Consider the following 72,089-nt stretch of genomic DNA (forward strand, 5'->3'; position numbering starts at 1 on the left):
TAATTTACTGCAAACCCAACATTTCTCATATCCTGACTTCCGAGCATAAGCATATTTAAACTTCAGTAATAACATTTTTTTAGAAAATCCTTCATCCTTGTGAATTTCATTCTGTGAGGTAACCAAACTATTGGTCAGGATTACTGAAACAAAAAGAATAAAAAGATACATATTGTCATTTGCCGACTGGCTCCTTTTTACAGTGTGAAGCGTGGATCCAGGTAGGTTTCCCTTCCAATTTCACTGAGGTTGCTGTAGTCAATAGCACCTGGAAAGGACCCTCGAACCTTGGTTCCAGTGTCTTCCTGGTATGTTTCTTTACATACACATAGTCTCCCGGTTGTAAGTCGTGAGTACCTGTGACAGAATTAGGGTCTGGAAGAGAAGAATACACACTCTTGTGGATTTTAGTTAGACGCTGTTGCAATTGTATCACATATGTAGTTAAACTATCACATTGCAATTGCATACTTTGAGGAAAATATAAACCTAATCTGGGTACACTCCCAAAAAGTATTTCATATGGGGATAACCCGGTTTTTCCTGTTGGAGTGTACCTAATAGAGAACAAAGCTAAGGGTAGACACTCAGGCCATGGTTTATTTAACTCTTGCATGGCTTTTTGTATTTTTAGCTTTATTGTCCCATTTACTCTTTCTACTGATCCTGAACTCTGTGGGTGGTAAGGGGTGTGAAAACTTTGTTGAACCCCTAACATTGCCATCACATTTTGCATTATTTCTCCCGTGAAATGTGTCCCCCTATCTGATTCTATTGTTTCTGGGAGACCAAACCTAGGTATCAGCTCAGTAATCAGTTTCTTGGCGGTGGCTTTTGCCGTAGCTGATTTCACAGGATAACTTTCTGGCCAGCCTGAAAATAGGCAGATGCACACGAGAACAAATTCAAAAGGGCCGCTCTTGGGCATTTGTATGTAGTCAATTTGCAGTCTCTGAAAGGGATATTGGGCCCGGACCTGATGTTTACGTGGGGTTTTCACTCTCTGTCCTGGGTTATTTAACAGACAGATTTGGCATGCAGCACAGTAGTTCCTTGCAGTACTACTGAATCCAGGGGCTAGCCATCCTTGGCTTACAATCCTATACATAGAATTGGAGCTGACATGTGGGCAAGTGGACAGCCGCTGCCATTGCGGGGTATAGAGAAGCGGGTAGACATATTTTTTTCTCCCTCTCTCCATACATTGTCAAGGCCTGGTGCAGCTCCCTCCTTAACCCAATGGTCCTTCTCAGTAGTCCCTGCTTGTTCCTGTAGTTCGATCAGCTGCTGCCATGTGGTTTCGGGCATACTCACCTGTACCGTGGCTAAGGTCTCAGGGCTTACTTCCCCTAGAGCTGCCTTCTTTGCAGCTAAATCTGCAAATGCGTTTCCTTTTGCCTCAGTTGTTTTTGCGCTCGTGTGTGCCGCTATCTTCATAATGGCTACTCTTCTAACTTTTTGAAGATTGTTCAGGACTCTTTTGATTCCTTCACCATGTTTAACAGGTGTGCCTGCTGCTGTAAGGTAACCTCTAGCTTTCCATATGTGGCCATAATCATGTGCCACACCGTAGGCGTATGCAGAATCAGTGTAAACGTTCCCTTCTTGTCCCTCTAAGTGTTCTAAGGCTTTTTCTAAAGCTGTTAGTTCCGCTTCTTGTGCAGACATGTGTGCTGGTAGTGACTTTGCCTCAATTACCTGTGTGTCCGTTACCACAGCATAACCTGTGTGATATTTACCTTTGTCATCGGCAAATCTACTACCATCTATGTACAGTGTGTGTTCTGCATTTGCAATGGGTGTGTCTGTGACATGTGGGAACCCCGTGGTCTCTTGTTCCATAAGTTGAAAACAATCGTGTTCATCAGATGTTATGTCATGAAATGAAAGTGTGTCAGAATCCTGAGTTTCTTGTGCTGTGCCTTCACCATTACTCCCCCCTGTCAAATCTGTCTGTAATTACAGATTTCTATACCCTCTGGGTCATCTCCTATTGCTAGGGTGACCATACCATCTGGATGATAAGTAATGTTTGCTCCTATTTTCTGAAGAATGTCTGCTCCTAATAAATTAGTAGGGGCTCCTCTGGAAATCAAAAAGCGTGATAAAAACATGTGATTCCCTATTTTTACCTTTAAAGGTTTAGTCAGTGGGGCATCGGACAAAAGACCGTCATAACCACTTATGGGTATGGTGTCACGGGATGTCATGTGTGGAGGGACTACTGAATCAGATAATAAGCTGCGTGATGCTCCCGTGTCAACTAAACAAGGAATATGTTTACCTTCCACCTTCATCAACATGTGGAGCATTTTATTCTCTGATTCAGCTAGGACTGGGGCAAGTCATGCTGTCGGATCGTCCCTATCGTTGGTACGCCTCTGTCTGTTGTCCCTCGTGTCTCTGTCCGTATTTCCTTCCTGTTCGTCTCTTATTCTTTTCCTACAGTTTCTTTTTATATGTCCCACCTTGTTGCAGTAATAACAGGTAAGAGGTTTACGGGAGGAATTCCCTCCTTCATTGACCCGGGCAACAGTGTTAACTCCCGGTGTCCTTCTGTGTTTAGCTTCTGCTAAATCAGCCTCTATGCCTTGTGCTTTCTGCAACAATGTTCCTCTGTCCCGTATGGCTCTCCATTCGGGAGTACATGCCTTCAATTTGTCACCTATTTGGGGTACTAGTCCTTCCATAAACTGTCGATTGAAAGCCCTAATGGTGACGGGTAAGGCTAAATCTAGACCTTCGTCAGCCATCATGCTTTCCATGCTGAGGTAAAATTCTGTAACAGTCTGACCTAGGGCCTGTTTTATGGGCGCTGTCGAACCCCTTTCCTGCTGTTTCCCTTGGCAAAATTCTCGTAACTGATTAATAAACAGGGGTCTAGAGTCTATATGACGGGGGTGTATTCCTGGTGGATCTGCTGCTGGATCCCCTTGTGGTCTATGTGGAGCAATTTCATTCATAAATTGATTAAACATCGTCAGTGTCATTTTATGTCTACACAAATCTTCCCCATCTTGCCAAGCTGCTTCATGTGTGTCTAGTAATTGTGTCACGAATCTACAGAATGCGGCAGGTTTTGCTACGGGATCAGGAGCATTCTGTATTAATGCCATAAGAGTGTCAGCCGACCAAGGTGTCCATGTCCTCAGAACGACTTGTCGAGTCACTGTAGGTGGCTGTCCTGCTTGACCCGCATTTGGATTATTTACTTGTATTACCCTAGTCCGACTGTGGACTGGAGCTACGGGCTCTGGTCTTTGAGCTCCGCAATGTACACATTCCTGTGCCCAGTCTGTATTCTGGGTACCGCATACTCGGCATACCCATCCTCTTCCTTTTAAGGAAGGATAAAGTTTTGGTCTTTCGTTACCCGGTTTGGTAGTGCTATAAGGAGGTGGAGTACCTTCCGTTTCTACTCCATCCTCGGGAGCTGAAGGGAGACTCTTGCGTCGGACCTTCATATCCCATCCACCCTGTTCATGACAATACTTCCATCCCTCCTCTTTAGCCCTGTTGGAAACCTTAATTAAACATTGTATTTGTGATACCCATCTGTTCTGCAGGACCTCTCCCTGTCTGTCTCTCTTTATATTCTCCCAACCTTCTACACTTAGCCCATTTTCTCCATCCATTCCAAATTTCTTGAGAACTCTATTCGTGCCCTGTGCCTTGTCCTTCCCATACAACATTGTAATTATGTCTTTAACAGCATAACATTTCTGAGATTCCTCCTGGGGTTTACCATGTGTCTGGCCCATTTTGACAGTCTTGCCTAGGTGACGTTTGGATCACTTACTAAGTGTCTCGTTGCCTTCTCCTCCTAGGGTGCCAAAATACTAAAAACCTCTCCTGGATGAGATTTCTGAAATCGAATTACTTTATATGCTAGCCAACTGACAAATATTATGACCAGACTGACGGCTACAACATATACAAGCATTCCTTTTGGTGGCCAAACACATATAACTAGATCTCCGGACTTTGTGGAGACCTTATTCCCTTCCCATTACCATGGAATCTCTCAGCATTCGTTTCTTATTCCTGCTTTATCGAGGCAGTCAGGACTTATACTTTCAACCCGTTTTTAGGCTCATGAATCAAAAAGCGTATATCAAACTTAAGTGTCGGACCCCCAAAGTACTCTTACGAGTTAAAGGCGCATTCCGTTACTCATTGGGATGATATATGTTTCAATTCACACCATACAAACAGGGCTTATCTCAGTCACAACAGACAGATGACAAGGAGACAGACAAGAAACAACGGTAACATAAGTCAAATATTAAATTCAAGACTCGCTTACTACAGAGGTTGGTTTTACCTGAAGAACAATACAGACAGATCGGGTGGGCACAAATCTAAGAAGCACAGAGTTTATAAGAAAATAAAGCTTTTCTTACCTGCGCAGGTTTTGTCTGTGGTTCCTGATGTGCCCGACCTCTTCGTTCCGTCCTTATGTTCGTTCGCCTCTTGTAGTTTCTTCAGCGAGTCCCTGTTCGGGCGCCAAAATGTTAGGTGTGACTACAGCAAGTCACCTACTCATCAAGTTATGTTACCGTTTCCCAATTATTATTAGAGTTCTTATCTAAGCAAAGAGACACGGAAAGAAGTTCTCAGTATTTCTGCTCAGAAGACTGCACCCAACTCTGAGACTCTTTATTAACACAGGTCTCTTATATACACAAAAGACAGGCTTCAGGAATGTTGAAACACAACAACAATTTCCATAAAAGGCAATTCTCTAGGCGTCTTCTGCTTTTAGAGCTGATGTGGCAGATGGTCCTTAAGATAAGGTTTCCTCTTATGTGTACGTGACTGCACCCACCCGGACTTAAGGATGATGTGTCTTTAAGATACTGAGAATGAAACAGACAAGATAAGCATTTAGTAAAACATACTGTCAACCATCTTGGTTTTCTTATACCTTGATCCTCACAGAGAGACAGGCAGAGAGAGAAAGGCAGAGAGAGAGAGAGGGGTCAGGCAGAGAGAGAGAAAGAGAGAGAGAGACAGGCATAGAGAGAGAGAGAGGCACAGGGAGAGATAGACAGGCAGAGAGAGAGACAGACAGAGAGAGATGTAGCGGATGACATTTGGGATCAAATGTCACACGCATGTAAATTTAGTTTTTGGCCTCAGAACAGTAAAGGTTCTGAGGGTTAATTGTGTAGGTAGGCCTTAACACCAGTCTGGGCAGGCTATGTTTGGAAGTTCTGCCTGATCATGTGAACGGTGAGGTGCACATGACTGGCTAGAACCAGGTCTGGTTGGATGTTTAGGTATTGGCCTTCTCTGAGCCAATCAATGGGAGTGCCGGGGCCCGCTAAGGAGTCTGGGAAGGGGTACATGGTTCCGGAGTTGTTCGAGAGACCCGTGTGGTCTAGTCTGGTTCCAGGACCGGGGTAGCCCCGTGAGGGGTCCCGGTCACGGGGTGTTTGACACCCTGAAACATGTTCCTGTCAGTGGTCCCTGATAGACCTGCTTGGTCTGGGGTAGGGATCCATCCGTTCCTGAGTCTCGGAACATGCTGGTCCAAGGCGCAGTAACTGAGGGAGGATTCAAAGTGTCCGGGTGTGCTCTCGGCTTGGAGGGACACCGAAACTCATGGAAGTGACCGGGAGAGGACTCTTCGGGGGAGGGCCGGCAAGTGGCATCCTGAGAAGTGCCTGGTTACTGAGTTGAGAAGGACATTGATGAATTCACACTTTTCCAGTACCATTGAGGAGACAGGAAACATTCCAGGTACAGAGGAAAAAGGTTCCTGTTCACCCTTAGTTGATTGTTCAAGTTTGAGTCAACGTGCTGACTGCCATGATCTCTGGCTATAGATCTGTTCAGCCTTGAAGTGCCCAGCTGCGAGTGGCTACTCTCTGGGTGTAAATAGAGACTTTGCTAGACCTGTAGTTCAAGGTGCCTGAGTTCTTCACCCATGCCCTCTGTTCCCTAAGAGACTGTTTTAATTGAGAGTTCTTACTGCAAAATAAAACCTTTTAAAGAGGACCTCATCTGTGTCAGTATTCAAGTCGTTGGGTATCAACCCTGGGAACCCCTAGAAGTGGAAGAGCAGGCCAAGAGAAGGTAACTGGTAAGCCCATAAAGTCAAGGCCACCCTGCAATGGGTTATGGCTGCTACAGAGAGATAGGCAGAGAGAGAAAGAGAGAGACAGGCAGAGAGAGAGAGAGAGGCAGCAAGAGAGAGAGAGACACACACACGCAGATAGGCAGAGAGAGACAGGCAGAGAAAGACAGAGGCAGACAGAGAGGGAGAGAGACAGGCACAGAGAGAGAGACAGGCAGAGAGAGAGAGAAACTGGCAGTGCGAGAGAGAAACTGGCAGAGATAGAGAGACAGGTAGAGCGAGAGAGAGGTAGAGAGAGAGGGGGTCAGGCAGAGAGATAGAGAGAGAAACATAGACAGAGAGGCACAGGGAGAGAGAGAGACAGGCAGAGAGAGAGGCAGCGAGAGAGAGAGAGAGAGAGAGAGAGAGAGAGGCAGAGAGACAGGCATAGGGAGAAAGAGAGACAGGCAGAGAGAGAGAGAGACATGCAGAGAGAGAGAGAAAGAAAGGCAGAGAGAGAGAGAAAGGTAGAAAGAGAGAGAGAAAGGTAGAGAGAGACAGGCAGAGAGAGAGAGAGAGAGATACACAGGCAGAGAGAGAGAGACAGGTACAGACAGAGAAAGAGAGATTGACAGAACCCGTGAGAGAGAGACAGAGAGAGAATCCATAGTTAAAGCACACTGCTCTCTCTTCTCTCACAGAATGGCTGGAATAGTTAATAAATGACATATTTTCCATGCATTGTGAACATTGGGGGAGGGGGTCTCCTGACGTTATATTTAATAAAAGGTTCTAACCTCAACTGCTGAAAACTGCTACTAAACTCAGTATGAAAAAGCTGTTAAATGGAGGTTTTTCACTGTCATTTATCAGCTGTCAATTTCCAGCGTTCAGAAGAGGTTTTCAACTGCCCCATGTACATGAAGCCTAAATGCTGCACTTAGATGGGTGCTGCTCTCTTCTATCCTCACTCACTGTCTACAGAGTCTCCTTCCACTCAGACAGCTGGCTGCTAATATCTACAGTGCATGGACTTTTGCTATCAAGGATCATCCTGGGACATTACTGACCTAAGCTGCCATTTGTTTTCATACAGTTCTCTGGCACTCCATTGAATTTTACTTATTGATCTTTACTTACTTTAATAAAAACACAATTTTCACACAATTTTCTTCCCAGTTTGGCACCAAGCGCTCCAAATATATCCCTCTGAATAGTAAAACTACAGACTTGTAATATGTACTGACCAGACTCTTTGTGCGAATAAATGGACAGAAGGTACACAGCCAGAGTACACAGTGCTTTGGTGGTTTACTCCCTAACATTATACGATATGTATTAAGATGAGCAGCCAAGTACTACACACAGGAATATAATATCTGGCCCAGTAGCTAACAAGGAAGAACATGTAGGGCTGTTCCCACTGTGTTTTCAGCTTCTTTTAAGTCCAAAATCAGGAATTTGTAAATGTCATCTCACCACTATTTTCATAAATACATCAAATAAGAAAGACAGATAGGTGACATAAGAAGACTTGCTATAAACATTACCTAGCATGGCAGATTGGTGGGTCAGTAAAGCCTGGGTCCAAGATCTGAGATCTGTGTAGAACATTTACTCCTAAAGAGGAAAGAAGAACATTCACAGTTTTTTTATTTATTAAAGTACAATTGTGTGATAAATGAGTACAGAAGTTGTTCATATTTCATCAATACCTGAGACTTGCAGTTCTGATTGGGGGTTGGTTTATTTTTGTCTGGACCTCAGCTTTAAAAAATATACAGAGGAAGCACATCATTTATTTTGCACATTTCCCTTTCAATTTTAGATGAGAGAAATGAAGAAGTAATAGGAGTGTTACTGAGTGAATGGCTACCAGTTTAAAGCTGCAATATAAAACAAACATTTTTCTTCAGTTCTGCACATTCTGAGCTTACAGACATGCAGCATTATGGAAGTGCTCATTCACCTCTGCCTGTACGCTACCACCTGACTCTAAAAACAGACAGGAGTGCCCTCTCCATCACTTGGCCCCATATTAACCAATTTGGCACTTGTGAAGGGCTGCCATGGGACCAGTAAGAAAGGTGAGCCTTATTAATATAGCACGTTATCTCTTCAGGCCACACATTACTGCTTTGGCTTTCTAAGAACAGAGCTTCCCTTCTTATTTGACTCACTACCACCACCTGAAGCTGCCTGCCCACTTGGTCATGGTAGATGCAAATAGTATGTAACACATTTTTATTGCAGTTGTTGCATTTGTATTTCAAATTCTTTTAGCTTGAGATATGTTCTGTAACATAATCAAACTGACAGCTTTATTGTGTGCTCTCTAAACATTTATAGAGTTTAGTATCAGTAATATGATAAATCAAGAGGCAGCTTCAATAATTTTAAAGCATTTATGAGACAGTGAAGAAGAAACACACAGTGAATCTTCAGTGAAGATGCTTAAATTCTAATGAAGCCAAGCTTTATTGTACTAGTAAAGTTAGCTTTTAAAAATAGGATTTTTATAACAGCTTACCTGTAAAATCATTTTCTTTGAAGAACATCACGGGACACAGAGCCATAGGAATTACTATGTGGGTTATAGGCCACCTTCAGGTGATGGACACTGACACACCCTAAGACAGGAAGTCCACTCTCTATATAACCCCTCCCACTACTGGGAGTACCTCAGTTTTTGTAGCAAAGCAATAAACGTGTTTACCATAAAGAGAGAAGGGACCTATGTGTCCCATGATGTACTTCAAAGAAAAGGATTTTACAGGTAAGCTGTCACAAAAATCCTATTTTCTTAATCGTACATCACGGGACACCGAGCCATAGTAATTACTATGTGGGATGTCCCAGAGCAATGCCAACTGAAGGGAGGGAAACACAACTAAAGTAGGGCACTAGGAGATCAGAGGACTTATACTGCTGCCTGCAGCATACTGCGCCCAAAGGCAATATCCTCATGCCTTTTTAATCCACCTGATAGAATCTGGTAAATGTATGGACTGAAGACCAAGTTGTGGCCTTGCAGATTTCAGCCATGGAGGCTTGGTGATGCACTGCCCACTAAGCACTAGCAGCCCTTTTGGAGTGCGCTTTGATTTGAAAAGGTGGAATCTTCCTCTTTAAACCATAAGCTTGAACAATTACTTGTCAAATCCATTTAGAAATAGTAGATTTTGATGCTGCCTGTCCTCTTTTAGGACCTTCAGGCAATATAAACAAAACATACATTTTTCGAATCTGAGCAGTCGCCTTCAAGTAGACTTTGACTGCTCTCACCACATCAAGAGAATGTGGTGAATCTTCTTCCGTAGAACCAGATTCTGTAAAAAAAGAAGGTAGAACAATATCCTGGTTTAAATGAAAACTTGACACTACTTTCGGTAGAAAGTTAGGATGAGGACACAATACTACCTTATCTTTATCAATAAATAAATATGCCTCTTTACAAGAAAGAGCAGCCAACTCTTATACCCTTCTTGCAGAAGATATGGCTACCAGAATAACTAGTTTCCTTGTCAAAAAGTCCAAGGGGATATGTTATATCAGCTCAAAAGGCTGTTTCTGTAGCGCTGACAGAACTAAATTCAAGTCCCAAGGATTCAGGGGTGACCTAACCGGAGGATTAAGCCTCGTTACCCCCATAAAAAAGCTACAAACCAAAGAATGCGAAGCAAGTGTTCGCAGAAATACTATTGATAAAGCTTAATTTCTAACCCCATTTGCAGAAAGTCAAGGATTCTACCTATGACATACTTCCTGGGGTGAAAACCCCTGGATTCACACCAGGAGACATATGCCTTCCAGACTATATAATATATGATTCGGGAGGCCGGCTTCCTTGCATTAATCAAGGTAGATACCACTGAACCTTACAGCCCACGCTTCTTCAGAATGTGTTTCTCAATAGTCAAACCGTTAAAATTTGTGTTTGTAAGTTAAGATGGAATACTGGATCTTGCGAGAGAAGATCTGATTGTGGTGGTAGGGTCCCTACCGCCATCTTTATGATCTCTACATATCAAGATCTCCTGGCGCACAAGAATCACAGACTTCGCTTCCTGCTTGATCCTGCAAAGAAGTTGTGGAAGCAGCAGAACAGGAGGAAATGCATAAATCAGTGAAAACTGATTCCATGGGAATACCAAGACATCTGTTCTGCAAGCTAGCGGATCTTTTGCACTTGACACAAAGTTGTCAATCTTTTTGTTGAACCTGGACGTAAACAGATCTATGCCTGGAATCCCCCAACTTTGACATATTGTCAGGAAGATATCGTGGTGAAGAGACCATTCTCCTGTGAACAACTGCTGATGACTCAAGTAGTCCACCTGCCAATTCTTTATTCCTGGAATGAAGACTGCCGATAGGCAAGGTACATTGTTTTCTGCCCAAGTTAGGATATGTTTCAGCTCTCTCTGGGCCACATGACTTCTTGTGCCCCTTTGGTGATTGATATAGGCCATTGCTGTGGCATTGTCAGATTGGATCCAGACAGGACAATTCCATAACCTGAATGTCCAGGCCCTCAGGGCCAAGTGCGCTGCCCAAATCTCTAGAATACTGATGGGCAAGGTAATTTCTGATTTCCCTTGGACAGTCGCCTCTTCCAGAACTGCTCCCCAACCCCTGATAGGCTGGCATCTGTTGTTACCACCTTCCAGGTAACTGGTAGGACGTTTTTTCCCTTCTGCAGATTCTTGGTTATCAACCACCAACTGAGGCTCTGGCACAGCTTTGGAGACAAACACATTGGGAAATCTAGAGCTTGAACCTTCTTGTTCCAAGCCGATAGGATACTGTTTTGCAGCAGTCTTGAATGAAACTGAGCATAAGGAATGGTCTCGAATGAAGCCACTACCTTTCCCAACAACCTCATGCAAAGTCGAATAGAAGTAACTACCCAAATCTGCTCCTTTATAGCACTGATCTTCACCTAGGGTAAGAATACCCTCTTCTGGGTTATATCTATGAAGTATTCCCATCTCCTTGATGGTTTTAAGGAAGATTTCTCTAGGTTGAGACTCCAACTTAGGTATTCCAGGTAGTTGACTGTGGTGACCAAACTTTGGTCTAAGCTGGCTACCGACTGGCAGATCATCTAGGTAAGGTAAAAGGTAAGCTAGAGGAGGGGCCAGAACCTTTGTAATTACTCGAGGTGCAGTAGCTAGACTGAAAGGCTGAGCTACAAACTGAAAATGAAGATTTTCTATCTCAAAACGTAGATAATTTTGGTGAGCGGTGAAAATAGGCACATGGAGGTATGATGTCAATTGATGGCAGAAGTTCTCCACCTTGTAGGATGGAGACTACTGATCAGATTGACTCCATGCGAAAGGAGTGGATATTCAAAAAACGGTTCAGATCTAGAATGGGTCTGACATCTCCATTTGGTTTTGGTACCGTGAAAAGGTTTGAATAAAACCCCAATCCCTGCTCTTCCATGGGGACCACTGATATCACCTTTTGAGACAAAAGATGGTCCAATGCTTGAAAGAGAGACTTCTTTTTCTCTGGATCCCTGGGAATGTTTGAGCTGAGAAAACGAGGAGACGGGGACTCTCGGAACTCCAGTTTGTACCCTAGAGTTATCGAGGAAGCCACCCATTTGTCTTGACACTCTTCCTGCCAGACCCTTGAGAACTACAGAAGTCTTCCCCCCACTCGAGTGAGCAGGGGCGCCCTTTCATAAGGAGGCTTTAGTATTTTGTTTTGTAGGTTTCCTTCCCCCGGACTTCTTTTGTCCCTGGGGTTGACCCTGAGGTTTACCTCTTGAATTTGACGGTGGAGGCTGTCGTGACTGTCTGGGGGCTGATGCTCCTGGCACTGGAGAAGAGGTTTGTTTAAATGAAATACACTTACTCCTTTTCCTAACTGGCACAAGGGTACTTTTTCCATTAGAAATTCTTTCCAGATCATCCCCAAACAACCGTACAAAGGAAAACTAGCCAGGAGCTTTTTTTTTTTTTTCTTAATTGTTTATTTATAGCAAGTATAAGACAGCATAACGTAAGTTACAAAAGGTATGACATTTTAACTTCGGGTGATACAAAGATAATTAGAATAACAAGCTAATAAAACTTGACAATGGTACAAGTATGGGCTATTGTCAGCAGCTTCCATGAATTGATCATCTAAGCAAAATTTCCATACAAAGTCCAGTTTTGGTTCTGGTTGAAAGAGAAAAGAAATGTGTCTGACAGCAATATACATATAAAGGATGTTCAAAAGGTATTTCTAATGGGAGTTAGGAGGGTGTGTAGTTATCGGATTCAAGAGGGTATATTGAGTCATCCCAAACTTTCCACGTTTTATCAAACTGAAGTAGGTTATCGTCAATCTTTGCAGTCATGTGTTCCATCCTGCGTATATCTGCAATTATAGAGAGAAAATGGTGGAAAGTAGGGGGGAGGGTGAGAGACAATGTCTAGGAATGGCTCGTTTTGCTACTAGTAGTATGAAGGGCCCAAGTTTCTGTAATGGTTTGGAAATGCCTGGGAGAGGGAGGCCCAAAAGGAAATGTATAGGAGTCATTTGAATGGTTGTGGAGAGCAATGATTGTAACAGTTTGCGGACCTCAGACCAGTAAGGACCAATGACAGGACATTCCCAGAAAATGTGAAGATGGGTGCCCACAGACTCTCCACATCTCCAGCATAGATTAGACACGGAAGGGTTTTGAGCATGTAATATATCGGGAGTTCTGTACCAAAAGAAAGTATCTTAATGGCAGTTTCTTTTTGTGTAACATAGCATGAAAATTTAGAGGATGCATCCCAAATGTTCCCCCAGTCTAGCAATGAAATTGGGCGATTTAATATCCGGGACCATTGTGAAGAGACTGTCAGAAGGGGGGTCTCATGAAGCATTTTATATATAGATGAAATGAATTTGGGTTCGTATGGGCCATTTGCACATAATATTTCAAAGTCTGTGGGTTTCTCTAAGGATAGGGAGGAGGAATTGGCAAGGCAAAAATGTTTAAATTGTATATATGAATATTCCATTAAGGCAGGAAGGTCGTGTTTCTTTTTCAGCTCAATGAAAGTAAGGTGTTTGCGTGATATCGGATGTACCAGATGTCGCAGCTGAAAGATGCCAGCTTGGGTCCACGGGAGTGTTCGCATATAGGACAATCTGTCTGGAATGTCCAGGTTAAAAAGGACATTTCCAAGTGGAGAGCAGGGAGAGGAAAGGGAGAAACGGTCTTCACACTTCCTCCAAATAGATAGGGAGAAAAGCATCGGGGGCCAGACAGAGAGATCTTAATTGGGGCATGAATTTATTTGAGGATGGCCACAACATGTAGCAGAGGTGTACCAGGATAGTGATCCCCATTTCAATTTCAGCCCATCTGCTCAGGGCTTTCCTAGAAGTCCAGGTGGCCATTGCCCTGAGATGAGAGGCGTAGTAATATTTAATGAGATCTGGGGCTGCTAGCCCCCCTTTAGATCTGAGGGTGAAAACTACTGATTCTATGGGAGGTATTATTCCAAATAAAGTTAAGACGCTTTCTCTGGAGATTTCTCAGCTGCGACATCGGGACCGGAATAGGGAGTGTTTCAAATAGGTACAATAGTTTAGACAAGATTGACATTTTGAGAACATTAATTCTGCCAAGAAGAGAGATTGGGATGGGGGACCAGGGGTTTAGAAGTCTGGTTATTTCTGCAAACATGGGAGGAAAGTTGGCTTGGTAGAGAGAGGTATATGAGGGGGTAAGGTGAATGCCTAGGTATTTCAACGAGGATGTGCACCATCTATATGTGAAATTGATTTGTAAAGAAACAAGTGATTCTGAGGTAATATTAATGGGAAGGGCTTCTGTTTTGGACTGGTTGATTTTAAAACCTGATATGGTACCAAAAGAGGATAAGATGTTGTGTAGAAGAGGTAGGGAGGTGTCAGGGTGTGTAATAGTCTGGAGAATATCGTCTGCGAAAAGTGACAGCTTGTAGTCCTGTTGTCACAGCGGAACCCCCCCGTATTTCAGAGTGAGTTCTGATGGCTGTTGCAAGTGATTCAAGGCTCAGTATAAACAGTAGGGGGGACAGGGGGCAGACCTGTCTAGTGCCATTACCAAGAGTGAACCGCTGAGACGTATAGGAAGACATCTGTACTTGAGAAGTGCAGGAGGAATACAGGGCTTGCAAAGCCTGTGTGAAGGGGCCTGAGAATCCAAATTTGTCTAAAACCACAAACATAAATGCCCAACTTAAATGGTCGAAAGCTTTTTGTGCATCTAAGCTTAAAACTACGGTGGGTTGCTTGGTTTTGGTTACTAAGTCAATCAAGTCTATGGTTCTTCTCATATTGTCTCCAGCATGTCTCATTGGGACAAATCCCACCTGGTCTTTATGGATTAGAGTCGTCAGCAAGGGTGATAGTCTATTGGCTAGTATTTTGGTAAAGATTTTATAGTCTGAGTTTAATAAAGCAAAGGGGCAGTAGTTGTCTGGCAGTGCAGGATCTTTACCCGGTTTAGGGATAACTGTTATGTTGGCGTGCATAAATTGTGAGTGTGGGGTGGTACCTTTAAGAAGGGATGTGTACAGGGACTGTAAATAGGGGTTTAGAATTTGTGAAAAAGTCTTGTAATAGACGTAAGGGAGGCCATCTGGACCTGGAGATTTGTGAGCTGGCAGGTTTTTGATTACTCCAGCAATCTCCTCAATGTCGATTGGGGAGTTAAGTATGGGGATTTGTTCAGTGGATAGTTTAGGTAGTGTTAGAGAGGACATGAATTCATCAAATTTAGATTGTGAAAATTGGGTATTTGGATCAGAGCTTGGGCAGTTATATAGTGGGTTTACAAATATTTTAGACATAGCTTTAGGACAGTGTGTAGGGGTGCCATCAGGTTGCATTAAGTGGTTAGGTATTGACAGGAAGGGTTGAGGTTTTAATCTGCTAACTAGCATACAATGTGGTTTGTTTGCAAATTCATAAAATTTTTGTTTGGCCCACAGCATAGATTTAGAAATCTTGTTCATATCAATTGATTTGAGGTGACAGTTCTCAATTTTTCCACTGTGGGGTATGTTTCTCTGCAGATAGTAGTTGGGCAAGGAGATCGGTCTTTCATTTTGCAGAGTCTTGTTTTAAGCGAGAGTCTGTAGAGATGCATTCACCTCTATAAAAAAGCCTTGTGGGCCTCCCACAAAGTGGAGATATCCGAAACCGAGCCATTATTTAGTTGAAAAAATTTGGTCAACTTTTGTTGTAGGTGGGATTGGGATATTGGGTTTTTGATCATGGATTTATTGAGACGCCAGTGACAGGTCTTGGGAGTGGAAGATGTCAGAACAATGTCAAGTTCAATGGGTGCATGATCCGACCGCGTAATAGGGTTTATCTCTGAGGAAATTACATAGAGGAGGAGTGGGGCTGTTACTAGAAAGTGGTCCAATCTAGAATATAGCTTATGGCAGGGGGAGTAGAATGTATAGCTTTTTTGAGTGGGGTGTTTTACTCTTCATGTATCAAAGAGATTATGCAATCTTGTTAATTTGCGAAAAGAGGCGGATAGTTTCTTGGAAGTGGTTCCTGGAGAATTCTGGAATAGAGCTTGTCTGTCCTTGGTCGGGGACATGCACACATTGAAATCGCCTCCCAATATCATAAAAGGTTCAGAAAAGGACTGTAACTTCTCAAAAACCGATGTAAGGAAACCAATTTGTCCTACATTAGGAGCATATACGTTAGCTAGAGAGAAGTGGGTATTCAGATGACTACAATTCAGGAGTATGAAACGGATGAATGGATCCGGATCGGGCAGGATCGTTTGATAAGTATTGCAACTCCCAACTTCCCAGAGGCCATGTAGGCCACGGAGATATGTTTGGATGCAAATTGAAATGAGCCCCCGGATTTAAAGTGGGTCTGCTGAATCATAACCACCTCCGCCTTGGAGGACCTGAACTCCTTCAGAGCTTGCCATTGTTTATTGATGGAGTTTAGGCCCTTAACATTACATGAATATACTTTAAGAGCCATATCTGGTCAGGTGGATGAAATGCTAAGTAATACATTTTGCACATTATCAATAAGTAAATGAGCATCCTTGAGTTAAGACACATAAGGGTATATGTATACTGAAGTCGATTAAGGATTATATGTTTAGCAATAAAAACCATGTATAGGTCAAGAAAAAAGAGACCTGTGAGTTAAAACATCAAAAAATAACAAAAAAAGAAGAAAAACTAAAAATGAAAAAACAAAACAAAAAAAATAAATAAAAACATTTTGTTTGAAAAGCCTAAAGATGAAAAAACGTCAGGCTACCCAGGTAGAAGCCATGGGTTATGGTGAGGTGCATAGTAGCCTGTAGGAATCAGCGGGGGGGGGGGGGGGTCTTTGTTTAAACAACAGACAAAACTGGGCAGAGGTATGCAACTAATCATCTGTGAAATATAAAAAAAAAAAGAAAAAGAAGAGATGTCTTCCAGGAAGGTTACGGGTGGTGGGATCCAGCGGGAGGAAGTATGCCCCTCTTTGTAAGGAAAGATGACCAGTCTCCAGGGAGATCACTGTCATAGCCAGAGGGGACATTCTCCAGCCATGATATGAAAAAAGACATCGATCAATGGAGAGAGGACTTTTTCAGGTCAGGAATCTGTGGGAGTTAGCTCGTTGCTGTGTGGAAAAGGCTTTTTGCAATCTTCATTGGAATGGGGTCCAAATCTTGGCTGGGGTGGTAAGTGGTTTAGGGTTCGGAGCTTGGAGTTGGAGGTCTTCTTCAGGAATAGGTGGGAGACCCAAGTTGCGGACGAAAGCTTCACATTCATAGAGGTCTCTCAGGGAATATTGAACGCCATCTTTGGAAGCGGACAAACGAAAGGGGAATCCCCAGCGGTATGGGATCTGGTGGTTTTGTATATGTGGTGACAGGGTGAAAGCTGCGTCTTTTGGTTAAGGTGAACGGAGATAGGTCACTAAATATCTTGATCTTGGATTGTTTAAAGTCAACACGTGACTTGTTGCGGGTTGCAGCTGTGAGGGTTTCTTTGCTCTTGTAGAAATGGAAACGGACTGTGACGTCCCTGGGATTAGCACTGGGGAGACAGGGATTCCCTGTTTGGAGACAGGGACCTATGAGCCCTATCCAGGTGCCAGTCTATATCAGGGATATGGGGGGCTGGAGTGACAAACAGGCCCAAAAGTTAGGCGCTCCAAAAGTTAGGCTGAGCTCCTTGTCACTAACCATTTCAGGGATTCCTTTGATTCGTAGATTCTGGCGTTGTTCACAATTTTCCAAATATTCTTGCTGTAGTTGGAGCTGGGAGACTGTATGTTTCATATTAGCATTGTCTTCCTCAAGTACAAGCACATATTGAGTTAATTCGTCAAATTTGTTCTCCAGGGTGTCAGTGTGCTCCCCCAATTGATCAATTTCTCCTCGCAGCTCATGTGCTATCTTACCCACTTCTTTAGCAATGTTGTGGGTCAGGTCATGTAGCAGTGAGTTCAGTTTATGGTCTAATACAGCCACTGTCACCACATCTGTGGGAATTTCAGATGTGTGTGGTAGTTGGGAATGCTGGGATCTATTGTCTTCCGCGAGCAAATTTTCCTCCCTCATGCAGGGTGCGGATGTTTCAGACGGACCGAGCGGATCACTTAAGGCCGGGGATTGTGGCTTATAGAGGAAGCGCTCCATACCTTGTGTAGGCTGCGATGGCGGCCGAATAAAACTTCTGTAGATACCTTTTAGGAAGCCAATTTTACCCATACAGTGCCTGGGGGCCTCTGGTAGTTAGCTGTGTCTCTCCTGTGCTTTTTGTTGCTATGTTAGCTGTCTAGGAGCTGCGGATTGTGAGACGGAGACTGGAGCTCTTCTCTCACATGTCCGCCATCCTGCACGCTGCGCATGCGCCCCAGCCAGGATCTTTTTGCATGGCGATTCGGCTGACCAATTTTTCAACCATAGTATTCCAAGTGTAAAGCCGCGTACACACGGGCGGATTGTATGGCCTACTTAGTCCGCCGAAACACATTTCAGCGGAGAGTCCGCTAGTGTGTGGGCTTCAGCTGACTTTTTCAGCGTGCAGTCTGGCGTACTAAGTATTTTGGAATTTCCGTAATACTGTCTGTCATACTTTGGTTTCAGCGGGCAATCCGCTCGTGAGTAGGCTAGTTCGACGGACTGAGGCCGCGTACAAACGCGGGGACTGTTCGCCCAACTTTGTCCGTCAAACAGTTTCAGCGAACAGTCCGCTCAAAATTAGCATGGACGGACTTGCCCACACACGACGAACAAACAGTCCGCTGAAACCGTGCGCGATGACGTACGTCACGTACGACGGGACTAGAAATAGGAAGTCCAAGACACAGCAAAGCACCCTTTGAGCTCCTTCTGCTGACTTTGCGTTAGTAGAAGTTTGGTTAGAGACGATTCGCGCTTTACAGACTTCAGCTTAATTTGTCCGTTCACTACGGCGCAGTCTACCTGTGAGGTTTATATCTGTCTTTCGATACGCGTGGATCAGTTGTACCTGTTATTAGGCGCTTCTGGTCCGCTCGTTTCTGGGTTTCAGGTCGTTCTTCATAGGTCTAGCTGTTCTTCAGTGCGTTCAGTTGAGCTTGTCTGTCCATCCGACCGTTTGAAAGCCATGGAGAGTGGACGTACTCGGGAACGAGTTCGTGCTATATTGGGGCTTGGTGTTTTAGTTGTTATGAATTGTTTTTATTTAATGACTATTTTTTTTTTTCCCTGTGTTTGACTTCCCAGTGTCCTTCCACACCACAGGAATGGCAGACTGTGGCTTCCCAATTCGCTGCCCGTTGGGACTTTCCCAACTGCGGAGGGGCGATCAAAGGGAATCATGTGAGGATTGTGCCCCCACCCCATTCGGGGTCCTACTATTGGAATTATAAGGGGTTCCATAGTGTGGTGTTAATGGCGGTGGTGTCGGCACAATGTAACTTTCTTTATGTGGATGTGGGGAAGAACGGCCAGATGTCTGACGGAGGAGTCTTTAGGCAGACCGAGTTCTGCCACCGTCTTATCACTGGTGGCCTGGACTTGCCACCAGATGTCGAGAATGTGGAGGGTCTACCGTTTGTGTTTCTGGCTGATGAAGCGTTCGGTCTGAGTGACCATCTGATGAAACCCTTCCCCCAAAGGACCCTCACCCCGGAGAGGAGGGTTTTTAATTACCGGCTGGCCAGAGCAAGAAGGGTTGTGGGGAGTGCCTTTGACATTATGGCCAGCCGGTTCCGTCTGTTACTGACAGCCATCAATCTTGCGGAATATAAACTGAACTATGTGATTCTGTGCTGCTGCATTCTGCACAATTTTCTAAGGAAATTTTCAGGTAACCAGTACCTGCAGCCTATTGGGCCTGAGGCCGGACTCAGGCTTCCAGAACTGACAGGGCTGGATCATGCCCTTCCTGGCTTAGCCCCCCAAACAGCACGTGAGGTGCGTGACCGCTATGTCAGCTATTTTAATGGTAGGGGGGCTATTCCAATGGCAGCTGACCAATAAAAATTTATTTTTCTGGAAATATGTCTTGTCTGTTCAAATTTTGAGGTTTGGTTCTTGTTTGCTTTTCACGTTGCTTGTATCCTACATTCTCCTAATTTAGGGATATGCAATTGGCCAACCTCCGGCTGGTGCAAAACTACAAGTCAATCATGCCTCTGGGTCTCATGCTTGTGGCTGTCAGTCTTGCTATGCTTCATGGGACTTGTAGTTCTGCAACAGCTGGATTTCCACTAATTGCATATTCCTGTCCTAGTGCATTTGTATAGCAAAGTGGTTTTTGACAATAGGAAATAAGGCCCTTTGTGACAGAAAACACAAAATGACTTCCCAAACTGGTATTGTGCATTGAAAGAAGTAGACACACACACACACACCTTTTTTTTAATGATTTTTTTAATAGTGCACATTCAAACCAGTGCCTCTTATTTAGATTTTTTTTGTTTTTTGTCTTTTTTTTTTTTATATAAACTCCTTTTTTTTTTATTTTTTTTTTGGGAAATTGGGTTTTTAAAAAAAAAAAAATTATATATATTTTTTTTTTTTATAAATTCTTTTTTTTTTTTTTTCTTTTTTTTTCTTTTTTGGTAAACATAGAAATATATAGATAGATAAAAAATGCAATTATCACAACAATAAAAAAATAAAATCAGATTTTTAACTATTTACATAAAACAAGGGGTAAAGCCAAATTTTGAAGATGCACACCAAAAATTGGTAATGTCAACATGTGCTATGTACCATCATGAGTGATCAATGGACGTGTTTGGTGTGTGCAATCCCTTCCTCTCACATACTAGTGAGAGGAAGGGTTTGCAAACACCAAATGCGTCCATTGCGATCCTCTGATGGCACATAGCACATGTTGACACACCGTGTGCATCTTCAAAATTTGGCCTCTAAAAATCAAGTAAAAACATTAACAACTTTTTGGCAAGGAAATGAAGAACATGATCGATTGTGTTTTAGGGGAAAAGGGGCTTATATTCTCCCTAAAACATCGATCATGTCCTTCATTTCCTGCCTCATAGGGACCAGCTGTTGTTGAATGGCCAGGATTTGTTTTTGCGTGGCCAGGATTTGTTGTTGCATGGCCTGGATGTTGCTCTCCATTAAGTCGATCCTGGCATTCCAGGCCATGATCTGCCCTATCAGCCTGTGGGCACTGTCCGCTGAAAATGGCTCCGCAGCTTCTCCTACCACCACCAGATCATCACCTAAAAACATGTGTAGATAAAAAATTGGTTAAAATATACAGCCATTAATTGTTTACCTTAAGCTGGGTTGTCAGACACTCACTTTCACTTTGTGGGGTGTGTAACTCCACCTGTTCTTCCTCCTCCACATCTAGCCCTGGGCTGGGCTCATCCAGTGGAGCTACGGAGCTTGGTCCAGCGGAGGATACCGAGCTTGGCTGCTCCCTCTCCGACACTGGGCTGGGCAGCTCCAATAGCGACGCGGGGCTGGGGCTGGGGCTAATTGCCCAATCAGGCTGGCGAGGTCGGGGGGTCCTGGGCTGCTCCGCCTCTTGTCTGAGTTGTTGTTCCCCTATGAGAATGAAAAGAAAAAAAATAAAAAATACTTGTAAGCATGGTGATATTTGAGTTCCGAAATTTGAATATGAAACATTGGTTTGAAGTGGTGTACAATTATTAGCTGGTTATTACAAGCTCCTAGTTTAATACATCCTTAAAATGACTTTTTTTTAGTTAGGCTGTGTTCAGACTGCTGCGATGTGCGAACGCTGCAAATCTACTGTGGTTTCACGCATCGCATGCGCAGTTCGCACTGCCCTATGTGACCTGCTGGGAGTATCAGTGTAAAGTTTGATTGACACCTCCAAATTAGTTCTCATTTCACAGCGCAATCTTTAAACTCGGACAGGAATCGGACCACATGGTGTGAACACCCATGTGATCCGATTCAGCTGTGGACTAAAAAAAGGGCCATGTACAAGTTTGGTCCAGATGCGATGCAAATTCAGCCATACTATATGCATGGCTGAAATCGCATCACACAGAGATCATATGTGATTTGCACTGCAGTGCGGTGCAAATCACATTTGATCTCGTACATTGCAGCAATGTGAACCTAGCCTTTAACCAAACTGTGATACTGTATATCTTTTGTCCAAGTTTCACAGACGGACACACTCGAATCATCGCCTGGAGTACCTGTGTGTGATTATGTCAAAAATGTTCTATGATGGCCCAAACTACACTTATAAAAGTTTCCTAGTCCAGATGTTGAACCAGCATTTTTTCTATCTATCTCATTTTCTTTAATTGAGTCTACATTGCACTGAATAAATTTATGAAACTTTAATAAAAATTTATATCCTATAAACTGAGCATGACAATTCAGTTTATCATGAACAATACAAAAAAATTAATAACTAATTAAAATCTAATCCAACACCAGATAAATTTACACCATACACAAATTCATGCTATTTACGCCCACATATACGAACAACCATATGCGCTCATTACACGAACTATTAACTACACGAACGATCAAATCCGCCAGATTTACATACACTACCTACACGAACGATTACGATCAAATCCGCCAGTTTCATGCACTACCCACACGAACGATTACGATAACATCCGCCAGATTTACATACACTACCTACACGAACGAACACGTTAAAATCCGCCAGTTTCATACACTACATACACGAACGATAACGATAAAATCCGCCAGATTTACATACACTATCTACACGAGCGATTACGATCAAATCGCGGAGTTTACTCACTTTTTTTCAGGACCTTTTTGATGCGGTAATATTGGTCCGGCTCCCTGGACTTGATGTCCGACCATCGTTTCCGCAGCTGGTCCTTTCCTCTTCGTACCCCAAATTTCGTCTCCAAGGCTGTGACTACCTCATCCAAGATGGCGCTTTTCCGGACATTAGGTTTTGGGTAAGGGCCACGTTCCCCATCATAATCCTCCCTTTTTAAGATAGCCACCATCTCCACCATCTCTTCAAAGGCCATATTGGTGGCCTTATATCTCCTCCTTCCTCCGGAAGCATGGGGCCCATGGCTTTCCTCCGCGCTGCTCACGCTGCTCATAGAATTTGCGTCCGCCATTTTCTCCTCTCATTCACCCACAGCGGAACGAGGGTAAAAGGGGCGGGGAAACACGGACGCAAGGAACGTCAGGGGCGGGCGACGCAGGCGGAGCCTGAGCGCATCATGCGCTGTGTATAAAGCGTTACCACTAGGCCGTACGCTTGTCCGAACGGAAGCAGCGAGTGCTACACGCGACGGTAAGATAGTTATCGTTTTATTTTCGTTTTATTTAAAGCCTGCGTTAGGGATGTGCATATTGAATTTTATTCTTATTGATGTTTAATTGATTTTTATGTGGGTTGGTGGTTGAGTGGGTTTGGTGTTTTGTGTGGTAGTGTGGGGGTGGAGGTGGGTGTATAGGGGGGGGGGTAGTGTGTGTGTGTGTATGTGTGTGTGTGTGTGTGTGTGTGTGTGTGTAGGGGGGGGGTAGTGTGTGTGTGTGGGGGGGGGGGTAGTGTGTGTGTGTGTGGGGGGTAGCGTGTGTAGTAGTGTGTGTCTCACCTACATTACATTGTCACAATATAGTGTGCATTTGGTCTGACTTTATTTTTTTTAAATTTTTTTTGTTTTTTGTTTTTTGTTTTTTTTGTTTTGTTTTTTGTTTTTCAGAAAATGCAAAGGTATACTGCAGACCCCTTTACGGAGGAGGCCTTCCTCTCAACATTTCTCGATTTAGTGAAGTCGCACAGCAATCTTTGGGATACAAAACACCCCCAATATTCAAGCCGTGCTGCCCGGAAGAAGACACTGGAGACAGTTTTGACGTTTGTGAAAACCCGAGTCCCCCAGGCAGACACTGACTTTGTGAACGCCAAAATTAAGAACCTGCGTAGCGTGTATAGGCGGGAGCAAAGAAAGATCCTAGTGTCCCAAACATCAGGATCAGCAGCAGGTCAGGTCTATGTACCCAAGCTGTGGTATTATGACAGGCTGCGTTTTCTGGATGACACGTCAGAAGCCAGGCCGTCACTTTCGACTCTTCCGTCTACCCATCCCTCCACCCTTCCCTCCGCCTCAGGTGAGCCATCCCTGGAAGATCCAGACCCTTCCTTGCTGGACGAAGTTGATGCGCCCAGCTGGAGCCAGGTATATTTTAGTTTCTAAAGTTTGGATTGCTCAAATATTAATGATGTCAAGTTCAATGTTTGAATTGCTTCCAAATCTAGGATTTCATCACAAATTAAATTAGATAGAAGGATACAGTAGTTTACACAAATGTGGCTCAAATCTTGGTGAACTGATGGAAAAATGATGGTGTCATAATGATAGCCTTTTGTATTTCAAGACAAATGTATTTGCAAGTGAGAACTGTAAAATTGTTAGTGATTGATGATTTCTAAATATAGACATATTTTATTTATTGATTTCTTTGTTTTTTTACACAGGATGAGCTCACCCAGGAGGAGGCCGGGGCCAGTGGTATGGATGAGGAGGCCGGGACCAGCCACACACAAGAGCTAGCTGGGCCCAGCAGGATTCGGACTGAAAGCCAGGTCCCTCCCCTCCGCCTAGCCAGCAAAAGGCCCAGGAGGATGGGCCGTACAGAGGAGGAGTCCTTGGTGCTTATACGCCAAGCCACACAAATTTTGTCAAAACCCCCCAATCCGGAGGAGGCCTATGCCACTTATCTGGCTAGTAAGCTACAAGAAATGGACAAACCACAGTGAAACTTGTGTGAAGCAATCTTTTTTGATGCCATCCAACGGGGTCTGAAGGTTGAGCTCACACCCACCACTAAGCTTTACAACACAGACCCTACTCCTCCTCCTCCTCCTCCTCCTCCTCCTCCAACCACAACTCCACCACCAGAGGCACAGCCTCCAGCGACGCGTGGAGGGAAGGCTAGACGGAAGAGTCGCAAGTGACTGCCTGGCTTCAGTCTGCTCTGAAAGAAGACGCAGGCTGTTGTAGTACCACAGTCTGGGGACATAGATCTCATCTGCTGCTGTTCCTGGTCTTTGGGATTCTAGGACCTGGTTGTGCTCCCTATGTACATGCTACGCAGGTTCGGAATTTTGGTGTCCACTCGCTTGATGTGTGCCTGGGGGACAAAAGGCTTCACAAACGTCAAAATTGTCTCCAGTGTTGCCTCCCTCTTGATTTATTTTGGTTCTGAGGAAAAATAAAAATTTATTATTTCCAAAAAATCTTGTATGTTTTTTTTCTTTTATTTTTTTTTAAATATTTTTGTATAATTTTGGATTAAAAAACAAAGTTTATTTGTGAGTAGGCAGATACATGTCAAAAGACTCTGGGGGTTATTTACAAAACACACGTTCATGTAAATATGCTAACTTCAAGTGCAATTTTTAAAGCACTGCAAGTGCACTTGGAAGTGCAGTCGCTGTAAATTTGAGGCTTAACATTTGAAATGAGGGGAAGCTCTGCTGATTTTGAACATGCAATCATGTGTAAGCTAAAATGCTGGTTTGGGTATCTATCTATCTATCTATCTATCTATCTATCTATCTATCTATCTATCTATCTATCTATCTATCTATCTATCTATCTAGCTATCTAGCTATCTAGCTATCTAGCTATCTAGCTATCTAGCTATCTAGCTATCTATCTCTACTTGCATAGTCCTGCTTGGCCAAAAAAAATGCAAGTCCATCTTGTTTCAAACCCCCCACGAAAAAAAAAAAAGAAAAAAAAAAAGAAAAAAAAATATATGATAATAGTAATTCCAAAAATATATAGTAATAGATAAATTCTATATTTTTTTTTTCAGAAATATAAATATATATATAATTTTTTTTTTTTTTTTTTTTTTAAGATAGACATATATATATATATATATATATATATATATATATATATATATATATATATATATATATATATATATAATTTTTTTTTATTTTTTTTTTTTTTTAGAGGGTTTTTTTTTTGTTTTTTAATTTGGAATATATTTTTTCTACAATTGGAAGATTAATCATAGGATGAGGATGAATAAAAACATGTAGTATAACTCTGTGTGAATATAAGCAGCAAAGCTACTTCACTTTTCTTGCATTACAAAGAAGAAAAGAACGGGCTATATTAAAAAACCACAAAATTAGCAGCATGACGAATATGCTAGCTTCAATACGAACACTAGTTTTACAAGACCGAGCGCTTCCGCCCTGTAAATTCTTTCTGAGTATGCGCGGAACTTAGTTTGACGAACAAGCCTACACACGAGGGGACTGTCCGCTCAAACAAAGTTTCAGCGGACAGTTTTTCGGAAATTCCGAAAAACTTTGTTCAGCGGACTGTTCGCTGAAACTGTCCGCTGAAAGCCCACACACGAGCGGACTGTCCGCCGAAACACTGTTCAGCGGACAAAGTTGAGCGAACAGTCCCCGCGTGTGTACGCGGCCTAAGAATGGCGCATGCTCAGAAAGGATTTACACGGCGGAAGGTTGCATTGCTGTGTATTGGACTTCCTATTTCTAGTCCCGTCGTACGTGCTGTACACGTCATCGCGCAAGCTTTCGACGGACTGTTTGTGCATCCGTGTGTGGTCAAGTCCGTTCATTCGAAAGTATGACGGACTGTCCGTCGGATTGTATAACGGACTAAGTAGGCCATACAATCCGCCCGTGTGTACGCGGCTTTAGGCATGAGGCTTGGAGAATAGAATCTCTCATAGAGTCTATTGCAAAACATAATGCCCCTATTAGCTTGGCCAAATCTTGGGCCTGCTCATCAGGAATAGCCTTGAGCACCTGTTTAAACTGGTCTCTCAAGGATTGACATTCACCAATTGCTGCCAGCGCAGGCTGAGTTACAGAACCTGCCAGAGAAAAAGTGTTCTTTAATAGGAATTCCAACTTTTTATCCATTGGATCCCTAAGCATTTGAGCACTGTCTTTTGGAAAAGTCAAACTTTTATTCACAGAGGATATAGCAGCGTCAATTGCTGGTATCTCCCATTTTTTATTAAACTTTTCCTCCATATGATAAAATGTTGAAATCTTTTCAGGAGGATAAAAATGCTTATCTGGGTGATCCCACTCAGAATACATAAGCTTTTCCAGCAATGAATTGACAGGAAAAGCATGCACAGCTTGGGGAGGCTTTAGCCAACCCAAACAAGAAGTAGGTTTATCAATCGACTCAGTTAGGGGTAACATAAATGTGGAGCGGAGCCATTCAGTAAGAGATTGTACCATCAAACTTTCAGATGTGAACCTGATCCTTCCACATTTGACCCCTCAGAAGAGGAGTCATCAGCCCTTTACCGGTCTCCAGAGAAAAATTCACCATCTCCCTCCCCTGGTTCCTCAATTTGAAGGTCCTGGGGAAAGGAAGGGGACCTATCGCACTTAGTCCCACTCTGGGATGCATTAAAGCCGCTAACCTCTGCTCCAAAACCTCTTCAGTAACATAGACAGGGGCTGCAGTGTTGGAAACAGTTGCAACACCTGATGGCCCTGATGGCTCACTCTGACCAGCGACTTCAGATTTCTCAGGGGAGGATGCCATTGTAGATATGAGTTTAGGCTTTTTTGAGCTTGAGCTTGAAGGAGTCCCTCTTGAGCCCTTTTTTGGGGTGTTTCTACCTCCCCTTCTGACCATAGCTCGATGTACAAATGCAGAGGCACTACCAGAAGAAATTGCATCCACTGTTTAAGCAAATAGTCCAGCAACTGCCGCTACTATTAATGCTCAGCCTGATGCTTTTAGTAAATGCACCAAGGGAATGCCTTTGTCGCCAAAACTCTTACATTCCCCTTTTTGCTCTTGTGTCCCTCCGATGGCTGCAACCAGCAAAAATTGAGCTTTTAAAACATACTTCTACGCTGGACGTTGCCGCACGGCAACACAGCGAAAAGCCCTGCCCCCTCAGTCACATTGCGCCCCCCTCTCTTTTCAAAAGAGCGTCTTTCCCATGTGGGCTTAGGCCTCCAATCCGACGGGATTGGCTTGTGTGTGGGGGGAATGGTGAGGAGGAGACCTGGTGACAAACCGCCATGCAGAGGCAGTGAAAAAATTAACTAGCATCGTTGATCATTCTGGCTTCCCCCTATCCAGGGAGAGGGGGAGAGCTTGTCCAGGTGGGGGGAGGGTTTTGGAAGAAAATCCCCCAATCTTACTGGAGGCCTGGGCTGCTAGCCGGAGGGAATCTGCAGCTTCTGCTCTATACAGCCCCCAGCGGTGACTTTTAGACATGACAACATTTAGACCCCTTTCACACCACACCGCCCATAGCGTGGGTGGTAAAATGCCACTGTTTTTAGTGGCGTTTTACCGCTGGATTTGCGGCGCATTTCAGCCGCAAGGGGGGGCGCTTTTACCCCCCGTTAGCGTCCGAGAAAGGGTTAAAACCACCGGCAATACGCCGCAATAGTGGCATTTTGCCAGCGGTATTACAGCGCTGCCCCATTGATTTCAATGGGGAGCAGCGGTGGAGGAGCGGTAAACACACCATTCCTTCACCGCTCCAAAGAAGCTTCTGGCAGGGATTTTCCCTGACATCCTGCCAGCGCACCACTGTAGTGTGAAAGCCCTCGGGCTTTCACACTACAGACAATGGTGCAGCTTTTTTAGGGCTGATTTCAGGCGCTATTTCTAACGCTATAGTGCCTGCAAAATGCCCTGGTGTTAAAGGGGTCTTACTTTTTAAAAGAGACAATTCATAAGAAATGTAAAAATTCCTTAGAACTCTCTACTTACCTTTCCTGTAACTGGGATTTCTGTGGTAAAACCAACAGACCCAATCTTCACCCCTCACGGTGGGCTCGGTTTAAAAACCTTCAGGAACCAGGCCCCTTTTTTATTAGGAGATCCACACTCCTGGACCCGTAAATTACACCGCTAGGAAGCTTTATGGCTGAAAAAAACAAAGCACTGGATCCCGGGGTCCAGCTCTCTAAAAAGAGAAGTGTTACATGCTAAACCTCGTTTTTTCCACCACAAGGCCCGGGTACCATTCAATTCAGCTTAAAAAGACACTTTGAATGGATCTGGCTGTATAGCCGGCCCCAGAAAGGATTGCTCAGCAAAGCACATCTTTTCTCGTGACCAACACCTAAGACACTGGCGAAAAAAATGAGGTACTCCCAGTAGTGGGAGGGGTTATATAGGGAGTGCACTTCCTGTGTTAGGGTGTGTCAGTGTCCATCACCTGAAGGTGGCACATAACCCACATAGTACTATGGGTCTGTGTCCCGTGATGTACGATTAAGAAAACTGAAGCTTCCTGCCCACTTGGTCATGGTAGATGCAAATAGAATGTAACACATTTTTATTGCAGTTGTTGCATTTGTATTTCAAATTCTTTTAGCTTGAGATATGTTCTGTAACATAATCAAACTGGCAGCTTTATTGTGTGTGCAACAGTTATAGAGTTTAGTATCAGAGAAATCTAATAAATCAAAAGGCAGCTTTAATAATTTTTAAAGAATTTATGAGACAGGGAAGAAGAAACACACACTGAATCTTCAGTGAAGATGCTTAAATTCTAATGAAGCCAAGCTTTATTGTACTAGTAAAGTCAGCTTTTAAAAACTTTGACCAGCATGCCCATTCCCAGTTATACACAAGCATTTATTTAATTCAAAGAACTTATGTGGACAAATCCTTCTCTTGCATTAAAACTGTATAGGGCTACACTCCTAATACTAATATGGCTAAAATAACACCAAACCGTATAGGCAAAGTCCTATGTTCTTTTCATAGAAATGCCTATAGTTGTGATTAAATATATTATATTGCCATTGAAGTGGGAATTTTAACTCACTTTTTTAATGTTCAATGATTTTTATTTAGAACATTTCTCAATGTATACAAAGCCATCAATTGCCATTGTATAAGGTAACAGTCTCTGGTTGAAAGCCAGGGTTTAATTTGAGTAAAGAGAAACATACTATTATTGTTGCCACTCCTGGCTCATCATCATCCACATTTAAGAAATATTAAATTAAATAAACTGAAAAATACAAACAAACACAATAAAGCAAAAAGAGAATACAGTATAACCATTTAACAACTTAAGCCCCGGACCATTTTGCTGGCTTAAGACCAGAGCACTTTTTGCGATTCGGCACTGCTTTGCTTTAACTGATAATTGCGCTGTCATGCGACGTGGCTCCCAAACAAAATTGAAGTCCTTTTTTCCCATTAATAGAGCTTTCTTTTGGTGGTATTTGATCACCTCTGCAGTTTTTATTTTTCACACTATAGACAAAAAAAGAGTGACAAATTTGAAAAAAAGGCATTATTTTTTACTTTTTGCTATAATGAATATCCCCCAAAAATATATATAAAAAAAACATTTTTTTTGCTCAGTTTAGGCCGATATGTATTCTTCTAAATATTTTAAAAAAAAAAAGCGATTATTAATGGGTTGGCGCAAAAGTTATAGCGTTTACAAAATAGGGGATAGTTTTATAGCATTTTTATTAATATTTTTTTTTTACTAGTAATGGCGGCGATCAGCGATTTTTAATGTGACTGTGACATTATGGCGGACACATCGAACATTTATGACACATTTTTGGGACCATTGTCATTTATACAGCAATCAGTGCTATAGAAATGCACTGATTCCTGTTTAAATGACACTGGCAGTGAAGGGGTTAACCAGGAGGTGGCAGTGTAGGGGTTAAATGTGTCCTAGGGGCATGTTTCTAACTGTGGTGGGCATGGCTGTGATCTACAGATCACTGATCTCTGCTCCAATCACAGGGAGCAGAGATCAGTGTCACTTGTTGCTAGGCAGAACGAGGAGATGCTGTTTACATCGGCATCTCCCCGTTCTTCCTCCCCGTGAGACGATCGCGGGTATCCCCACGGCAATGGAGTCCGCTGGACCCACGGTCGGACTCACGGGGGGTCCTGACCGGCACGCATGCGTGCCTCTGGCGGTGCGCATGGGATGGTACAGCGGCAATTTTAAAGGGACATACCTGTACACCCATTTGCCTGTCTGTGACATTCTGCCGACGTACATCATCGTGCGCCAGTCGGGAAGCGGTTAAATAGGCATCAAGTGGTGTGGAAAAAAAGCACATTATGTTTTTTTTTTATGAAAGACAAATCCACTTTGCACTGCAACTGCACTTGGAAGCGCAGTTGCTCTATATCTAATGGGTAGATCTGAAATGAGTGGAAGCTCTACTGATTTTATCATCCAATCATGTGCAAGCTAAAATGCTGTTTTTTATTGTCCTTGCATGTCCCCCTTGGATCTACAGCGACTGCACTTCCAAGTGCATTTGCTGTGCAAAGGGAATTTTCCTTTAGTAAATAACCCCCTATATCCTATCCTCTCACATCATGCCTCTCCAAAGCCAAACATAGTGAGGGAGGAGACGCTCAAATAAAGCCCTTTTAATGCTAGAGTAACCCGCCCCTCACTCCATAATCCAAGGACCTGGGATAATATATAGAAGGGCGAATACCCCCCCCCCCCCCCCCCACACACACACACACACACACACTGCATCTGCTTGATGTAACCATGAACTCAATCCTCCTGTAGTCATGAAGACCCTAAGAAAGAGGAAAGAAAAAGGCAATAGACCATAGATGGAAAGAAGACAAGACAGGAAAGAACAAAAAGCACTGCCCCACCTTCTAGAAGAAAAGTACTCCAAAATAAATTTGTCCTATAAGGCTTCCGACATGTATTCAACCCAGCGGCCCCACACTTTGTCAAACAGAGCAATTTTATTAAAATTGCTGATAGGCGTTAACTCACTTTTTCAGTCCAAATACCTCTGTTTAACCACTTCAGCTCTGGAAGATGTATTCCTCTTCATGACCAGGCCATTTTTTGCGATACTGTGTTATTTTAACTGACAATTTTGCTGTCATACAACACAGTACCAAAATAATGTAATGTATGTCCTCTTTCCCCAGAAATAGAGCTTTCTTTTGGTGGTATTTCACCTCTGCGTTTTTTTTATTTTTTGCGCTATAGACAAAAAAAGACAGACAATTAAAAAAAACTATACATTTTTTACTTTCTGCTAGAAAACATATCCAATAAAAAAATGAAAAAAAAAAAACAAATTTCTTCATCAATTTAGGCCAATATGTATTCTGCTACATATTTTTGGTAAAAAAAAATCCCAATAAGTGTATATTGATTGGTCTGAGCAAAAATGATAGCATCTACAAACTCCTGGATAATTTATTGAATTTTTTTTTCTACTAGTAATAGCAGTGATCAGCGACTTATAGTAGGACTGGGATATTGCAGCAAACAAATCGAACACTAACTGACACTTTTGACACTTTTTTGGGAACCAGTGACACTAATACAGTGATCAGTGCTAAAAATATACACTGTCACTGTACTAATGACACTGGCTGACAAAGGGTTAACAACATGGGTGAACAAAAGGTTAACAGTGTGCCTAGCCAGTGTTTGCGTACTGTGTGGGAGGTGCTTTTACTAAGGGAAAACATGGATCCTTGTCCCTGCTTTGCAGGAACACAGGATCCATGTCTTCCCTACTGACAGATTGGCAAGCTGCCTTATTTACATAGGTAGACTGCCAATAAATCGATGTGTATATATGATTAGGTGTAGCTACACCAATATATACTCCTGCGCTAGGGAATGGGTGAATATTATCAAAATAAGTGCAATATTGGGCTGCTTCTCTTATAAAGTGACTGTGCTTTTATATGGTGAAAATCAGTGTGAGAATCAGGTGATAAGTGTAAAAGGCGCTACCCAACAACAAAAATGTATTTTAAAAAAACTCATACCCCTACATCTCAATTGCTAAATCATTGTGCAACAAATTCTAATCATTGTGTAACATATTGTAACATATAAAGTCAAATGAACATTAAAGAAGAAAAAAAATAGGAAAATTGATATAAAGACCACATTAAGTTCATAAGCTTTCTTAACCTCCCTGGCGGTATGATAATGTCGGATTTTAGGTGCTGAAAGTGGTACAATTATTTTGCATGGAAATTTGGCATTTTATAGCGTAGACCTGTAATTCTTAGGAATAACTCACTTAAATCTGTCCAAACCAGAGTCTACTAGTAGCCATCCCAGGTATGACAAAGTTTGAAAAACAAAATCATAAAGTATAAAATTATAATAAAAAACTATAATTAATTATACCAAATAATAATATAATAATAATAGAAATTATTCACTAATGTAATTTAAATCAAATACACTGAAATTTGCTCAGTTGCAGAATTGTCACTGTCATTACTTTTCAGTGTTTGATGACAGATCTCCCCACAAATCGCTATCACTCAATTCTGCGAGTGATTCTAATTTATTATCGTTGTTTTCTAGCTGGTCTAAAACCACTTTTGATGTAAAGGGACGGTTTTGGTTGCTATGGACAATCTCCAGTTTCCAGGCAGAAAAAAACTGTCTTTATAATTTAAAACTGCATGCAGGGCACTGGAAAAAAACCACAAGGGACAAAAGGGATGTGAAATAATTACATACAGTAATGTAATCTGTAAGATTGCATTATACTGTATGTAATGTGTGTGTTTGACTTTTTGAATTTGGTGCCGTTCTCCGTCCCCGTGCGTCGCAACACTCGTAGGGAACGGAGCTCGGCTCCGTGATAGATCGAGCAGAGGACGAGACGCTCACACTGCAGGGAGACGTCTCAGGATCCAGGGGATAAGGTAAGCACACTCTTCCTGGATCCTGCGATGCGATCCCGAGTCTGGCTCAGGGTTACCGCTTTTGGTTCTGAATTTTCACCCCAAGCCTGACTCGGGAATACCGCCAGGGAGGTTAATCTCCTTAGTGCAAATTCAGAATTCCATTGTGCAAATAAAATGAGACTTTGATAATGCCCTGTCTGAGAGATGAAATGTGTCAGTCACCATGGGTGGTGATGCCATTTCCAGTCAGTGAGACGCAAGTCATTGTACACTTCCGATTCTGATTTTAATGCTTTATAGCGTGTTTTAACATGTGAGTGGATATTATATATTTTTTGGAATAAACAAATGGAATTACACTATAGCCCCTTCTTGGACAACTAGAGAAACCACTAGAAGGACAACAAAGCCCAGCCATCGATACTTTACAAGCATGAAAGACTCCTGTCATGGGAGTCCTTGGCAGTTGGTGAGTGAGTAGGCACACAGGAGGGGAGCACGGATCACACTGACTATTTTTTTCAGCACTAGGCACTTTATTTGCACAATGAAATTTTGACTTTGCACTTAGAAGATTAAGAAAGCTTATGAACCTAATGTAGACTTTATTAAAATTCTTCTCATTTTCTTCTTCTATATTGTTCATTTGACTTTATTATTAATATTATTATTATACAGGATTTATATAGTGCAAACAGTTTGTGCAGTGCTTTACAACATGAGGGCAGACGGTACAGTTACAATACAATTCAATACAGGAGGAATCAGAGGGCCCTGCTCGTTAAAGCTTACAATCTAGCAGGGATATGTTAGAATATTTTAAACAATAATTAGAACTGCAGTGCATAATCACAGCAGGAGTAAGCTGCTGGTGGTGAGCATTAGCGCGGGATCATCCCGGAAGTGCGGGATCATATCTATATATATATATATATATATATATATATATATATATATATATATATATATATATATATATATATATATATATATATATATATATTTATTTATATATGTGATCCAGTGCACAATGGCTATAGGGCATTTGTTAAGTGGTTAATGTAGGTGAACATTCTAAAGCAATGACTAAAAGTGGGTCATTGAAAATTTTACATTTATTTTTTTGTAAAAGTTTGGAGTGTAGTTAATAATATTAAATAACAGTGCATATAATATGCACATATTTTATTAAATAATGTATATAAATAATCAAATGCTGGAATCCACTGCATTTAAACTTAAAGTGATTGTAAGGGTTTGTTTTTTGTTTTTAAATAACAAACATATCATACTTAACTCTAGACTTGTGCACAATGGGAAATTTTGTTTAGTTTCGGTTCATTGTCATTCGTAAAATACATAATTTCATTCTGTTATATTTGTTATGTTACGCTAATTCCTTTTCAGATAATTTGTTATTATTCATAGAGTGTCGATATTTGTTAAACTGAATCTTGAATCATGTCAAATTAATTCGTTATATCTGCTATAATTTATTTCGTATTAGTTGAAATTCGATATTTATCTATGTATATTGATTCGTGATAATGATTCATCGTTTGAAAAGTCGTTTGTTTATTGAATCTATTAACACACAATGACAATATCTCTTCTCCTCTGCTCAAATACAATACATCACCCTTCTCACTCAGCTCTGAGGAATGCACTTTGCCAGTAATCCAACCTCCAGCACAAAATGAATCGGCTGATTGGACTGTAAGATTTACTTTGAGTTGACCCTTTGTGGCCTTGAACATCCTCTTCTAGGGTCCCGCGGCGGCTCTCTCGGCTCCTCCCCACATTAGACATGGGCGCCGTCAATAAATTTTGTTCGTTCTGATCCGTTACGGTTCATATTATAATTAATTCGTACTTCGTATTTCGTGTCCGAAATTCAATTTCAATTCATACGAAATACGAATTGTCGTTAGGTTCGTTAACTTGTACAAACGTTCTTTACGATGAATTTAACCACTTCCCGACCAGCGCACGGCGATGTACGTCGACAGAATGGCACGGGCAGGCATATTGGCGTACATGTACGTCCAATATTCGTTGCCGCCGTGCCATCGGGAGCGCGCCGCCGGCGGCGCGCTCCCGCGCTGGTCGGGACCCCCGTGAGTCCAGTCGCGGGACCCGCGGACTCGATCGCCGCGGGCATCCCCGCGATCGTCTCACGGAGCGGCCGAATGGAGGAAATGCTGTATAAACAACATTTTTCCATTCTGCCTAGCAACTAGTGACGCTGATCTCTGCTCCATGTGATTGGAGCAGAGATCAGTGTACACTAAATGAAAGCCCAACCCCCCCACAGTTAGTAACACACCCCTAGGAACACTTAACCCCTACACTGCCACCCACTGGTTAACCCTTTCACTGCCAGTGTCATTTACACAGGAATCACTGCATTTATATAGCAGTGATTACTGTATAAATGACAATGGTCCCAAAAATGTGTCAAAAATGTCCGATGGGTCCCCCACAATGTCGCAGTCACATTAAAAATCGCAGATCACCGCCATTACTAGTAAAAAAAAAAATAATAAAAAATTATTAATAAAAATGCTATAAAACTATCCCTATTTTGTAAACGCTATAACTTTTGCACAAACCAATCAATAATCGCTTATTGCGATTTTTTTTACCAAAAATATGTAGAAGAATACGTATCGGCCTAAACTGAGGGAAAAAAATGTTTTTTTATATATTTTTGGGGGATATTTATTATTACAAAAAGTAAAAAATAATGCGTTTTTTTCAAAATTATCGCTCTATTTTTGTTTATAGCGCAAAAAAGAAAAACCGCAGGGGTGATCAAATACCACCAAAAGAAAGCTCTATTTGTGGGAAAAAAAAGGACGTTAATTTTGTTTGGGAGCCACGTCGCACGACTGCGCAATTGTCAGTTAAAGCGACGCAGTGCCGAATCGCAAAAAGTGGTCTGGTCTTTGACCAGCAAATTGGTCCGGTCTGAAAGTGGTTAAAGGCAAAGATATACCTCAATATGACAGTCGATGCTGATGGAAGTTTTTATCCAAAATACGAAACTCCATTGAAGAATTTCCTATCCGAAATACAAATTTTCGTTAGATGAGGGGCTCGCACCATCCCTGTGCTGTGCTGACTTCCTCCTGGGGATTCGTAAACAAAAGTTATTATTTCGTACAAAATTGGGACGCATGGCAATTCCTATTTCGGATCCTCCTGAACGTACGAATTTAGGGAAATTCGTACGAATTTGAGATTCATATGAAATGAATCGCACATGTCTACCCCACATCAGATAACCCTCCAGGAGAAGTGCTCTCCTGAGGGGGTTACCTTACAGGCATGCTCCCGAGTCCAGCATTCGGTGTGTTGTATTTTTAAGCTACACAGACAAAAACTTCTTGCTTGCTGCACACATGGCATAGAGATCCAGAAAGAAATGGGAGCTGATTTGGCATTAATAAGTACAATTTTAGCGCAATTTCCACCTTTATTAAAATATTTTTGGGAGTGTAGCATACAAAGTATAAGCAGCAGCAAGCACATAAGAAGTAGAATGTGCTGGAGTTTCAATTCTTGTCACAAAGTAGCAAAGGGCCTTTTTATTCCAGGTATGAGGCTCCCATTGTTAGCTTGATAGATTGTTCTTTTTCCCAGTTGCAGTAGAAACTTGAATTTAACACACTTTGCTTGATTTACTAAATTTACTGAAGGAAAATAGGCTGTTCAGTTAATTCACTTTGCAAAGAAAATCAACATGAAGGCGAGGTATGATATACTAAAAGCAAAAAAGCTGTTTGCTTTGCAAGGGAAGTTGCACTTTGCATTGGAATTTTCCCCAGAACCTAGTGAAGTTGTACTTTGCAAAGAATACCCAATCATGTGTAAGGAAAAGAACAGCGTTGATGCTCTATTGGTGTGATCTTATTTTTTAGGTTCGTGAGTTGACACACTCGCTGTGCTCATTATGCCGTGTACACACAATCAGAATTCTCGTTGGAAAAGCTCTTATGGTTTTCCCGACGGAATTCCGACGGAATTCGGTTCAAGCTGTCTTGCCTACACACGGTCACATCAAATTCCAATCATTTATAACGCGGTGACGTACAATACATACGACGTGACTAGAAAAAGGAAGTTCAATAGCCAGTAGTCAATAGCTTCTGTCTCGTAGTTGAATCTGAGCATGCGTAATTTTTGGCGTGTTGGAATTGCATACACACGATCGGAATTACCGATAGAATATTTTTCTGTCTGGAAAATTGAGAACATGCTATCAATTTTTGGCTGGCGGAAATTCGGACAGCTAAATTCCGATGGAGCATACACACGGTCGCATTTTCCGATGAAAAGCTCTCATTCTGGCCGGAATTCCGATCGTGTGTACGTGGCAATAGAAGGATTTTCTGCTATTTCTGTTTACTTACTCAACAAGAGGTGTTGGAACATATGAACATTCTAGGTAGAAAGGAATAGAGCCTGGAACTTATGGTAAGGAATTATTGCTATTGGCTTTGACCACAGGCTTTATAACTAAAATATCACATTTGGGCTGAGCATTCGCATAACAGGAGAGTGTGCCCAGCTCTCAATGGAGCCAGTTCACACATCTCTGTGGCAGCCGTGGAGGGGTCCTGTGTGACTTTGGCTCTGTTTCAGGTCCGAATTCAGGCAACAACTTGGGCCTGCTTCGTCCCTGAAACAGAGAACAGGGACGCACGGGACCCCTGCTGTGAGCCGTGTCTGATCTAATTGTGAACCCAACGTCAGGCATACAAAAAGACCAATTGCTATGACACAATAGGGTTGGTTTATTAAAAGCAAATCAGCTGTTCACTTAGCAAAGGACTGAAGGACTTCTTACTGAATGAGGCAATGTTCTGCCAACATCTATCATCCAATCTTGTACAAGGAAAAATACAGTTTTTTTCTTTTTTTTTCCATGCACATATTTGGTATTCTTTGCACAATTCATTTCTAGAAAATTTACTAGGCTAAGTAAACATTCTCTTGCTATGTGAAAATTCACATTTCAAAGTGAACAGGTGCACTATTTCTTTTGTAAATTAACTTCAATGCTACTGCCGAGTGCCTGTACTCAGATGGGAGTCATATTAATCTGCATGCTTGAATAATCCGGGATTTACAAGTATACCACTCCAAAAAGATGGATGACTAGCCAAACATTGCTGTATTATTAAGCCAAAATAGGGGATACTTTTCAGACTCCTGGAAGGAAAAGAATACTCTTACATCATCAAGCTAAATTCTGGCTAGTGGAAGCCTACAACAAGCAGACAGTTAGGACTTTTCCATCTCTGTTGCTTTGTAGACATGGGCGCCGTCAATAAATTCGTTTCGTTCTGTTCCGTTATGGTTCGTATTAAAATTAATTCGTACTTCGTATTTCGTGTCCGAAATTCCGTTTCAATTCGTCCGAAATACGAATTGTCGTTAGGTTTGTTAACTTGTATGAACGTTCGTTACGATGAATTTAACGGCAAAAATATACCTCAATATGACAGTCGATGCTGATGGAAGTTTGGTTTTTATCCGAAATACGAAATTCCGTTGAAGAATTTCCTATCCGAAATACGCATTTTCGTTAGATGAGGGGCTCCCACCATCCTTGTGCTGTGCTGACTTTCTCCTTCAGATTCGTAAACAAAGTTCGTATTTCGTACAGAATTCGGATGCATGGCAATTCGTATTTTGGATCCTCCCGAACGTACGAATTTAGGGAAATTCGTACGAATTTGAGATTCGTATGAAACGAATCGCACATGTCTATTGCTTTGTTGCTAAACTGCATCTGTCTCTGCTAGCACTGCAAAAACAACCAACACCAGAAGCAATAGCACTTGCAATGGCCTTGTCAATTTTTTGGCATGAAGAAAATGTTTTTCCAGCTGATGTTCTAAGATAAGGCACATATAGAAGCCATTGCAGCATCTTAACCACTTGCCGACCAGCCGCCGCAGTTGTACTGCGGCAGAATGCCACAGCTGGGCGAAGCGATTTTATGTAACATCGCTTCATCCTGTGGCCACTAGGGACACGCATGCACCCTGCTCACCCATGGAGCCGAGGTTGGGGCGCACGGAAAACCGGGATCTCTGAGGGGAGAAGTGACTGATCGTCTGTTCATACAGAGTATGAACAGAGATCTGTCATCTCCCCTACACAGTCCCCTCCCCCGTTCAGTTAGAACACACACTAGGGAACACAATTAACCCCTTGATTGCCCACCCTAGTGTTAACCCCTTCTCTGCCAGTGACATTTTTACAGTAATCAATGCATTTTTATAGCACTGATCGTTGTATAAACAGCAATGGTCCCAAAAATGTGTCAAAATTGTCCGATGTGTCCGCCATAATGTCGCAGTCCTGATAAAAATCGCAGATCGCCGCCATTACTAGTAAAAAAAGAATAATAAAAATGCCATAAAACGATCCCCTATTTTGTAGACGCTTATAACTTTTGCACAAACCAATCAATATACGCTTATTGTGTTTTTTTTTTTTACCAAAAGTATGTAGAAGAATACATTTTGGCCTAAACTGAGGAAAAATTTATTTTTTATATATTTTTGGGAGATATTTATTATAGCAAAAAGTAAAAAATATTGTGTTTTTTTCTAAATTTATGCTATTTTTTTGTTAATAATGCAAAAATTTTAAACCGCAGAAGTGATCAAATACCACCAAAAGAAAGCTCTATTTGTGGGGGGGAAAAAAAGTAAATTTTGTTTGGGTGAAACGTTGCACGACCGCGCAATTCTCAGTTAAAACAATGCAGTGCCAAATCGCAAAAAGTGCTCTGGTCAAGAAGGGGGTAAGATCTTCCAGGGCTGAAGCAGTTAAAAGGAGGATCAGACTATTCCTACTCTTACCATTGGTCCCATATGGTTTGGACCAATATTCTAAAAACTACTTTGTGTGTAAACTGTACCAATGGCATCGGATAACCCAATTTTTCATCTTGGTATTTATTTATCCACTCTGAAGTATCCTACTGGAAGGATTACTCAGTGTAGCATATAGTAACGTAGGCCTCAAAATGATCTGCTACAAGCATGGAGATGCTAATCAAAGTTAACCAAAACAAGATAAGTTGAAGGCCCTGTCCACTATTTACAAACAACTGTTAATGGATGTCATAAAGTTCCTAGCAAGCTGCAGTTCCCCCAGTTAGATGGGGACAACTGGAATGACCCTTGGGAGATTAATTTGTTGAGATTGGTGTCGACTAGAGATCATCTTATTGAATACAAACTTCTGCATCACATTTATCTCACTCTGGTCAGATTGGCCACGATTTTTATAGAGGTGAGTTTACAACATGTATCTGGCTCAAAAATGAACAATGACTGACTCAAAATCTAAACAATTTAATTGCTGTGGTCAGTGTAGGAATGTAACATCCTGTGATGGCTTATTTAACTAAAGTTTTAGTTTGAATTGCAGATTTGCAGGAATTCATGTCAGTAAAGAAACTAACTTCAAGGGCATTTGATTTGAATTTCATTATAGTAACTCATTAGACAGAGTACACCTAACTTCTCTTAATCTTTCTTAAGCTTGCTTTAAAAGCATTGTGAGCAAGATATCTATACTAATGTATAAATCCCCTACTTACAGCAGCCATATGCCTGATACTGGCCATTGGGGTCAGTTAGAGTTTAATCAGCCATAAATTCCAAGTCAGTCCATATGTGTGTGTGTGGATATGTGTCTGTGTGTACGATATTAAATTGTACCTAGATTCATACAGGTATATAACATTTAAATTATCTCTGGTAATTTATTATAATATTATTGCCAACAAAAAAAAAACATTTTTCTGTGATCTCTTGTAGCAAGATCGTTCAGTGTATTCATTTTCCCTCGCTGAGAACTACAAGGTCCTTAAAACAATGCCATTTTTTCTAAATGCTGTAGTGTCTTTGGTATGAAGGTGTTAGCAGAAAGCATCAAACATTAAATGGAATTTCATATTAATATACATGCTGTCACCATGTTTTCAAGTGCATGGAACTTGGGACTACATAAGGACAGTAGTAGAAACAAGCAGTCTTGTTTTCAGCGATTGTCTGATTTGTAAACAATGGCAGCCTGGTACAGGATTGAGTTTTTAATATATATATATAGGGGTCAAGTCCTGGGGAAAAACGTGTGGGATGGGAACTCCCATCCAAGATCCACTCCCCCACAAAAAATATAAAAAAATGATACGCTCATATGCGCGAACACTTCAAAAGTGGTATTTTTCATCTCCGCTTAACTGTTAGTACATAAAAAAAAATCCTCAATAAAAATAAATACGTTAATTCTCTGAATAATCAGCATTCATTCAATTGTGCTTCCATGCAAATGTGAACATCATGTTTTGATCTTTATTGGGGAATGTTATTTTGTATATAGAGTGTTTATGTGGTGAGTTTACACTTTTCATTGAACAGAGTTTGGATAACACAGGGTTAAAAGGAAAGGTCATAAATTGACTGCACATTATCTGGACAGAATGCTTAGGGAGATAGTGATGTGTTCCTGCTTAGGAGATGTATGTTAGCTTGGGGGGCTGCAAACTCTGCAGGGCTCCAACACACACTAGCTGCTATTCTAACCCTTCACATATCTCCACATAAGCTTCCCTCCTGGCATTAAACTTTGCTAGGTATTGTGCTCAGCTTACAACCCCAAACTGATGTTTCTCCCTCAGCTCACCTCTCTCCCTGCATGTCCTGTGAGCAGAATAGCTGTGCTCCTCCTCTGGGTTCTCTCATCATATGGCACTGAAGATAGAGGAGAGGAGGATTCAGCGGAACACACAGAGCAAGTATGCAGGAGACTGGGGGGGGGGGGAGTAGACAGAAAATCAGGAGGGGCCGGTGGGGAGGAGCATATCATGAAAGGTCTGACTAAATACAATCTCTTAGCAGCAGGGACCTGCTAGCTGTGATTGACAGGTAGATCGAAGAGGAAGCTGTCATGGGGCCCCTTACTAGCAATGCCTGAATGGTCAGTCCACCCCTGGTGTGCAGCATTTACTATTGCGAGCTGTGTCGGCGGCTGCTGGTGTAGCACCTGCCACACAGCTTGCATACTCGCATAAGTCTTGCAGGACATGGCTGCTAACAGGAGTTCCTGTTGTGGAAAAAGTGCAAGAACTCCGTTCCCATGCATTCCCGCAGGACTTGAGCCCTGTATAAATAAATAAATATATATATATATATATATATATATATATATATATATATATATATATATATACTGTATATATAAAATAGGGTGGGTTACTTCCTCTGTTCCTCTATTTCTTTATAGCCAATAGCAAAGACAACGGAACATGTTCTCCAATGCAAAATTGAGTTTATATCAAATGCGCTTCAAGGTATAACAATGAATGCATGCTACTGTACAGTTCCGAGCCTGATGAAGAGCATGGTATGCTCCTAACTTTTGTGTATTTATTTTGTGTATTTATTTATTTATATATATATATGTGTGTGTGTGTGTGTATATATATATATATATATATATATATATATATATATATATATATATATATATATATATATATATATATATATTAGGGCTGTTACTGATTCAAATTTTGTGTTTGATTAATCAATCTTTTTTAAATCGATTAATCAACTAATTTTGATTAATTATAACGCACATATAGATCCGAATACTTTTAGCTGATCTCCTTGCATTGCAACTCTGCATTAGTCAGTGGTAAATGTGGTATACACTATATACAATCACCCGACACTAGTTAATTTCCGCAATCCATGACTTAACTTCACAGTTCACACAAATACATTTTAAATTCAAACTGACGTAAGTAATTTTTTTTTCCACAGTAGCATGACAATCCCTCCACCTCCGATCTTACTAATCACTCTCACCTTATGGCATGGACCCCCGTGCAAACAGGTGGTCATGCAAGCGAGTATCAAAAGGGTTAACATGGACCATAAACTTCTCTCACGTCTCCTTAGATCTCAGCAAGGACGCCAGGTCATGGGTAGAAAGAAAAGATCTAAGTGCTTTTTTTGATCAAAAAAATTAACAATTAATCGAGGAATTAATCTTTAATTTCCACAGCCCATATATATATATATATATATATATATATATATATTGTGTATATATATATATATATATATATATATATATATATATATATATATATATAGATATATATAGATATATATAGATAGATAGATAGTGGTGGGACAAGGTCATCTAGCGCCCATGGCGAACGTACCAGACTGCACCCCCCCCCTTTCCCCAGTTGATGACCAATTATCTTACCTGATCATTATACTTATGTATAGAGGGCAGAGGTCAGGACTGGAACCACCCATGTACCTGTCTGACCTATGTGTCTTCTCTGATTTTCTCTTTCATAATAAAGTTTTAAATCCCAACTCCAAGAAAATAAATTTGAAATAAAAAAATCCACCCTTGCTGTGGGGCTCCTGTAAAGCATGGGGTACCTGTTCAATAAACCTAATGGCAAAGAATACAAGTGGTATTAAAGCCCACACCAAAATTGTAATACATTGCTGTTTATCAATCATTAGATGTGGTGGCTTCACTAGTTTTCTTTTCTTAGGCTTTTCCCCTCTGTTTATGCCTGGTGATCTGAGCGCAGGGGGGCACCTTTGGACAGCAGTATTGTCAGTCTAGGGGGATTTAGATACACTAACAAATTTAAGACTCCAGCTCACACTTTTTTTAATCAGTTACAGCAAACAGTTTTGTTTCTTTTTTTATAGAGTTTTTGCATGAATATATAAAAGCTGACCATTGTAAGCACTGCTGTCAGTGTTAAATGGTTTGTCTCAACCTGATAAACTGGTACATCTGAAAAACAATAGACTTACTGGCCAGATCACCTGATGAAAACAGAAGAAAGAAAGCCTAAAAAGAAAAACAAATGCAGCCATCACATCTAAGAATTGGTGAGATGCAATATAATAGCTGCTATGTAAGGTGTGAGTGGCTGTGATCACACTCAAGTGATCACACTTGAACACTTGACTTGAACAGACACTTGAACAGAGTTAATGTCCCTCTATGGTATGCAATGATGCAATGATGCTGAGGATATGGAGGGAGGAAGACAACACTGCAGCTGGCTGGAGCAAAGAAACAGGCATGTGAAACAAGTTATTCTTCCCAGCATTGCAAGGAAGGATCTTTTTACTTCTTTGGAGTTGGAATGTTATATGGCACCACATCCTTTGTTTTTTTATTCTCAAATTCTTGAATGGGTTTACATTATACTGGGACTTTTCAATCAGATACATAGATGTATTCCAAATTATTACTTATTAAAAGAATGCTTTCTAATCAGGGATAGTGTGTATGTGGAATACATCTATGGAGCCGATTGAAAAGTCCCAGTATAATGCAAACCTGTTCAAGAATTTTACTTTCACCTTCAGTAAACGTGTAGTGCAAAGTGCAGAGCAGTTTTACAGCACAGCACTGCACAGTGAGGAAGGCACAGCACTCAGGACTCAAGTTGAAAAGGAAGATACAGTGTGGAAGGTAGGTAGAGAAGCCAGGACTTACAGCAGATCTGTCCTCTGACATGTTCAGTCTGCCCTGGGGAGAGCCCTGTGTCTGCTGAGCATGAATAAGTGCTGCAAGGGGCTGCTACGTATTGCTTTGCTTGCTCCACCAACCCAAGCTGCCGCTAATACTATAACAGCTTAGATGCAGCCAGACAGACTAACAGGTAACCAACACAGGACGAGAGCAAGTTTTGAAATACTTAGCTATATTTTGGATCATATGCAGATCCCTTGTCAAACGCACAGGAGAGGATTTACTTAAACTGGAGATCTGGTGCAGCTCCACATAGAAACAAATCAGCTTCCATTTTTTTTTGTTAAAGCTTAATTGAACAAGCTGAAGTTAGAATCTTATTGGCTGCCATGCATGGCTGGACCAGATTTTGCACTCTCCAGTTTTAGTAAATCAACCCCATAGCGCAAACAAATATTAACAGATCTCACATTTATAAATGGATAAAGGACAATGGGCTCCATTCACAGGACCAGATCGCAAGTGGTTGTGTAGGTGTCCAGACACATTTTCCCTAAATATCACATGCTATCCTGCAATTGTCAATTCACTATACCGCTTTGTGGTATTTACCACAAAACGCTCAAAACTCAGTGAATATCACATGAAAAGGGGTTAAAGTCAATTCACAGAAGGAAATAAATAATTAAAGACATACGGTAATTAAGTAGCAGTCCAGGTATGCAGTATTTAAGGAATGTAAAAAATAGTAAATTTTGAGTAGTCTCTGCCTTTCCTTTTTGGATCAGTTCTCTCAACAGTAATGCATAGAAATCTAAATATGGAATTATGGAAAGCAAAAGGATGATGAAGATGATGAAGATGTTTAGATAAGAACACCTCTTAGGTTTATAATGTAGTCCATGCCCGCATAACGGAAATCCTATCTCTTTACATTATTGAAAGTAAAAGAAAATCACAAATTTTGGGTTGTCCCCAGAAAAGTAATAGAGGGGAAATTTCCCAGTGGGACACATGGCAAAACAAACTGACAGGAGTTATAACCTGCCCTTACTCTATCCAAAATGAAAAAAAAAGTTGTCCATGTAGTTCTACTTTAAGGCAAATAGACTGTGCAATTCGCAAACTGCTCCAGAGTTTAGTAAATGAGATAAAGCTTCACTTTACAAAGAATACCCAATCAGATGCAAGGAAATTGCAAAAAAAAAAAAAATGCATCTTTGCTTGCACATGCAAGAAAAGTCTCACTTACTAACCTCTGGCTGACTTGCAAGTCCTCAGTCTCTGTGCCTTTAGTAAATCCATTACATGTAGTGAAATATATCTCTTTTCTCCAGACATTACAACAGATTTTTGTAGACTCTTATTGTGCATATGCAGGCATATCCATCATTTGCTGCAAACCTCCCCATCACTCCAAACATAATACAATGTATATGCATATCACAATGATCTAATCCTTTGTTAGAAGATATATTATATGTAGTGGGGATATTTTACTTATTCACAATTATTTTTAGAGATATCTTTGGCTCAAATGTTTGCAAGACAGAATGGGAATATAGACAAGTATTCTTACAAAGGTGTGGAACTTGAGCTACTAGGAGAGTGGTGTCATTAATTTGAAGGTTTGGCAGATGGATACCAGAGTGACACTTTCAAGAACATCAGAGAATGACAACGGCTATTCTCAAAAAAAAAAAAAAACAGACCTGTCCAAAGATATAGCAATGACTTTGACAAATATTACAGCAAAAATGACTTTAAAGCAGTGTTTCTAAACCAGGGTCCCATGGTTTCTCACCAGAGGTTAACCTAATACTGTATATCGAAATACACTGGCGCAACAAATGTGCTCTACTTAAAACTAAAATACCTGCTTTCCCTGGCAGCAGCTCAATAGTGCAATCTCTCTTTGCATAAACAACATATAAAGAAATAAAAGGAGCTGCACAAACTATATAAATGCCCCATAAATTACTTCCTCCAGAGGTTACCAGTGGAAAACACTATAAAAAATTACACTCATATCTAATTACCCTATTTACACAAATAAAAAAATACAACATTGTCTTTTTTATTGGTGGAAGAAGGGTATTTATATATGATACTATTTTTATTCAATATTTTGCATTTTTAAAGATGTATATTTACTTTGATTTGAACTTACATGTTTTTGATACACCATATGTGTCCTGTGAAAGCAGCTTCCCTTTGACTGGTTTTCTGGTCGCCTTTTCTCTTTTGCATTAGTACATATGCTGCAGGGACCGCACTGATTAGTGAGTCTGCATATTTCTAGGGTTTTAACCATTTTACTTCTTTATCAGCAATAAAAACTGACAAGGCTTCTAATTCTTCTACACTATATCCACCCCACTAGATATTGCATGAGATAAAATACTGCATGGTTTCATGAGATAAATACGGAATACGGAATAGCCATGAGCTATTTTACCACAAATTCTAAAGAGAAAAAATTTGCTTTGTGAATGGAGCCTAATGTTTGGCAGTACAAAGAGATAAAACTTTCGCAAATAAGCCCAATTGAATTAGACTCCTTTGGGCAAAGTGATTATAACTAACTTTAATTTTTATTGTTTTACTGAAAAAAATAACAGCATTATGGAGTTTTTGGGTAAATTTTCCTTTGCCATGTATTATAGGTAGTCAACTTCCCAGAAATATTTTTTCCGTTTGCATGTATATCTTGCAAATGTACAAAACCAAATAGGGTCATCTAAAAGCATCTTCTATAACAATGAATTTGCAAATGAGGGAATTGTTTTTAAATCCTTGTCACATCACAGCTAAGCTCATCCACTAATAATTAATTTCTGATTATATCAAAATTTGCCCATGCATTTCTAAAAAGCTACTGTAGGATATGTTCATGCTCAAATAATTAGAATACTGCTTATTTGGAAAGAAAATTGTTTTGCTATAACTCTATCTGAGATGTTTTTCGAATGGCAATTGTCAAATCTTCGGATGTATTGTCAGGTCAATGAAACATTTCTTGGGAGAATGATTAAAGTTTCCTTTTTCTAAAATATATGAAGAGATGCATTTCCAATTAGACATGACAGTGTCTGTTGCTTAGCTGTCTTTTTATTGTTTATGTTGAAAACTAGATTTCAAAATACCAAAAAACAATAAATAAACAGCCAATGTTTAAAGAATCTAAAAGTTATGTACATTATATATACACATATATATATATATATATATATATATATATATATATATATATATATATATATATGATTTAATTCCTTTTTTTGCAGCAAATTCAGTTTTCTGTTCAAATCATTGTATATAAACATTATATTTCATTCTATGCATTAAAAAGCTGAGTTAATACTATGAAGTAATTTAATAATGGAGTAATGTTTATAATTACCTGGAAACCCTATATTAGTTTGCATTATCCAAATAGGCGATTCTTTTTTTTTTACGTTAAACTCTTTTATGCTATCATGACTATAACAGGTTTACATGTTATAACCAGCAAGGAAGGCTGTTTTTTTAATAACGATTAATCTATGTACATGATAATTTATTAACTCAATAAAATCCGTATCAAAATCTCAAATGTAGAGTTGATTTACTAAACAATTCCGCATAAACTTAAAGTGTAAGTTCACCTTTACAGAAAATCTATACATTAACTTAGACTGGACCCTCAGCCCCCCCCCCCCCCCCCCTCAGTCCTGCTGACCTTGAGTCCTGTGATCTCCCGCTGTGACAAATAAGGGTTGATTTACTAAACGCAAACAATGCGCTACAATTGCACTGCAAGTGCACTTGGGAATGCACTAGGAAGTGCAGTCGCTGTAGATGTGAGGGGAATCTAATCATGTGCAAGCAAAAATGCTGTTTTTTATTTTCCTTGTGTGTCCCCCTCAGATCTACAGTGACTGCACTTCCAAGTGCACTTCCAAGTGTACTTGCAGTGCACATTGGATTTGCCTTTAGTAAATAAACCCTATTGTGTATAGCCTCTTTACCGGTCCAGGGATTTGAAATCCCCAAGGCTTTCTCTCCTCTTTTCCCCCACTGACAGGACAGGCTACACGGGTTCTGATTGGTCGGCGCCGTCCATGTGATGGTGCCGACCAATTAAAATGCCACCTATAGGTAACTTTACAAAGTTATTTTAGAAGATTTGGCCGCAGGGATTTCATATCCCTGGACTGGTACATATTTTCTGTAGAGGTGAACTTACCCTACTTAGTCCAAACCATAGCTTCAGGTGTTCAGATGAATGCCAGAACATTCACCTGTTTGGCCATTTGGCCAGAGCCAAATATTGTGTATAATAATGATATTACTGCCTTTGTTACAAATTACAGCTTCCCGCTGTCATGATAGATGATAGATGTAAGTGGTTATTAAGGATGCCATTGGCTGCAGCCACCATTGAGTCCATAAGAACCAATGCTACATTCACTTACATGGCCAGGAATTCCTAGCCAAATATATTATAATTATCCAACATATTATTTTTAGGTAGAAACGCTATTTATACTGTAACAATACATTTGAACAATATCTACATGGTCAGCATATAACTTTTATATAAATAACTATTTTGAATGCATGAAACAAGCAAATCATAACAAATGTGGTAGTGTGGTAGTGTGGTAGTGTTTTGTACTTAAAAAACAAATCACTAAATTCAGACCATAGTAAATTTTCTCTATAAAAACACCATGGGGACCTGAGAAAAATGTTTCTATATGCAGAATGTTCTTTCAGCAGGAATAACCTTCGCAGGGGGAAACAATAACACACATGGAAGTGCACACAAATCTATAAAAGCTGAATGCTTTCTTAAAAAAAAAACCTCAGCTTCATTGAACTGCAAAGTACTCAGATTAGAATGACTACAATCATAATAAATGTAAATGATAAATATATGTCTAAAATGAAGATGCTATATACTCATTTAAATATTTAGTGCTCATTATTAAAAAAAACACATTATGGAATTGATTTACTAAAGGCATATAGACTGTTCACTTTGCAAGGAAAATTGCATTTTGCAAGGGCATGTGCCCCTGAGCTTAGTGAAAGCATAAAGGCTGTGCTGATGTCCATTGTCCAATCATTGTAGAAGGATATGTATTTTATATGTGTAATACACAATATGCACAGAATATACTGTGTATATACAGGCATACCCCACTTTTAAGTACACAATGGGGTTTATTTACTAAAGTTGGAAAGTACAAAATCAGGCTCACTTCTGCATAGAAACCAATGAACTTCCAGGTTTTATTACCAAAGCTTAATTGAACAAGCTGGGGTTAGAAGCTCATTGGTTTCTATGCAGAAGTGAGCCTGATTTTGCACTTTCCAGCTTTAGTAAATAAACCCCATTGCCTACTTAAAAGTGGCGTATGCCTGTATATATATATATATATCCTTTGTATAGGATGCAAGGCTAGCCACATGTGGTCCTAAATGCGCGTCAATAACTTGGCCGATACCTTCCGAAATACTACCATTTTCCAAAATGATTGGTATTGCCATTGGGTCATATACATTTTTGTACACTTTTGGGAGTGTATAGAAAGCTGGAATTTGGGGATACTTCGCCCAAATAAACTCACATTTCTTTAGTTATTACAACCTCGTTCAATGCTTCATCAACCAGCATATAAAACACATCATTGGATTTCTCTACCATGGATGGTGGAATCTTACTGTAGCATTTTTTATTATTAAGGGTTTTAGTTCACATGTTTTCATATATGTTATCCATTAAAACTATGCCCCCTCCCTTATCTGATGACTTTATAGTTATTTTTGTTTTTATTTTTTAAGGGATTTTAATGCTGCCTCCTGCTTGGGATTTAGGTTCCCCACTTTGCTTTCAATTTTGATAGCTTCTATTTCATTAGTAGTTAACGGAACAAATAAAGCCAAGGCTGGATTTAAATGACGTTGTGGAACTCTATGTGATTTTTTGTAAAACTTTTTAGATGAACTAGTAAGTTTCTCCTCCTCCTCAACTTCATCCTCCTCTACAGCATCCTCTCAGATATTTAATACAGATTCATTTTCCTGAAGCAGTAGATTTACATCTCAAAGGGCTTTAAAATCAGCTGTTGTCAGATTGGTATCCAACATTTCTTTTCTTGTGATTTGTTTCGTGTATAGGCTTTTTACTAGCAATCTTCGGGTAAACAGATTCATATCCATTACCACTTCAAATTTGCCCAAACTACGATTTGGACAATATGACAAGCCCAAAAGTAGGACTTGTTCTTCCTCATCAGACAAATTATGTGAGGCAAGATTAATGATATTTAATTTTCCTTCATTACGACCTTGGTTGTGGATAACTCTGTCTCCTTCTGTGTTATCGGTGATTGGGATTCTTTTGCTTTGTCTAAAAAATCATCTAATTGAGTTTTTGTAATAGTTCCCAAATCTCTATCTTGTTTCAGTGTTGTGTAGATTTCTTAAATAGGCTTACAGCCGGTGTACACGTTTTGTTGACTTTACTATTTTTAATTCCTCCACCTTTACCACCATGTGAAGATTTTGTTTGAGACGTGTCCATTTACCATTTTATGGGAGCTTGCTATAGTTATAGATCTACCTTATGTCATCTCGAGAAGTCAACCTTTCTTTTGTGGAAAGGGCATAGATGAGAAGAAGCTGAGGAGGAAGAATTGTAAGGTGAGTCAGACAAATAATCCCTGTTCTTATTACTTGTTAATTTCCTATTATTTTGACTCCTTTTAGGAAACATTATATTTTTGTTCCATTTGCATGCCCCCCCTCCTCCCAAAAGCATTTTTGTCTCGCCAATACTTATTTTCTTTTTTCTGCAAAATTTAGATATTCTTTAACTTTCTCTTCATAAATGTAATATTTATCATGAGTTTTCAATGGAGCAAATTGAGCATAAATAGACAAATTTCCTCATCCTAAAGGATAAGTTGTTGTTAATAATCACCCTGTAGTAACAGCATCACATGTTTGAACATTCATTTAATTTACTTTCCCAATTCTTTTTAAAATCATTAGAGATCTGATCAAGTATGAAGCCTTGAATGAGGGTGTAATAACCAAAGAAATGTGGGAGTTTATTCAGGTTAAGTATCCCCGAATTCCAACATTCTATGCACTCCCCAAAGTGCAAAAAAATGTATATGACCCATGCATTTAAGACCATATGTGGCTAGCCCTGCATCTTATACAAATGATACAATTCATATGTTACAGATACTTGAAAATCTTAAAATTCACAAATCAGCAATACTAGTCACGATAGAAGTAGAATCGCTCTATGGAAGCATTCCATGCAACAAAGGAGTTGCAGCATTCACACATGTCTTGAAACAGAGGGCCACACAGGAATGGAAATTCAATCATTTTGTTCTGCAAATGCTGGATTTCATCCTTCACCATGATATTCTTTGTTTGGAGGCTCCAACTACCTCCAGGTACAGGGTGTAGCTATGGTGATGTGCTGTGCACCCTCATATGCAAACCTGTACCTGGGGGAGTGGGAGAAACAGTTCCTCACAGAAAAACAATTATCTATGTATACTCGCCATTAGGGATGAACATTCGAGTCAACTCGAACATTGCCGAACAGTGAACAATTTGGGGTGTTCGCAGCAAATTCGAAAAGCAGCGGAACACCCTGTACAAGTCTATGGGAGAAATCTAAAGTGCTAATTTTAAAGGCTAATATGCAAGTTATTGTCCTAAAAAGTGTTTGGGGACCTGGGTCCTGCCCCAGGGGACATGTATCCATGCAAAAAAAGTTTTAAAAATGGCAGTTTTTTCAGAAGTAGTGTTTTTAATAATAGTTAAAGTGAAACAATAAAAGTGTAATATTTCTTTAAATTTCATACCTGGGGGGTGTCTATAGTATGCCTGTAAATGGGGCGCATGTTTCCCGTGCTTAGAACTGTCCCTGCACAAAGTGTCATTTCTGCAGAAAAAAAAGTACCGTATATACTCGAGTATAGGCCGACCCGAATATAAGCCGAGGCCCCCAATTTACCCCCAAAAAAACTGGCAAACTTATTGACTCGTGTATAAGCCGAGGGTGAGACATGCCTGTCCATCCCTGTGTGTGTGTCCGTCCATCCCTGTGTGTCCGTCCATCCCTGTGTGTCCGTCCATCCCTGTGTGTCCGTCCATCCATCCCTGTGTGTGTGTGTGTCCATCCATCCATCCATCCCTGTGTGTGTGTGTCTCCATCCATCCATCCATCCATCCCTGTGTGTGTGTGTCTCCATCCATCCACCCATCCCTGTGTGTGTCTCCATCCATCCACCCATCCCTGTGTGTGTGTGTGTGTGTGTGTGTGTGTGTATATATGTGTGTGTGTGTGTGTGTGTGTGTGTGTGTGTGTGTGTGTGTGTGTGTGTGTGTGTGTGTGTGTGTGTGTGTGTGTGTCCAGCCTACCTTTGTCCCGAGCCTCCGTCCCGTGCCTTGCCTCCTTGCCTCCGTTCCGTCCCGTGCCGTGCCGTGCCTTGCCGTCGTGTCGTGCCTTGCCTTGCCTCCGTCCCGTCCCGTCCCGTCCCGTCCCGTGCCGTGCCGTGCCTTGCCTTGCCTTGCCTTGCCTCCGTCCCGTGCCCTCTTCGGCGGCCATTGTAAAATTCAAAAGCCGCGCCTCCTCCTTCGCCTGTGATAGGCGGAACACTGAATTTCCCAGCAGCCTGTGTTCCGCCTATCACTGCCTTCGTATCATCCTCGTCCGTAGTACGAGGATGATACGATGTCCGTGATAGGCGGAACACAGGCTGCTGGGAAATTCAGTGTTCCGCCTATCACAGGCGAAGGCGGAGCCGGAGGCGCGGCTTTTGAATAGAATGGCCGCTGTCTGTCTGCTCGACACGCTGATCGAGCGGGCAGACAGCGATGACTCGAGTATAAGCCGAGGGGGGCACTTTCAGCCTCAAAAAAGAGGCTGAAAATCTCGGCTTATACTCGAGTATATACGGTAATTTAAAATCACTCTCGGCTATAATGAATTGTCTGTCCAGTGGGCTGCCAATAGTATAAGTAAGGAGGGGCTGGCCAAAGTAGCACAAATTATTTATGCATTCAGCTCTGAATGAAGTGGAGATGGTTACCTGTACAAAACATCTCCCCCCACCCTAAAATTTTTACAATGGGCCATCAGAGAGGATGAGGAATATAATAAGTGGAACTTATACCTTTGCCTTTAAATACTCATTTCAATAAATGTTCTACTTATGTTGGCAAAGAATGTTTGTGTCTAATCTGCTTGCAATATTATGTGCAAAAGTAATATTTTTCTTTTCTTATTTGACTCCACAGTTTCCTTCCAACCCACAGGAATGGCAGACCGTGGCCTCCCAATTCGACCAGCAGTGGGACTTTCCCAACTGCGGTGGTGCGATAGATGGGAAGCACATCTGGATTGTCCCAACCCCCAACTTGGGGTCATAGTACTACAACTGCAAGGGGTATAGTAGTATTGTAATGTTGGTGGTGGTGTCAGCGTCTTAGGAGTTCCTCTATCTGGACGTGTGGAAGAATGGCCATATGTCAGATGGTGGAGTCATTGCCCAGAGAGAATTTTACAGGCATCTCCAGAATGGCAGCTTGGGATTGCCTCCTCCAGTGGATAACATGGTGGGCCTCCCGCTTGTTTTTTTTGCGGATGAGGCCTTTGCACTGGGGTAGCATTTGAGGAGCTCTTCTCCATGAGGACCCTGACCCTGGAGCAAAAGGTTTTTAACTACTGGCTGGTCAGAGCCAGAAGATTGGTCAAGAATGCCTTTGGCATAATGGCCAGCCGTTTCTGTCTTTTTCAAACGACCATAAACATGGCTGAATATAAATTGAATCACATACTTTTAAGCTGCTGCATTCTACATAATTTTTTGCGTAAGAATGCAGCTAACTATCTGGCCTCAGTTGCGACTGATACCAACTCTTTACCAACAGAAATGACTGTGTTTTAAACTGGCCGTCCTGGCTTGCCCCCCCAAAGTGCCCACGAAGTACAGCAAAACGATGTGGAGTTCTTTGGGGGTAGGGGTGCAATTGATAAACCAGAGAATCTGGAAGCTCAGTAAAATACATTTTATTTGAAAAACTAAACTTATATTTCATTTGATTTATTGCTTGTGTTTCTTATCTGTCTCCTATGTTCTCCAATGGCCTTTTATTTTTGTCCATTTTCTTCAATAGTGCAAACATAACTTATTTGATACATGATGTGACAACCTCTTCTTCCACTAAATATTATGTTGTGCTGTGGGTCTGCTACACGCACAAAGTTTTTGTTCTTAATGCATTAATGATAAACATATTTATTATTTTCAAATCCATGAATTAATTGCTTGTAGTCCCTAAAATGGCCTGATTTTGGCAAATGTTACAGCAGAGTGGGGGTTATTTCCTAAAGGCAAATCCACTTTCCATTGCAAGTGCACTTGTAGTGAAAAGTGGATTTGCCTTTAGTAAATAACCCTCATTGTCACTGTAACTACACCAACTTACTAAAAAAAATTGGTATTGAGCATTGAAAGTAGAAGCCACACATTGTTGAGTTTAAAACATTTTACTCCAAGCACATTCAGATGTGCGTTATAAAAGGGTTTTTTAACAAACCAACATCTTTGGTTTATAATATGTAGGGATGAGCTTCGTGTTCGAGTCGAACGTACGTTCGACTCGAACATTGGCTGTTCGTCCGTTCGGCGAAATTCGAACACTTGGTCCGTTCGCGTCAAAATTTGCGTGCCGCTCACGGCCCACAATGCACTGCGATGGCGCAGTGCATTGCTGGCTCATGATTGGCCAAGCATGCACTGTGACCCCGCATGCTTGGCCAATCGCAGCGCCAGCAGCGAGGAGAGCCATGATTGGCCACAGGCAGGATGCCTGTGGCCAATCATAGCTCAGGCTGTGTAGTGCACGCCCCACACTATATAAGGCCGCCATTGCGGCGGCCTCGTGTAGTGTGTTGGCGTCTGAAGCAGTGGGTGTTCTGTGTACCTTCAACACAGTACACACCGATCGTTTTTGGCTGATTTCCTATCTTGCTGTTGTGTAGTGGTTATTGTCTGTGCCCTGACCGCAGTATACACCACTATATTCACTATTCACTTCACTATATTTATATATCTTTAATAATAGAGCTTGCAGTCAGTAGTGTTAGGAGATAGTGCGTGCTGTCTGCGTGTTCTGTACCCAGTACATACCGCTATATCCACCTACATAGCTGTTCTCTATTTGAGCCCAATTGCCATCTGCAGGAGTTATTGGAAGTTGTCTGTGCCTCCAGCACAGCACAGTATACATCTGTATATACCCCTTTATCTCTGCTGTTTTCTGGTTATTGTCTGCGTGCCCTGACCGCAGTATACACCGCGATATTCACCTCACCTATATAGCTAGTGATCTATCTTTAATAATAGAGCTTGCAGTCAGTAGTGTTAGGAGATAGTGCGTGCTGTCTGCGTGCTCTGTACCCAGTACATACCGCTATATCCACCTACATAGCTGTTCTCTATTTGAGCCCAATTGCCATCTGCAGGAGTTATTGGAAGTTGTGTGTGCCTCCAGCACAGCACAGTATACATCTGTATATACCCCTTTATCTCTGCTGTTCTATAAAAAAGGCATCTGCAGGAGTTAGTGGGTGTTGTGTGCCTCCAGCACAATATAAACTACCCAACTACTGTTTTACCCAACTCCCTTCAGGCCATTACCATGTCTGGAAGGCCAGCAAGGAGAGGCAGACAGGCGCGAGCCGATAAAAGAGGGCAAGCAGGCTCTGTGTCTAGAGACAACAGTGCTGGTCGTGGACGCGGTGCATTGTCATCAGCACGTGGCCATGGGACATGCTTGTCCTTCTTTTCGGCAGCTGGACATGTTGAACCGCAACATGCCAACGACTTGGTAGAGTGGATGACCAAGCCCTCTTCATCCTCCTCATCCTCTCTCACCCAGGCTCAGGGTAGTAGCAAAGCAGCTGCCAACGCATCGTCTTCCCTCCTCTCAACGTCATCATCAGTGACTCCTTCCCTAGACCCACCACGTCCTCCTAAGGAGTCTCCTGAACTCTTTGAGCACAGTGTTGGGTACATGCTCCAGGAGGATGCCCAGTGTTTGGTGGGCTCTGATGATGACACTCAGCTAGAGGAAGGCAGTAGCATGAGCGCAGAGAGAGGGGATGCTCAAGAAGGAAAGCAATCTGGCAGTCATGTTCCACAAGCTGCAGCATACTGCCAGGTTTGCTACAGCGATGAAGAGGGAGGGGATGATGAGGGCACTGACTCCACGTGGGTGCCTGGAAGGAGGGAGGAGGAGGAGGAGGAGGCACATGTCCAACGAGGCAGGATGCCCTCCGGGGGCCAGCTTAGGGGCAGCACACCGACTGAATCACACCGCAGAGCTCCACCTGTGCAGAGCGCTGCCTCTGCGCGTTATTCTAAAAGTTCTTTGGTGTGGGTCTTTTTTGAGACGAGTGCATCAGATCGCACCACTGCTATTTGCAACATATGTCTCAAGCGTATCTCACGTGGCCAAAACATCAGCCGCTTGGGCACCACATGCTTGACCAGACATATGTTGACCTGCCATGCAGCTCGTTGGCAAGCATACCTCAAAGACCCACACCAAAGAACAAAGCGGACCTCTCCTTGCTCCTCATCAACTGGCATCTCCAACCCCACTAGACCTTCAGTCCTCTCTGAAAACTGCTCTGAGAGGAATGAAGGTGTAGAATTAGGTGTGTCACAGCCAAGTGCTTCCGGGAACTCTGCTAGCGGTACACCCACGTCCGATTATAGCAGGCAAATGTCCCTGCCCCAGCTGCTGGACCAGCGGAAGAAGTTTACTCCCAGCCATCCACATGCCCAGCGGTTGAATGCTAGCTTGGCTAAATTGCTAGCACTTCAACTGCTGCCTTTTCAGTTGGTAGACTCGGCCCCCTTCCGTGAGTTTGTACAATGTGCGGTTCCTCAGTGGCAGGTCCCCAAACGCCACTTTTTCTCACGGAAGGCGATTCCGGCTCTCTACCGGCATGTGGAAGGCAATGTCCTTGCCTCGCTGGACAGGGCGGTCAGCGGTAAGGTGCATATTACCGCTGACTCATGGTCCAGCAGGCATGGACAGGGACGTTACCTGTCTTTCACGGCCCATTGGGTCACTCTTCTGGCTGCTGGGAAGGATGCAGGACAAGGTGCAGTAGTGTTGGAGGTTGTTCCGCCACCACGCCTCCAAAATGCTACTATTGGTTGTGACACACCTCTCTCCTCCACCCCCTCCTCTTCTTCTTCCTCCATGGCCTCTTCCAGTACTCTGTCCTCAGTACCAGCGATGCTTCGTAGGCGTTCCAGGGGCTACGCAAGTACGCAGGCAAAACGATGCCATGCCGTGCTTGCGCTGGTTTGTTTGGGGGACAGGAGCCACACTGGGGCGGATGTTTTGTCAGCTCTGCAGGGGCAGGCCGAGAGGTGGTTGACGCCACGCCAGCTTAAGCCAGGAATGGTGGTTTGCGACAATGACACCAACCTCCTCTCCGCCCTCCGACAGGGACAACTGACCCATGTGCCCTGTGTAGCTCACGTCCTTAACCTGGTGGTGCAGCGGTTCTTGGGCAGGTACCCCGGCTTACAGGATGTCCTGAAGCAGGCCAGGAAAGTCTGTGTGCATTTCCGCCGATCATTTAATGCCTGTGCTCGGCTGGCTGAGCTCCAAAAGGAGTTGAACCTGCCCAAGAACCGCCTTATATGTGACATGCCCACTAGATGGAACTCAACATTGGCCATGCTGCAGCGGCTGCACACGCAGCAGAGGGCCATCAATGAGTACCTGTGCGACTACGGCACCAGGACAGGGTCAGGGGAGCTTGGTTTTTTCTCACCACGCCAGTGGGGCATGATCAGGGATGCATGCACTGTCCTGTCACCGTTTGAGGAGGCCACAAGGATGGTGAGCAGTGACAGTGCATGCATCAGTGACACTGTACCTCTTGTCCACCTCTTGGAGCATACGCTGCGTGGAATAATGGACAGGGCACTTGAGGCAGAACAGAGGCAGGAAGAGGAGGACTTCCTTGCCTCTCAAGGCCCCCTTTATCCAGACAGTGTTCCTGCTGTGCCACCCATCACACAGGAAGAGAATGAGGAGGAGGAAGAGGAGGAGGAGGATGATTGTGTCAGCATGGAGGTGGAGGCTGGCACTCAGCATCAGCATCAGCAGCAGCAGCAGCAGCAGCAGTTTTGTAGGGATGATTTACAGTCCCAAGAAACACGTGGACTTGTACGTGGCTGGGAGGAGGTAGCTGCGGATCATGTTGTCCTTAGTGACCCAGAGGACTCCGGACCGAATGCCTCAGCTAACCTACGCTGCATGGCCTCCCTGATCCTGCAAAGCCTGCGGAAGGATCTTCGTATTCTTCGGATCAAGGAGAGGGACCATTACTGGCTGGCCACTCTCCTTGATCCATGGTACAAGGGTAAGGTTGCCGACCTTATCTTGCCATCGCAGAGGGAGCAGAGGATGAGACATCTCCGGGAGGCCTTGCAGAAAGGTCTGTGCAATGCGTTCCCAGAGACTGGGAGGTTACAAACTCCTGGTTCTGGACAACGTGTTGCTGAGGCATCGGTCAGAAGGAGCGGTGGAGAAGGTGGCCGTCTGACTGATGCTTTCAGACAATTTTTTAGTCCGCAGCCCCAAGGTATGATCGGTTCCAGCAACCATCGCCAGCGTCTGATTTACATGGTGCAGGAATACCTAGGGGCAAGGTCAAACTTGGACACCTTTCCCACCGAAAATCCTCTGGCTTACTGGGTCTTGAGGATGGATCACTGGCCAGAGCTTGCACAGTATGCAATTGAGCTACTGGCCTGTCCTGCATCCAGCGTTCTTTCGGAACGCACCTTCAGTGCTGCTGGTGGCTTTGTTACCGATCACAGGGTGCGCCTGTCCACCGAATCAGTTGATCGACTGACCTTCATCAAGATGAATCAGTCTTGGATCACCCACAGCTACCAAGCACCTGAAGCTGATGTAACAGAATAATTTTTTTTCAAATACCACATCCCTTCAAGACTGCCTATGCTGATGCTGAGTGACTGTCCTGTTATGTTGATTGTCTATCCTCTTCCTCCTCCGCTGATATGTTGGAAGAACATTTCTGGTTCTGGTTGATGCCATCAGCCCAATTTTTCTGGCCCTGTTTAACAGGGGCGTTTAAGTACAATTTTTGATGCAATGCTTTGCAGCAGGGCTAATTCCTGCAATAAAACTAGAGTATATGGCAGAGGTTGCAGTGTGGAGGCACCAGCACCAGTGCCTAAGGCCCAATTTTTCTGCCCCTGTTTAACAGGGGCGTTTAAGTACAATTTTTGATGCAATGCTTTGCAGCAGGGCTAATTCCTGCAATAAAACTAGAGTATATGGCAGAGGTTGCAGTGTGGTGGCACCAGCACCAGTGCCTAAGGCCCAATTTTTCTGCCCCTGTTTAACAGGGGCGTTTAAGTACAATTTTTGATGCAATGCTTTGCAGCAGGGCTAATTCCTGCAATAAAACTAGAGTATATGGCAGAGGTTGCAGTGTGGTGGCACCAGCACCAGTGCCTAAGGCCCAATTTTTCTGCCCCTGTTTAACAGGGGCGTTTAAGTACAATTTTTGATGCAATGCTTTGCAGCAGGGCTAATTCCTGCAATAAAACTAGAGTATATGGCAGAGGTTGCAGTGTGCTGGCACCAGCACCAGTGCCTAAGGCCCAATTTTTCTGCCCCTGTTTAACAGGGGCGATTAAGTACAATTTTTGATGCAATGCTTTGCAGCAGGGCTAATTCCTGCAATAAAACTAGAGTATATGGAAGAGGTTGCAGTGTGGTGGCACCAGCAGCAGTGCCTAAGGCCAAATTTTTCTGCCCCTGTTTAACAGGGACATGTAATTACAATTCTTGATATAATATTTCACAGGAGGGCCCCTTCCTGTGTCCACCCAGAGTAACGGTGAGGACTTATAGTGTTGTGGCACCAGCACCACAACCACCAAAGGTCAATTTTTCTACCACTGTTCAACAATGGCATGTAATTACAATTCTTGATATCGTTCACAGCAGGGCGCTCCAGCGCCCACCAAGAGTCACTTTGAGGGCTTACAATGTTGTGGCAAAACCAACACCTTGTTCCGCCATTTCTGCAGAGCATATAGGGCAGGCCCCTACTTTCAAACATCCAACTTACAAACATCTCCTACTTGCAAACGGAAGGAGACAACAGCAAGTGAGATGAAAAAAGATGGACGACAAAACAAATTATACAGGGGTGATAACCCTTCCCTATGTTTTCCAAAAAGCTTAAAAATCGTTTTTTTGACTGGAGCTACACTTTCAAAATTTACCAGTTGAAAATTACAAACAGATTCAACTTAACACAACAAACCTACACAGTCCCTGTCTTGTTTGCACCGCCTGTATTCTGCTGTTCTGAGTATATAGGGCCTGGGGGCCACACGCATTTCCTTTTTTTAATATGGGTACAGGGTTCCCCTTAATATGCGTACAAGACCCAAATAGGCTGGTAATGGGCAGGGAGGGCTACCCATGCCATTTTTCTGAATGGTTTTCAACCATATTGCAGGAACCAAATATAACATTAAAACCGCAAGCAGTTTTAAATGGTGTTATTTCCGTTAAATGTCATTTTGTGCAGGGACTGTTCTAAACACGGGAAACACGTGGCACTTCACAGGCATACTACAGACACCCCCCAGGCACCATATTTACAGGAATATTTCACTTTTTTTTTTCACTTTAATCGTCATTAAAATCAGTGCTCCCGCCAAAACGGCCATTTTTAAAAACATTTTAGGCATTGATCCATGTCCCCTGGGGCAGGAGCCAGGTCCCCAAACCCTTTTTAGGACAGTATCTTGCATATTAGCCGTTAAAATTAGCACTTTTCATTTCGAACGTTTGAGTCCCATAGACTTCAATGGGGTTCTAACGTGGGGTCCGTTCGAAAGTTCTGGTACCAACCGAACCGGGGGGGGGGGGTGTTCGGCTCATCCCTAATAATATGTATGTTTGACAGTATATAGCCTGTTTGTGGCTAAACAGGCATGTTTAAAACCATAACATATACATCCCCAACTCAGGAACTTACAAAGTTCAACTTTGATAAAATTAAGGCCATATGAGACATTAGTATACCAAAACTGTGTTGATTTTGCCTTCATCAGATGAGGTGATCTCACCCCTGTAAAAGCCAAATTTTGAAGATGCACACAAATTGGGACTCAAAATGTGAATTTCCCTCATGATCCCATGCCTAAAATGTGTGTCTTCCCCCTACATCTATTTTTCTAAAGCCAGAAAACACACAGTGTGTCAACATGTGGTATCTGCCATCATGGGATATCAATGTATGCATTTTGTGGGTGCAACCCCTTTCTCGATACTAAAGTAGGTGAGAGGAGGGGGTTGCACCCTTGAAACATGTCCATTGATCCCCCATGATGAGAGCTAGCACATGTTGACACACTGGGAATTATTTCGGAAAGGACAATCCACATATGAGAAATGTGATATCTCCATTACGAAAGATAGTTTTACAAGACAAATCGCTTCTGGCTCGTACTTGATTCCGAGCATGCGTGAACTTTTGTGCGCGGACTTATGTATACACGATCAGACTTTCCGACAACAAAATTTTGTTGGCAGAAAATTTGAGAACCTGCTAACAAACATTTGTTGGCAGAAAGTCCAGTAGCAAATGTTCGATGGAGCATTCATATGGCCGGACTTTCCAACAACAAGCTCACATCCAACATTTCCCATCGGAAAATCCAACTGTGTGTGCGTGACATTAGAGTTCTTCAAATGGCACTGTGGGATGAGAGTATGGACAAAGAGACTATACCTTTGGGGGGTTATAATATTATTTAATATAATTTATGATTTATATCAATATCATCATTGATTATATGTTTTTTCTTTTTGTTTCTCTTGTGCTAATTATGTCAAGTCTTTAATATGCTCTATAGGCAATGAATATTGTCATTTGCATTTCCCAAGCTTGGAGAGGAGGTCTCATTGTATGTTTTGATCTGCATTTATTTTCATAACTGGGGATTTTCCACTTGGGCACTGCAATTTTCTTTAATCATGGCCGTAGTTTCCATAGACATTGTTTTGGAAATTCTTGTGTCAGTGGAGACATTTTCTCCAATGTGGCATGATTCTAGTCTCCAGATGTTATCATTGCAGAGACTGGAAATTACGCGGTGACGCATGATGTCATTGCGTCGAGCATGCACTATATGGGAATGCCAGGAACTGCACCAGGCACCATTCCTCCTTCATACTTTGGTGGAGGAGGTTACTTTTTGCACCTTTCAGGTCTATTTGAAGGCAATGGATAGAGTAAGGACTTAATTGAAGCAGATTCTATCACGCAGTTTATGATATCAGGCTCAAGTAAGTACAACCGTCCCCATGCTATGGAATGCTTTTTTGTTCTTTACCATAGCCGAGTAATGCCCCTATTGGGACCAGTGTTACTGATATCTATATATATTTTCTCCTTTTTGGAGAAAACAATGCCTACATTTTGGACAATAGTCTGTGGTCTTTGTATGACAAAAACTGTCAACAATGAATGTGCGGTGGCTTTTCTTGAAGCTATGGAAATGCTCAAGTCAGATATAGATCATGTTATAGGTATGTTTTTTGAATATACTTAAGTGGGTATGTTTTTGTAACACATATATACCTATATTATTATACCAGTGCTGTAAGTATTATTATCTTGAATTACAGATGTGGTAATATCCCTGATGAAGAAGTTGGATACCTCCACTTCACTGGATATATCCATCCACAACCAACAGGGTGGAATGCCGGATCCCAAAGAGGGGGGATACCACTTTGTACACTACACTATTTTAAAAGTGTTATATGACATGTTGAACCAAGTCTTTGCTATGATTGTACTGCATCTCTTTCTTTACAATTTTTAAATGACACAACACTTTTTTAAATAAAAGATTTTATAATTAATATCATGTTTTGATTGCCTTAAAAATTCCACCTAATGAGGACATAAAATAAAAAAATAAAAAAATAAATGCTACTCATTGGAATAAACCAAGTTGCTGTGGGAAATTTGCTTGGACCTACACCTGTCTGCGCCTTTCTGTTTCTACAATACTTACATTCAATTATTAGTCAACATATTATTTACAACAATTACCAACAAGAGAAAATATTGTTTTATTATTTTCATTGTACCTGATTGGGCATGGGAAAGTTTCACTACATTTACTAAGCTAAATGACAATTCCCTTGCAAAGTGCAAATTTGTCTTGTTCTTGTGAACAGCTTATATGCCTTTATTGAATCAACCACTATGTTTTAAAAATTACTTTGGGCCTGCTGAAAATTACTTTCAGTCTGTCACTTACAAAGAAACCCTTGAATACATAACAATCCACTTATTGCCAAAATTGTCAGTGGCTACTTTATCGTTACAATGTAGAAATAAATGCACTATGACCACTGCCATGTTTAATAATACACTGCAACTTCATAGGGCATATATATTAAAAAGTCAATAGCATAGGTATGGGAGTTTACATGATTGGGCCTCTTCTCCAGACGGTGCAAGTCCAATTTCTCCCGCCCCCCCCCCCCTTTACTTAACCACTTCAGTCCCAGAAGGTTCAGACCTGACCAGAACACTTTTTTACAATTTAGCACTGCGCCGCTTTAACTGGTAATTTCACAGTCAAGCAATGCTGTACCCAAACTAAATGTATGTCCTTTTTTCCCCACAAATAGAGCTTTCTTTTGGTGCTATTTGATCACCTCTACAGTTTATTTTTTTGGCTATACTCAAAAAAAGAGCAACAATTTTGAACAAAAAACAATATTTTTTACTTTTGCTATAATAAATATCCCCAAAAATGTTTTTAAAAAACAAAATTATTTATCAGTTTAGGCCAATATATATTTTTCTACATATTTTTGGTAAAAAGTGTATATTTATTGGTTTGCACAAAAGTTATAGCGTCTACAAACTATTGGATTTATGGCATTTTTATTATTATTTTTTTTTTTACTAGTAATGGCAGTGATCTGCAATTTTTAGTGGTATTGCGACATAGCGACGGACAGATCGGACACTTTTGACACGTTTTTGGGACCGTTGACATTCATACAGCGATCAGTGGTATAAAAATGCACTGATTACTGTGTAAATGACACTGGTAGGGACCCAGTCAAGGATCCCTATTTGCTATATCTGACCTCACTTCAGATTACCAAATAACATACGGTACATGGTATCAGTTCTCCCAGTGCAAATGGGGGGTACACATATAGCACTTTTCATGCCTCTATGCATTTCATGGGGAAACCCTGCTCCTTCAGGAGGACTCCTTCCAAGGATACAAAATCTAAACAATTATACAAATAAAACAAATTTGGTACAATTGTTAAGTATTTCCAATATCAACATATAATCAAATTACATGTACATTTACAGCATTCCATGTTTTACTCACTAGGATTGGGCTCAAATCCACTACTAACCCAAATCAAGGGAAATCACTCTCCATTACGAAGGCTCCCTGGCAAGAGCAGCTACAGAGAAGAAACAGTGGAACTGAAAATGAGGCACTGCCACCATATAGCAGTGCAGTTAAAACTTAAATGGAAATATTTATGATTCTCAAACTACATGGGAATACTTCATGAGTAGAGTCTAGTAGGGGACCAGCAGGAAGTACATTCTCAATTCACACATCCTTTCCATTAAATTACTGTAAAGGATGGCAGGCTCCATATTGCAAAGGTATGGAATCCTATGTCGATTACTCAGTCTCTCCTATACAGATGAAACCAACAGTGAGAAATAGGGATGAGCCGAACACCTCCCCCGGTTCGGTTCGCACCAGAACTTTTGAACGGACTGAAAGTTTGTGCGAACTTTAGAACCCCATTGAAGTCTATGGGACTCGAACGTTCGAAATAAAAAGTGCTAATTTTAATGGCTAATATGCAAGATATTGTCCTAAAAAGGGTTTGGGGGCCTGGCTCCTGCCCCAGGGGACATGGGTCAATGATAAAATTGTTTTAAAAAACGGCCGTTTTTTCGGGAGCACTGATTTTAATGACAATTAAAGTGAAAAATGACATTTAACGGAAAAAAAGAAATTTAAAACTGCTTGCGGTTTTAATGTAATATCTGGTTCCGGCAATATGGATGAAAATCATTGAGAAAAATGGCATGGGTAGCCCCCCTGCCCATTATTAGCCCCTTTGGGTCTTGTACGGATATTAAGGGGAACCCCGTACCCAAATTTAAAAAAAGGAAAGGCGTGGGGCCCCCAGGCCCTATTTACTCAGAACAGAAGTATACAGGTGGTGCAAACAAGACAGGGACTGTGTAGGTTTGTTGTGTTAAATAGAATCTGTTTGTAATTTTGAACTGGTGCATTTTGAAAGTGTAGCTCCAGTCAAAAAATCAATTTTTAACCTTTGTGGAAAATATAGGGAAGGGTTATCACCCCTGTATAATTTTTTTGGCCGTCCGTCTTTTTCCATCTCAGTTCCTGTTGTCTCCTTCCGTTTTCAAGTAGGAGACGTTTGTAAGTTGGATGTTTGAAAGTAGGGGCCTGCCCTATATGCTCTGTAGAAATGGCGGAACAAGGTGTTGGTGTTGCCACAACACTGTAAGCCCTCAAAGTGACTATTGGTGGATGCTGGAGCTCCCTGCTGTGAACGATTATATCAAGAATTGTAATTACATGCCATTGTTGAACAGTGGTAGAAAAATTGGGCCTTTGGTGGTTGTGGTTGTGGTGCTGGTGCCACAACACTATAAGTCCTCACAGTTACTCTCGGTGGGCACAGGAACGGGCCCCTGGTGTAAAATATTATATCAAGAATTGTAATTACTTGCCCCTGTTAAACAGGGGCTGAAGAATTGGGCCTTAGGCACTGCTTGCTGGTGCCACAACACTGCAACCTATCCCATATACTCTAGTTGGAGTGCAGGAATGAGCCCTGCTGCAAAGCATTAGATCAAAATTGTATTACATGCCCCTGTTAAACAGGGGCTGAAAAATTGGGCCTATGCACTGCAACCGCTACCATATACTCTCGTTAGAGTGCAGGAATGAGCCCTGCTGCAAAGCATTGCGTTAAAAATTGTAATTACATGCCCCTGTTAGACAGGGGCTGAAAAATTGGGCCTTAGGCACTGGTGCTGGTGCCACGACACTGCTACCTCTCCCATATACTCTAATTGGAGTGCAGGAATGAGCCCTGCTGCAAAGCATTTCATCGAAAATTGTAATTACACGCCCCTGTTAAACAGGGGCAGAAAAATTGGGCCTTAGGCACTGGTGCTGGTGCCACGACACTGCAACCTCTCCCATATACTCTATTTGGAGTGCAGGAATGATAAAGAAAAAGAAAATAAAGGGTAGATACAGGTGTATACTGTGCTGGAGGCACACAACACCCACTAACTCCTGCAGATGGCTGTATTAGAGAACAACAGCAATAAAGGGTAGATACAGGTGTATGCTGTGCTGGAGGCACACAACGCCCACTAACTCCTGCAGATGACTTTATTCTAGAACACCAGCAATAAAGGGCAGATACAGGTGTATACTGTGCTGTGCTGGAGACACACAACACCCACTAACTCCTGCAGATGCCTTCATTATAGAACACCAGCAATAAAGGGTAGATACAAGTGTATACTGTGCTGTGCTGGAGGCACACAACACTCATTAACTCCTGCAGATGCCTTTATTATAGAACACCAGCAATAAAGGGTAGATAAAGGTGTATACTGTGCTGGTGGCACACACCACCCACTAACTCCTGCAGATGGCTGTATTAGAGAACACCAGCAATAAAGGGTAGATACAGGTGTATACTGCGCTGGAGGCACACAACACCCACTAACTCCTGCAGATGGCTAGAGAACAACAACACCCACTAACTCCTGCAGATGCCGGAACACTACACAAGGCTGCCATATTTTGGGGCGTGTACTAAACACCCTGAGCTATAATTGGCCACAGGCTCTCCTCGCCGCTGGCGCTGTGATTAGCCAGTGCATGCTTGGCCAATCATGAGCCAGCAATGCACTGTGATGGTGCAGTGCATTGTGGGCCATGAGCGCCACACGAATTTGGTGCGAATGGCCCACAGAGTTCTAGCTTCGCCGAACGGGCGAACAGCCGGTGTTCGAGTCGAACATGCGCTCAACTCGAACACCAAGCTCATCCCTAGTGAGAAATGAAGGATGATATAATATAGGGAACAAAAATTATAACAGGTTAAATAAATCCTGAAATACAGAGGCCATACCAAAAGAGAAAACTTTCAATAGATTCAACTGACATCCATGAATCGATCATTAATTAACCATGAATTCCATATGCCTAATCACATCACTCAGCCACCCCTCTACCTGTGCAGCCAGACCCTCCTATCCCACAGTTCATAATGACTTCACAACTCTGGTTAGGTGTTGTTTGGGTGGATATGGGGTGGTTGGGGTAGATGTGTGGCGGCTGACTGTTGCTAGGTGACTATTATTATTGGCAAGTTTGAAGAGTTGCTTGTGGTATGGATGCTGTGGGGCAGTGTGTGTTGTCATCATGGACTGTGGGTTGGGAGAGTCTGGCTGCAGAGATTGTGGGGGTTGAGTGGAGTCCATGGTTAATATTGTTGTGGGGAAACAGTGTGTGATGGGAGGTTTGGGTATGCATCTTGGAGTATTGTGTATGGGGGTGCATGTTGTGGATGGCTATGGATGTTAAATTGCAATTTGTTTAGAATATTTTTATTTATTTCAGTTACTTATATAGCGCCATCAATTTACACAGTGCTTTACATATACATTGTACATTCACATCAGTCCCTACCCTCAAGGAGCTTACAATCTAAGGTCCCTATCTCACATTCATACATACTAGGGACAATTTAGACAGGATCCAATTAACCTACCAGCATGTCTTTGGAGTGTGGGAGGAAGCCAGAGTACCCGGAGGAGGCCCACGCAGGCACAGGGAGAACATGCAAACTCCATGCAGGTAGTGTCGTGGTTGGGATTTGAACCAGCAACCCTTCTTACTGCTAGGTGAAAGTGCTACCCACTACACCACTGAGCCGCCCATATTTATTTATAGTTTCATATGGGGAAGACTGGTTATATTAAAACTGTTTATGAAAAAACATCCATGAATTGATATGTTCACATTAAACGATTGGAAGTTTTCTCTTTTGGTAGGGCCTGTGCATTTCAGGATTTATTTACCCTGTTTTATAATGTTTGTACAGTGTCCACTACTGCCTATACTATATTACCCTTCATTCCTCTCCCTCTGTAGTTTGCATCTGTACAGGAGAGATTAAGTAATCACGTGAAATTCCATACCTTTTTAAAATGGAGCCTCCCACCTTTAGTGGAAAGTATGTATAAGTTGAGACTGTGCCTCCTGTTGGTCCCCAACTAGACTTTGACCACCAAATATACCCATATACTTTTAGAAACATAAATATTTCCAATTAAGTTTTAATTGCACTGCTATATGGTGGCAGTGACAGTGCCTCATGTCTGGTCCTTCTATTTCTCCTTTGCAGCTGCTCCTGTAAGGGCCTTCACTCACCCCCGGGGGGGGGGGGGGATTTGGTAGTGGAGAGTTATATCCCATGATTTGGGTCAGCAGTGGATTTGAGCCTCATCCTGTTGAGTAGAACATAGAATGTTGTTAATTTATATGAAATTTGATGTATGTTGATATTGGCAACACTTGTACTGATCATGTTTTATTTGGTATAATTGTTCTGCTTTTGTATCCCTGGAAGTCCTCCAGGACCTATGCTTAGAGGCATAAAAAGTGCTATATGAGAACCCCCTATTTGCTCTGGGACAATTGATACCATATAGGTTATGGGTAATCTGACATAGCAAATAGGGATCCTTGACTGGGTCAGAACTGTGGTTTTATTGGTGTATATATGTTTTTAATGGTCAATTATTTATGATAAAAATTTGTGAAATAAACAGTATATTTAATCTGTTTGTCCTCTAGGACCTCTAAAGTCCATTGTGCCTCATGCTATTTCAAGGTATTTGAATGGGATTTGGTGCTTGATATACTGACCTCTCTAGTTATTGTAGCGCCGGCTCCTGAAGAGCACATGCTATGTGTTTTTTTCTATTTAAAATTCCTAAAACCACAGTTAGGGTTTAGGGTTAATTATACCAAATTATGGTTTCGGTGTCAGTCTAGCTGGATTGCACTGGGTTCTGCTTAGCCACAAGTGTCGCTGTCACTACTGGCAAGTGTGAGAACACAGTTTAGCTAGGTGCATTGAGTGCCATTCTTTCTCGGAACCAGCCCAGTGGGAGTGTTATATTGCTGTGCATTCTGGGAGAGGGTACTTAAGGTACTGACATCACATGCTTCTGGGTTCCGGTCCAGAAGATCTTTCTGTCTTTTTGGTCCTGGTCCTCCTGACCAGCCCCCATGGCCCCCATGGCCTGGGGTGCAGATCCATCCAATTCCGAGTCTCGGGGCTGGCTAGCCCGAGACAAGTTAACTGGAAGGAGGATTCAAAGGTGGTCCGGCGCCATCTCATCTGTGGAGAGGCCCAGCAACTGGAGAAGCAACCAGGGGAGGACTCTTCGGGAAAAGGCCATGCTGAAGGCTGGCTTCTCAGAAAGAGCCTGGAGGCTCAGTTGAAATATACCAAGTGAATCTACACTACAGTATCGACCGGCTGCGAGATACTGGTATCATATGATAGCTCTCTAAATTTATCTACATCCTTCAGTTACATTCAAGTCTGTGGCAGAGATTTTATTCACAAGTGTTCTACATCAAATCTGTGGCAGAGACTTTGTTCAAGTGTTCTACATGCAAGTCTGTGGCAGAGGCTTTGCTTTACTCAAACACTCTATAGGTTGCTAGGCCTAGTGAGAGGAGGTCTATCCGGTAGCTGTGAGAATCCAGTTGTGAGTGGCCATTCTCTGTATTTCTATAGTGAGAGACTCCCTATCTTTTGCAGTTCCAAGAGTACCTGAACTTCCTACCTAACCATCTACCCTTCAAGAGGGTAACGGTAAGCCCAACCAAACCAGCCGCTCATTCGGGGGTCAGTGCTACATTATTATATCCCCTTACTTTGGTGGTCGAGGCATACTTTTCAGACACAGCTGAATGAGTGGCGTATCAAATTTAGTAATCTGAATAATATAATATAATAATAATCTAACCTTTTTTAATGAATCACAAATTGTATTTTCTTCAGAAATGTGCAGATTTGTTTAGTGAAAACGTTTTAAGTTTATGCAGGCCGACAATCATAAATGTGTATGTATGACCTACTGCAAATCATATAAATTTGCTTGCATATATTTCAGATACATTAAAAATTCATTGATTATCTTTTATTGTGACCTTTTAATGGATTGCCTCAAACCTTTTACTTCATTTTCACCTATGTATGTGTCCTGGAGCCTTCGAAAGTCTTTGTCAGCGGGCAATCAGTTTAATTTGTTAACTGTTCTAACCTTTTGTAAATAAGCATAACTGGTGCTATCATTTAATAGTTCTATGAATCTAGCTAAATCTATCAGACTGGGTAGAGACACATCACTGCCATTGCTGGGAGGCTTTTTATTGCCCCTCTCACTATCCACACCATCTACAGTAGTATTGCATGGCTCACAGTAGAAACATAGGGTTTACTGGGCTAGTACAACACTGGCTGCTTTTTTGTGCTAGACAGAGATAGTGCTAAGTTCTCTTAGCAATTGGTACACTGCAAAAACGTAATACAGTGATTGAATATTTAAATTGTATTGTGCACATTCAATATCATATTTTATTTCACTGTGTTTGCGTTTGTGAACTAAGACATACTAACTGCAATGTTTTCACATTTGCTTGCCAGCAAATTTCAATATCTGAGAAGCAGTCGCCTATTTTGAACAAGCTGTACAATTCAATAAACAATTGTAACAGATATTTTTCTTTCATTTTTCACACTCTGTTAAATATCAATCAATATTATATTTAATGTTCATTACTCTCTGTTTTGAAATGTATTTGTCGGCAAGTGTCACTGTATGAAAAGCAATGCCTGATTCATATGTAGTACTATTGCTTTCTGTAAACTGTGTTAACAAATATATCTTTCTTCCACTTTTCACATTACACCAAGCACCATAAACTGATTACAATTTTACTGTGAATATTTGAAAAATGTATAATTTAAAAATATAAACCCTCTTAGT

Source organism: Lithobates pipiens, unplaced genomic scaffold, assembly GCF_037356315.1.
Source record: "Lithobates pipiens isolate NorthernLeopardFrog02 unplaced genomic scaffold, aLitPip1_a1.2 Scaffold_8, whole genome shotgun sequence".
NCBI classification, from domain to species: domain Eukaryota; kingdom Metazoa; phylum Chordata; class Amphibia; order Anura; family Ranidae; genus Lithobates; species Lithobates pipiens.